The sequence below is a fragment of the Peromyscus californicus genome, unplaced genomic scaffold (assembly GCF_007827085.1).
Source record: "Peromyscus californicus insignis strain IS unplaced genomic scaffold, ASM782708v3 Scaffold_13__1_contigs__length_99412109, whole genome shotgun sequence".
In the NCBI taxonomy this organism is placed as follows: domain Eukaryota; kingdom Metazoa; phylum Chordata; class Mammalia; order Rodentia; family Cricetidae; genus Peromyscus; species Peromyscus californicus.
In genome coordinates this window covers 58683412-58754992 of record NW_026294424.1, presented here as the reverse complement: position 1 = coordinate 58754992, position 71581 = coordinate 58683412, and the positions used below count along the sequence as shown (strand labels likewise).

The 71581-nt window shown below is 47.4% G+C and overlaps 1 protein-coding gene across 2 annotated transcripts; it reads right to left on the bottom strand.

The window, feature by feature from the left end:
• Positions 1 to 40181: 40181 nt before the first annotated feature.
• On the bottom strand, positions 40182 to 71340 carry Klf3 (KLF transcription factor 3). 2 transcript variants are annotated; one of them, XM_052734982.1, is made up of 6 exons: positions 70901 to 71340; positions 56988 to 57083; positions 50668 to 51148; positions 49952 to 50102; positions 45527 to 45687; positions 40182 to 43977 (listed from the first exon to the last, which is right to left on the bottom strand). In XM_052734982.1, the coding sequence occupies exons 2-6, from the start codon at positions 57042 to 57044 to the stop codon at positions 43796 to 43798; spliced, it is 1032 nt and encodes a 343-aa protein (XP_052590942.1). In that variant the 5' UTR covers positions 57045 to 57083; positions 70901 to 71340; the 3' UTR covers positions 40182 to 43795. The 2 variants fall into 2 exon arrangements, with proteins under 2 accessions (XP_052590942.1, XP_052590943.1); XM_052734983.1 differs by lacking the exon at positions 70901 to 71340 and adding an exon at positions 61808 to 62317.
• Positions 71341 to 71581: the final 241 nt, after the last annotated feature.

Here is a 71581-nt window from a genome sequence, read left to right as displayed (position 1 = left end):
CAGGATTAGAACTCATTGTTTATCAGTAAGGACCCTAAACAATGATGTCCTAGTTCCTTCCCTCTTACACTTCCCCAGATCTGCCTTGCTTCGAATGAGTTACTTGTCTACTGGTTTTTTGTTTTGTTTTTGTCTTTTCAAACAACATCAGATACTGGACAAATGGACTAGTAGTCAGTTAGCAAGTCCACGGCTAATGCCCTAGCAGAGCGCCACAGGATGTAAGTAAAGGAGTGTGAGTGTGTGTGTTGGGAGGGGAAACTCACTGAGGAGCATTCTGTGAGCCAATGGAATCCACCAAGCTCTTGGGATCGTTGGTATACTTCCCAGGGAGCCAGGAATTTCATGCATTTCAGCCCTTGCCAAGTCGGGGCATCCTCAGCTAGGGCCGGCAAGCTCCAGGGAGGCCTGAGAGGGACTGAGTCCTGCCAAGCCCAACACAGTGTCAAATAACAGGCCTGTTCTTTCCCCACCCTCCACCCCTAGACTTGGGCTGAATCAAAGGGCCATTCAAGCCCCTCCCTTTCACTAACAGAGGCCACAGGGGCCAATCCCCTGGGGCTGAGGCGAAGCAATCCCACGGGTTCCTGCTTCAAACAGGCTTGAGTCTGAACCCACAGTACACTTGGCTCTCATTTTACACACATTACTTTTTGCAAAAGAAGGAATTGGAAGAATGGAAGGGAGAGGGTTTTGAGAAATGGGGGAATTCTTTTTTCGGCCTGGAGAATGAGGTTAATAAGTGGAAAAATACAACTACTCCTCTGTGAAGGGCCTCTGGGGAGGTTACCGGGCCAGGGTAATTAAAAACAAATTAAAAGCTTATATCATTCATTCAGCTCCCTTGCATCTATCAGTCTGGAAGAAATGAATGGGTTTCAGGGCATGGAGTCTGGGAGAACAGAGCCTCCTTAAGTGGGTGACTTGAGAAAGAAAGGGGCATCCGCACGCTTTCTCTCTGCATCCCAATTCGCTCCTGCGTTCCAAAGGAAAGCATTCTGGTGCTTTGCATGACGTGACCAAACCCCAGGTTTGAGCGGTCCTGGATACTTTGCTTGAATTTCCCAGGCTGTGTCTCCTTTCTGTAAAGTGCTGGTGACACTAGATTAGCAGTGCCTACCTGTGTTTTCCGAGCCAATAGAACCGCTGTGAAGCAGGAATGGGTGAGCGCCTCTGCCTCAGACCACTTTCAACACCATCCTGGCTGAGCAGTGAACTCTAACAAGTTGGTCCTGAGACATGACAACGCTCTCAACAACTCCCCGTGGATGCTCAGTGTGGGATTGTCCATGCAACACTAATGACAACATGCATTAAGAGTTTCTTCTTGAGCCAAATATGAGTTACCATGACCCAGACACATGGATTCGGGCTGTTCGGGCTGTTCCAAAGAGTGTGTTCTGCCATGGAAGGAGCCACATGAGATTTTATTAGTTACAGAACAGAGAGCATCCTGAATCAAATAGACGGGTTACAACACAGGGCGGACATCTCTGCTATAGGTTTCAGATGCTATGGGATGACTTTCTCAGCTTCTGGCTTGATGAAGCTGGCAGTCTGTTAACGACAGAGTCTGAAGGTTTTATTGGAGAGTCAAAGTACGGTAGGTAGGTCACATACAGAGGTGAGCAATGAGTCACTCTTAAGGGGACTAAAAGTAGTCCAAGCTAATGCTGCTCAGGATCTGTACCGATTTTAACTCTCCATAGCAATAAAGTTCTCATCAGCATTTAGGCCTGTGGAATATTTAACGCTGATACACACACGCACACACCCATATTACCCTGGGAACTTTCCCTTACAAAGTCCCTGCCTTGGCACTGGTTCAACCTCTGGGCCACCAGATAGTGACTGTGGAAGGTTCCCAGCAGAGCCACGTCTTTCTTGAGAACGCCGAGGAAAACTATAAGTGGCTGGTCGGTACCCGAGGGTCTGTACCAGTGGCTGCAGACAGTAGCCCAGTGGCCAGTGTGGAAGTCACAGCCCACAGATCTCCATGGGCATTTTCAAAATCACAGACACAGACATTCTCCCCAAGCCCTGCGTCAATTCCCCAAAGACCTCTCTATGCTCTAGATTTGGACTTGCTCCTTTCCCATGTTTCCAGAAGCACCGTAGCTCTCTTAGTGGCTCTCCAAAATGGGACTGTTAGCTTTTATGCTCATGAAAAAACCATTCTTTCTCTCATCCCGTGGCCAGAAGCCACGGCTTTTCATTATGAACCCCAGGAGCTGGCAAAGTCCCTGTCTTCAGCGATGATGGGGTTTTCCAAACATGGGAATCGGTGAGCTCTCCAGTTTCACAGTCTCTCCTCACTTTCCAGCCCCCACCATGAGGCAGGGTTGCTTTCTTCTGCGCTGAGAACTGAGTGGGGGTGGGCAGGATCCATGAGGGTGCACGGTGAGATCATTGCCAAATGTTTGACTCCTGCGGCTAGTTTATATAAAAAAAAGTCTTGGCTTTTGTCTGCTGCTCTCCCTGAAGACTGTCACCAGGCTGTAAGGAAGCATAAACTGGCCTGTCACACTTAGTGCAACAGTGTGTGTGAGTGTGAGTGTGGTGTGTGTGTGTGTGTGTGTATGTGTGTGTGTGCATTTGTGTTAAGTGTTGCATGTGTGCGGGAGTGTGTAGGTAAGAACGTGTTTGTGCATGCTTGTGTGAATGTGTTTGTGTGTGTTTATGTATGTTTGTGTGAGTGTGTGTAAATGTGCTCATTTGTGAGTTTCTGAACGTGTGAGAATGTATTTGGATGTGTGTATACATGTGTGAGTGTGTGACTCTGCATCTGTGTTGGGTTTGTGTGAGAATATGTTGGGTGAGTTTTGATGGGTGAGTGTATTTGTGTTAGTGAAAGTGTGGAGTGTGTGTTTTCATGGGAGTATTTGTGTATATGGGTGTGATAGTGTGTGTGAGAATGTATTCCTCTGAGAGTGTGAGTGTGCCTTTGTATTGTATGTATATAGTGTATTTGTGTGCTATGTGTGTAGTTTGTATGTTTGTATGTGTATGTATATGTGTGCTTATATGATCATGTTGTATGGTACTAGCGGATGCACGTTCTTCAGGGTGGCCTTGCTCAGCTGTTTCTTTGGGACACTCCCATTTGTTAGCTTCTTTGGGTCTTTTACTCTAGACCAGTGATTCCCAACACGAGGGTCTTGACCCCCACAGGGGTTGTATATCAGCTATTCTTCATGTTGGATATCTTGCATATCAGATATTTTCATTACAGTTAAGAACAGTAGCTAACTTACAGTTATGAAGTATCAACAAGATGATTTTATGGTTGGGGTCACAGCAACATGAGGAACTGTATTTAAGGGTCGCAGCATTAGGAAGGCCGAGACAGTTTCCCACTTCTGTTTCCTCACAGCCTCCCTAGTTGGAAAAATGTGAATCACCCAGAATTGAGACAGGAATGGAGGAAAGAGATGAGAACCTAGGGCTTAGGGTGCAGAGTTCCAGTTGATCCCCAACTGTGGGAGGCACAGAGGTCCTTGTGCTCACAGATAAGCACTAGGGAATGTTCAACCTGCAGGATTGTTATTTCAAGGGAGGAATGAGCAACCTGTTATCCACTCAGAAGGCTGGGAGCAGATATTGTTAATAGCCTGGTGACCTTTCTGTGCTATATGTGTGGCCAAGAACACATTGGATCCTCCCCAAGACTCTTATCATGGCTTGCCAATCTATGGAACCTATCTTGATAGAAGGTGTCATATGTAGTCAATCTATAGAACTCATCTTTATGGAAGATGTCACATGTACTTTACAAAGAGTTTCAATGTGGTTATATCTTAGGCTTGATTGTGCACATGGGATTGAGTTAATTCTCATCAGGGAGTTTTCACCAAATTCTATTTTATTTAAACATGCCTAAAATAAACTACTCAAGGTCAGATTCCTGAAGTTTGAACCAACACTGGCTACATCACTGTGCTGAACTGAGCAACCTCTTGCCTCCTGTGGATTGTCACTCTGCTTGCTGCGGTGGTTGCAGAGACCCTGCACCCAACAGTATGCGCCAGTCCTGAAGTCCATGAAGCCTGTCTCTCTGGCCTACCCTCTTAGAAAGGGGGCTCCAGGGATTCTAGGATTGAAGTCGGAGGATGAGGGTACTGCCGGGGTGGGGCACATCCCTGGCCTTGGTGGCTTTTCTTTGCCATTGAAGGAGATTCCACAGCCCCTTTCTTGTATCCTTGACTCTACACCCAGAACTACATGGCCAAAGATGCCAAGTTTGTGGCTTGATGGGGCTGGAAATTTGCTCCTAGTTCAAGTGCTTTTGCATCAGCTGCGTGTTGTTGATGGTTCCTGCCACTGCTTAAGTGTTCCTTTAATTCCTTCTCAGAAGTGGGAAGCTTAGCTGGGTGGGGTCTGGCCCTGAGGTCATTGCTCCCTTTATTCCATTTAGCGTCAAGCTTTTCTTTAAACTTTTTATCTCCTGGAGCACTGGACTTAGCTCCACTACACTTCCTGGTGCTCCTTTTCTCCTCGTACATTTTGTATTTCTCTTTGTCCAGCTTGCTCCTTTTCCTTATAGCTCTGCAGAAGCAGGATGACTAGTAGCCACAAGACACAGTCAATACTAGGCTGTCTTGAAATCTCCTCTGCCAACCCACGGATCCAAAACTCTTCAATTTAGCCTCAGGCAGATTCTTAGGAGAAGGGCAAAAATCAGCCACATTCTTTGCCAAAATATATGAACAGTCTCTATAGCAGCTGCTAATGTTCTTCCTCTCTGAAACCTCCTGAGCTGGACCCACATAGTTCTCAGCGCCACTGTCTTCCAAGTTTCTGTAACCATGGCCTATTAACCACCCCTTGAAGAATTCAACCACATTCTAGCCCAAAGTCCCAAAGTCTTCCATATTCCTCTAGACAATAGCCTGGTTAGGCCTGTCCCAGCCACACCCTAGTCACTGGTGCCAATTACCACCTAGTCACTGTTTTACTGCTGAGAAGTGAGCCATCTCCCCGGCCCCACAAATGTATTTTTTGAATGAATCTGTAATTTATTCTTTCCAGCCAAGAACACTACAGGCTTAAAAGTCTTCACTATTGAATTGGACAAAGTCTTTCAGTAAGAAAACAACTATTTAACAAACTAGTGCAGAGGATAGAAATGCACAGACTATTTCCCAAGTAGGTTTAAGAAGCCAACACATGCCAGGTGTGGTGGCTAAGGCCTTTAACCCTAGCACTCAGAAGGCAGAGGCAGGTAGATTTCTGTGAGTTCAAGGTCAGCCTGGTCTATATAATGAGTTCCAGGACAGCTGGGGCTATGTAGATAGACTCTGTCTCAAAAAACAAAACAAAACAAAACAAAAAAGGTCAGAACACTCTTGTGGTAAGATCTTACATGGACAGTATAAGAAAGAAAACTATAGGCCAATTCCACATATAGATAAAAATACCTTGAATTAAAGGAAGTTGAATTCATGTGTTGGGCAGATTTTCATCTCTATGCCAAAATGTCTGAGAGGAGGAAAGATTGATTTGCCTCATGGTTTCAGACCATCAGGTAGGGAGATCACGGCTGAGCAGAGTAGATCACATCGTGGTGGACAAGAAGCAGAGAGAGAGAGAGAATGCAAGCAGAGTGGTTTCCCCTTCTATCTCATTCAGCTCTCAAGCTATTGGCTAGTGCTACCCAAATGCAGGGCTTGTCTTCCTCCTTTAATTGATAGAACCTAGGCATGTCCTCATAGACACATCTATTCATGCTGAAAATCAAGATTAATCACCATACTAGCCATGTAGGAAAAATATGAAACACTGTGACCAAATTTACCTGTTAAGGGGATTTATTCTGGAAATTCAAGGTTGATTTTCCTCCCAAAAATTATTATAATTTAGCACCTCTGGACAGGAAAGACAGGGTTTATAGCAACGTGACCCTTTAAGGTGCTTTTCTCTCAGTGGGTCTGCACGACTTGGTAGTTCTAGCCGTAATCTACTTGTCAAACTGGAAGTGACGAAAATCTCCCCCAAATCTAGTCCACTGACCAGAGTCCAGTTCACTGAGTGGGAATGGAGAGCTGGGTAAGCCAGAAAGGAACTAGAGAATGTAGCCCCAGACACTGAGAACAAGGTCAGGGATCTAGATGTCAGTACCAGGCAAGAAGGGCTCTCCAGGGAACAAACTTCCCTTTCTCTTGATATACACGGAGGCTTCCCTAAAACAGGATGTGCTCTGGTTCTCCAAATGCCCACTTAGTTATTTATTTTTGTTTTTATTTTGAGACAAGGTCTCTCTGTAACCCTGGCTTTCCTGGAACTCACTATGTAGACCAGGCTAGCCTCAAGCTCAGAGATCCCCCTGCCTCTGCCTCCCTAGTACTGGGGTTAAAGGTGTTGTGCCATTACACCAGGTTCAAACTGTTCACTTCTTAAGAATTGCCAGGCATTTCATAACAAATACTTGGTCTAACTTCCTCTTGGTAGCGCCCACCAGTTTGTCCTGTTTTCATATGTTCCATGGTGAGAGACATGGGTCAGCTCTGACATGCTCACCCAAAGAAGTGGGTACATAGGGGTGTCAAAGGGTAATGCGTCTCCCAATCATGCCAGTCACTTCTGAAAGACCAGCATGTGGGAATGGCCCTACACGATGTTGACCTGTGTTGTACCAAGACCAGGATCTTGGGTAATACGCTTCTGTTTAACCACTTGTTTCAAAGGTTGAAACAATTATGCTGTTTGTTTGGTTGTTTCTTTGGTTTAAATTAAATGAAAAAAAAAACCAAAACAACAAATTCATTTTCTCCCGTCACAGGTCTTGTGTCAATTTAATGATCAGGACCATAGTTTCTGCAGACAGACAGTTCTAGGTTCAAGACCCACATTGTCAACTTACCTGAGCCAGCTTGGGTAGACACAAGTTTGATTTTTTTTTTTCTATAGTCACAGAACATGTTTGAAGTGAGTGTCTGTGAGAGTTTGTCTTGGCTGTTGCCTCAGTTAGGAATTTTATTGCTGTGAAGAGACACCATAACCACAGCAACTCTTATAAGGAAAACATTTAATTGAGGCTCACTTACAGTTTCAGAGGTTCAGTCCATTATCATCATGGCAGGGAGCAGAGCAGGGTGCAGGTAGATGTGATGCTGGAGAAGGAGCTGAGAGTCCTACATCTTGCAGGCAACAGGAGGTCAACTGAGACACTGGGCAGTGTCCTGAGCATAGGAAACCTCAAAGCCCACCCCACAGTGACACACTTCCTCCAACAAGGCCACACCCACTCCAACAAAGCCACACCTCCTAACAGTGCCACTCCCTATGAGATTATGGGAGCCAATTACATTCAAACTACTACAGTTGTCAATTAGGCTAATTGGGAGGCGTCTAGGATTGATGAAATGCACCTCTGTGTGTCTGTGGGGGCCTTTCCAGAGAGGGCAGAGACACACCCTCGATATGGGCAGCACCTTCAAAGGGACACCCACAGAGGGAGTTGGGGGAAGGTAGACGAAGCAACATCCCTTCGTCTTTCCCGAGTGTATGAATGGTGGCTGTTACTGTCCTCCGGCTTTAGATCAGAGCTGCTTCAACCTTCCCATACGAGTGAAATTCCAGGGGTTCTCCAGGATTGGGACTGCTTAGGTGTCTGGCTTCTTGCGCAGCTATGAATTCTCTGTCCCTCCACTGTTGGGCTACCCAGCTCCTATTGTGTTAACGAGTCCAGTACATCTTCTGTCATCTTTTAAACACATATTCCGTCAGTTCCGTTCTCTAGAGAACAGACCCTACACTAGGGGATACATTTGATAGGCTTGCATGGTAAGAGGGTTAAAGGTCCCACAGTGCCTAGAGAGTCACACAGTTTAGAAGCTGCTCATCCCAAGAACCTGGAGCCTCTAAAGAAGAAGAAGAAGCAATCATGTGGCCTCAACCCCAAATATGTGGCTCAGTTATCCAACCACTGTGTGTGTGGACGTGTTTAATAGAAAGCTAGAAGCAATGGAGCAACCATTTCTGCCATGAACACATTCTAATGGATGATCTGGACAAGCAGTTGCTCAACATTTCTGTGCCTTAGCTCCCTCATTCATTTAAATACGTGGACCACTGAATCCGTAAAATAAAAGGAAGGACACCAAAGGCTAGCGTTGTGCCTGACGTACCAAAACTCCTAATGAGAGGCAAATCCTCCTCTTGACTGTATAGTGCTTCCTACTTGCCTCTCAAAAAGCTCTGGTTGCCTGTCAAAATTCAGTGAAAAGAAAGAGATGAAATGTGATCCACTCAAGTATGCTGTGTGCCACCACACAGGAGGACATGGGGGGGGCAGCAGGGGGGAGGGTAACCTTGATTCGAAGGCAGCCCCTAGCTTACCAGGTGGGTTAAGACTGATTTTCTTTAGTAATTCAAGAGGCAACTTCTGAAAATTAAGCCCATAAGATAGTGCTATATCAAGTAAGCTATCAATTTTTGCATTACAGTGAGAAGCAAAGCTAAGCGGCTTGGGTATTTGAGGTCTGAGAAACAAGGACTATCATTAGGTTGGTGGGTCTTAGGCAATGAACACGTTCCTGGAGATTGCCTGTGGGAGTCAAAGTCACTTTCCCTATATTAATAAATGTAAAGTATGGATAAATGTTTCAGAGATCGTAAATCTACATTTACTGGCATGGAACTGCCTCTTAATGGCGCTTTTCATTTCTTTGGTACGATTGCTCGCGTTGTGCGGAAATCAATCTGCTAACCTCTGAGCATATCACATTATGATGGCTGGTATGTCTTCAGCACCTTTTTATGACATCTAGTGTCTGAGATAAATGCATCGCTTCTGGTGGTTTTTTGCACTACCAGTTATAAATGCTCGCATGACGTCGTTTTATAATATAAAAAACTATTTTAGATTCTAATAACAGCTCAGTTGTCTGGAGGTTCTGAGCTGTGTGAACAGCTGCATGGCTCATGAGACGGGTTTCTGTCTCACAGCTGAAGTGATACAGTTTATAATTCGTTGGGATGAACAGCTTCGGAGCTAAGCAATTCTGAGTGTTTTATAACTTGGACAATTGCAGTTTCTTATGAGGCCTTGTGAGCATTCTGTATTGCACAATTTCAAATCTAGTCCCATGCCGATTAACACCTGGATACGTCCTGAGAATGTGTTGTTAGGGAAGTCTGCCACTGTGTGAACATACCTACACAAAATTTGAACCACTAAGTGATTCAACCACGTGGAATTCACCATCATGTATGTGGCCTGTCATTGACTGGGATAGTATTAGCTGGCACAGTAATGTACATGTGATATAGATCCACCTATAAAATAACTGGATATTACCAGCAGATTATTGTCCTTGGGTCTTTTGCTTTCTCCTTTTCTGGTTTCTTTTTGTGTTTGTGTCCAACTGACACACCCTCCCATCTCCCCTGCTCTCTTCCCAAGGCCAGCTTGAAGCAGATGGGTGCAGTGGCCGGGTACCTCGTGTTGAAGCTGTGGGTTGAGCACAGCTTGTGGAAGAGAGTGTGGTTGGGGGAGAGCTATCATAGCATCACTGTAGATGTCATGGGAGAGAGAGACAGATTCTGACTGTTGGAGCAATTTCAAGTCTCAGATTGCCACAACAGCAACCGTCATGGCGACCCCGCAGACAGGCTTTTCTTCCCTTTGCCTTTGTTCTTGTTACTTTTCCCAAGTAAGCACAGTGGAACACTGAGGTCAGACACTTGGGTTCGAATCCTGGCTCCACCTCTCACCACAGGTCCCTTGGTATCTCTGAGATGCAGCTTTCTGATCTGTAGAATAGTTGTGCTGACTTCACAGAGGGACATAAAGATGGAACTATAGAGGGGAATGCCTACCTGTGATGCCAGTCAGCTTCGTGTTACTATAGCAACCAGTGGAGATAGTTACCTACAAAGAGAAAAGGTGCATTTTTGGCTCCTCATTTCTATGGTCCTGGTCCATGATCAGTTGACATTGCTTTGGGGCTTGTGCTGAGGCAGTACATCATTGTGGGAACTCATGGCAGAGCAAATCTCTTACCTGATGGTAAGGTAGAGAAGGGAAAAGATTGGACATAACCCCAATGACCTGAAAACTCCCACTAGGTCCTACCTGTTAAAGTCTCCATCACTTCCCAATAGTGCCACAGGCAGAAGATCAAGCCCCTAATCCATGGTCCCCTGAAGGACCCATATCTAACCCACAACAATAGGATTGGATGTTGTAAAAACCACCCCTGGGTGGCTTCCATGATAACTTCCCACCTGACTGTCTCTGAGACTATTTTGTCAGCTAGGAGACCCTTCAGCAGTGCCAACAAAGCCTCCCTGACTCAGAACATTAGCCCATGTTCGTGAGCCACCACAGAATGCTGTTGCCACAGATCCTTCTTTCTGCCAGAAGGCAAATATTAGCAGATACTGTCACATGCTCTTGCTGTGCCTCTCTGGAACTCTTTAGCCAGGAAGGAGTCCCACCCAGTTCCAGGCTGTGATGGTTAATGTTAATTGTCCTGCATCTGGAATCACCCTGGAGACTGTAGTCAGAAGATTTCCTGTGTCCTGGCCAGCCAGCAGTTGGGGCAAATCTCTCCCATTCGTGTCTCCCAAGTAAGCACACAAAGGCTTATATTAATTATAACTGCTTGGCCATTAGCTCAGGCTCATTACTGACTAGCTCTTACACTTAAATTAACCCATAATTCTTATCTACGTTTAGCCACGTGGCTTGGTACCTTTTCTCAGTTCTGCCTTGTCATCTTGCTTCCTCTGTGTCTGACTGGCAACTCCTGACTCAGCTTTCCTGTTCCCAGAATTCTCCTCATCTGTTTACCCGGCCTAAACTTCCTGCCTGGTTACTGGCCAATCAGCATTTTATTTACCAACCAATCAGGGCAACACACATCCACAGCATACAGAACAACATTCCACAGCAGGAGACAGTCGCTGCACGAGCCAAGGGGGGTTATCTTGATTACATTAATTGGTGTGAGAAGACCCACCTTAACCATAGACAGGACAGTTCCTGGGTGGGGCTTTCTGAACGGCATCCTCAGAGATAGGGAGCTGAGCAGCAGCCTGCATCGGTCCCTCTCTGTTTTCCTGATTGTGGATGTGATGTGGGCAGAGGCCAGCATGATGGACCCCTGGAACTGTGAGCGGAAATAAGCCCTTCCTCCTTTAGGCGTACATTATCACAGCAGCAGCAAAGAAACTAAGACATGGGCTCCCAGTTCTCCGTGTTGTCCCTTCCTCCACCCATCCAGTCGTTCATGTGCATGTCCATCTGTGTCGGTCTGCCCATCCATTCCCCTATGCCATTAGTACTTACCACATGCCAGTCATGTAAAGCACTGTGCCAGCGTCTGGGGAGACAGAAACAGGAAGAAGAGCCCTCCCCACTCTCTCATGGAGCTCCCACCCCAGTGAATGGAGAGTGGACAGGATGGCGAGGCCTCCGGCGTGTGGATGGTGCAGGGTGCTGGCTGGCAGAATATCAGAGATGGCACACTGCAGGGTTAGGGAAGGTCGAGCACAAGCGGTGCGCCTCAGTACAGTTTTTCCACGCAAAACACTACAAAGCTGCTTCTGCCACAACCGCGCCCACGCCCAAATCTGCCTTTCAGGCCTCCCTGCTTGCTGCATTCTTTAGAGACAATAGCACATCACCTGCGTTCCCAAGACCTGCTTCGCCCTACTTCCAGCTTTAACGGAGCACAGTGCTCTGGTATCCCTCAACTATTGAAATCTTTTCTGTGTCTACTTCCCTCCCCACAACCATTAAAATTTGACCCAAAGGAGGACGAATATAAGACATCCTGGATTTTAAAAAATAATTTTTTAATGTGCATTAGTGTTTTGCTTGCCATCTCTCCAGCCCCACCCACTCCCCATCCTGGATATTTTTTTTTTTTTTGGTTTTTCGAGACAGGGTTTCTCTGTGTAGCTTTGCGCCTTTCCTGGGACTCACTTGGTAGCCCAGGCTGGCCTCGAACTCACAGAGATCCACCTGGCTCTGCCTCCCGAGTGCTGGGATTAAAGGCGTGCGCCACCACCGCCCGGCTTTTTTTTTTTTTTTTTTTTTTTTTTTTTTTTGGTTAAGGATATTTTTTAGTGTATTTTATGTACATGTATATACAAAGCTGCACAGTGTACCTTCAAATGGAATCTACACGTGTATAGACTTGCAGGCACGCACATCGTATATTACATGTAAGTACTATTATGTACGCGAGTATGCACCTGTATAGTCCGCAGTTTCCTGAGCATCCTGATGGCTTGGTTGAGATGAACTGTTGTTGCTTCCTCAGAAATGAAGCTATAGCCAACTTCCCCAGTGCGCAAATAAAAGAAGACTGCCCACAGCAGACAGAAAGCGGAGAAGCCCAGCAAATGCTGGAGCCGCTTGAGCAACAGGAGATTTAGCCTACCTTTCACCTCGGAGGAAGTTGGTTTTTGTTGTTGTTGTTGTTGTTGTTGTTGTTGATAGCAATAGTGTGAGTGATTTCTTCCATTCCTTTTAAACTAGAATAAGGCTCCGAGGCAGACCTCAAGGCAGGAGTGGTTCACAGCTGAGTCATGGATGTTTGTTGATGGATGATATCATTCGTGTATACTGTTGTCTCTACCATAGCCCTCTCAAAGGCGTCTTCCTATTAATGACTCGTAAATTGTCAGAATTCCTCACGGCCATGAGAGTGACCCTTCGGGTTCAGACAGGGAGAGAAAGATTTCTTTTAGATGTTGCTAGTCAAAAATGGCTCTGTGTTGGTGCCATCCATTGATCACAGCAACGTATCGATGTGCGTATAACACACACGCCCCTCTGCCCGTGCTGGGTACTCTCCTTAGTATTGATACAGCCCTTCATTTAGTGTTTGCGACAGCCTGTCATGGACATCTCATAGGTGTTCTGGGAGGTAGGTTCTAATTTGCATGCCGGTCTTTCAAAACGAGGATGGTAAAACAGAGACATTCAATAACCCAAAGTCACACATAACCAGGATGTGATGTGGGGGCACCCTGGAGTCCCAGCTTCCTCCTCCCTAAGCCCCTAAGCATCCCTACCATTACCAGCACAAACCCAACCTCCCAGCCTCCCAGTCCCTGGAAGGACATGAAGAAGAGGCTTGTTTCTTCCTGGATCTCCAGCAGGGGGCGCCAATGGCTTAAATTATCTGGGTTCCGCTTGAGAAAGACCTCACCCTAAACCATTGTTCATTACTCTTGAAATAGTTCAAATGTAGGAAAGACCCAGTACACGAGGAAAATCAAGTGAATGTTCTAGTACATTTCTTGGAGGAGTCGCAAAAGGGCCTTGTTAACCAGGAGCCCAATCAACCAGGCTTACCGCTGGACTCACAACGTGGGAAAGCCTGCTCACCATTGACTTGGATACCCATGACTGTAGGGAGCGCCGTGCCCCGCTTTGTAAAGTTTGGGGGTTCAGCCTGTCCCCACTCACTGCATTGCCCCTTTGTGCTGGGAAGTTTTCTGTCTAATGCTGTTTGTCACATCCTTTAAAGGACATTTCCTCAGAGGGACGACCCCCAGATGGCCACACCTCCACCTGCACAGCTCCCAGGAGGCCAGGTCAGAAGTGCTCCTTGCAGAGAGTCTCTATGAGGGGGTCTCTGCACCCTCCCCTGAACTTCTCTACCCTTTCACTACCACAGTTAGCAATGAGTGGCCATCGTTTTCTGTTTGTTTTTTGTTTCAAGACAGGGTTTCTCTGTGTAGCCCTGGCTGTCCTGGAACTTGCTCTGTAGACCAGGCTGGCCTCGAACTCAGAGATCTGCCTGCCTTTGCCTTCCAAATCCTGCGATTGATTAAAGGCTTGTGCCACTTGGGAGCTTTTAAGGCAAATGGACCCAGTTCCTTCCGGGGTTCCAAAGGTTTCTCCAACCTTCTACATGTGGCCCTGCTACTCTGAAGAGCCCTGACGATTTTAGGGGACCCTCAGCAGTCTCTCAGTTATGGTTGATTTGTGTCCCATGAAGCCCATATGCGAGAGCCATAAGGTGACGACGGTTGTGGGCGGTGGACTTTGGGAGGTGCTGAGGTCCTGAATGAATGTGACTAGCGCCTGGTGAAAGCCTTGCCCTTCCTCTGTGAGGACCGCAGCTACATGCTCCTCATGACCAGACATGGGCATCTCACCAGATGCCAGGTCTGTTAGCGCCTTCATTTTGAACTCCCAGATGCCAGAACTCTGAACAACGTATTTCTGTTTGTAAAGAGTCTAAGTTTGTGACATTTTGTTTGCTGCGTCGGACAAAATGGATAATGACACCCCCAAAGTGATCCGTTTTCTGTGTGTCCTGTAACATGAGTAGAGACAACATTAACTCAGAAGGACATGTCCTCCTGCAGCCACCAGCCAGGGGCTAGGTTCAGAATCTAGTTCTGCCTCTGTGGGCTCACCGGCAGGCCCTGGGCAGGCTGCTAACTGGCTCTGGACCACAGCTTCCTCACTAGCGAAATGAAAACAGTGAACTCCACCCTCAGTGTGGCCGAGCCCATTCCACAAATAAGGTAAGGATTTGAGGCTTATTGCCGAGCGCACAGCAGACACTCAGTACGCCTTAGCTGCTGTATTTGTGCAGGCCAGAACTCCACAGAAAGGAACTTTGTCGTCTCTCATTGCTGAGGTCCTTACTGATGTCCCCACTGTTTCTTCTGCTTTTGACGATGACGTGACCACACTTGGGTCTTCCCCTGGGAATGTGACACCCCTGCCTTCATCCTTCCCAAGTGCAAACTCCCTCCTTCTGGGTAGCACAGGGAGTTCTGTGTCTTGGAGTCAGGTACCCACCCGGGGCACTTGTCCCTCAGAGCCAACAAGCTTGGAGGTCAGTTGAAGTTCAGCAGGGCCTCTCTTCTGACTTTACTGTTTATTGATCCGGGGCATTTGTAAATCAAAGACCCATCTTGTGGTCCCCAGAGCCAAGGCCAAGAGGGCAAGCAGACAATACACCCCTTCTCTGGAGGCCCTGTTTACCTTCCGGGAGCAGGCTGGGTGTGGCAAGAACTTCTGGGTGGCGAGAATTGCAGGGTGTGGTGAGAATGTTGGGTGTGGCTGCCCAGGCCAGACCTTGCAGAAAGCTGCCATAGCAACCAACCAGGGACCCAGTGGCCCAGGTCTGACTGTGGGGAAGGGGGTAGTGGTGTCTGCTGAGGCCTGACTCTGTGGTAGTGCAAATTCAGCCTTCGCTTCCCTCACTTGCCAAACACAATAGCACACCCCAAACTTACTCCCCTCAACATAGATGGCCCTCCGTAGCTTTTCTGTCATGTTAAAAAGCAAACGGGGGAGAGGGGGGCTTCGTGGAAGTCTCGGCATCCCCTTGGTACCCACGTTCACTATCTTTATGACCTTGGTGAACTGGCTGGGAATTCTAACTTAATTCCAATGCATTCATACAGCATTCTCGTCATCCAGGCTCGGGGCTGCGCCTGGATGCATCCAGGATCAAGGGACCAGGGACCACGGACCTCCAACTGTCCATGAGGTTATTTTGGAGACTGTAGAAGACCTGCTAGTGCTCCAGTAGAAGAGTTTGAACTGGGAGCCAGGACACGATTCCCTGCCTTGTAATCCGCTGGGTGAGACTCCTGGAATAAGACCCAGGGAGAGACGGGAATCCAGCCACTTCCAAGGCTTGCTGTGAGCATTAAAAGGGCCAGCGGGTAGACAGGGCTTAGAACAGCCCTCGCTCGCTTGGGGGAAGCCTTGGGAGTGACCCAAGCCATTCACCCTCCCCAGGTAGGGCTCAGGTGTGGCCAACTTTCAGGCCCATGAACCACATATCCCCACGACAGGTATGAACATGGCCCAACACAAAACCATAAAGTTACTTCAAACATTTTGAGATCCTTTACAATTAAAAAAAAAAAAGAAAAACCTCTATTGCACAGTTCTGGAGGCAGCTCAACACCTCTGCCCCTTGGAACCTCAGACCTTCTGGGGCTGGATAAACACCAAGAGGGTGTGAGACTCCCACTTTTCGGGGCTCCATGCTCCCCCACACCCACACCCACTGCTGCTGTCACCCAGAGGTTTGAAAGCCCTGTGTAAATGTTGATCACACGCAGCCGTCTTCCTGGGCCTGACTGTTTGAGCGGGTTGTCTGGGGGTGCTGGAAGTTGCTCCTTTGGACTCAAGCCAAAACCGAATGACTCAGTTGCATGAGAAAACAGATGGTCCAAGACTGTTCGGCAACAAGACTGGGAGTGGATCCCAGCTCTGGGGGCTTCGTTTTGGGTTTTTCTGTGGCTCTGGAAAAGATGTGAAGTACACAAGAGTACAAGTCCTCGGCGCAGCCTGCCAGTGAGGCCTGACAGTGAACTCCAGCATGGGGTAGGTGTTCTGGGGACAGTGGCCCAGAGGCCTGGCGATGGGATCAAAGGTGAGCAAGCCTGGCTTTAGAATCTTGAGGTAGGTGTGGGAGATCAGTTGGACCTGACAGACCTCCCTGGCTTTGGCGAGATTGTGCAATGGGATTCTGGAAACCTACTGCATGCCCCACAGGTTCCCAGAACAGTCTCAGACTCTTTCTGTGAGGGCCCCAGGCTCTTTTGTGGTTAGAGAGAGACTCCTAGGGCCCTGAGGGTGATGGCTTGGGTGTGGCTTGGGAGCATGAACTAGTGCCTTCTCAACCCCACCCACTCCCAAGTCCTGGAGGTATTACAGAGACCCAGGCTGGCACAGGCAGGTCTCCTAGGGAAAGGCTGCAGCCAAGTCCTACCAGAGCTGAGCCTCCAGAGGAAAGAGGTGCCTTAGGATCTAGAGGCAGAAAACACCCACCATTTCAATAAGACTCAGTCCGACAGATATTCCTAAGTGCCGATTGTGTGCTCTTCTGCCACACCTCAGGTTTATTCAATGGAGGGACAGATCGATGAAAACACAAGTATGTTGACATTTAATTTTCAACAGTCCTGTGTTCCACGAGACAGCGGTGCATGGCCTGGGCGGGGTGGAGGGGTGGGGAGCTGCTTCCGATAGCATCGTTCATGGCTTTACCTCTGAGCTCAGTGGTCTAGTGGCCCCAGAAGCAAAGCCGTGGCCAGTTAGTCGCTCACCCTCCAGTTTTCTCTCTCTGCACACAGCCCCTCCCTCCAGGGTTTATTGCTTCATCCGGCTCCATGGTGATTTTGAAAGCTCATTTTTTTTTTTTTTCAATTGAATCTGGTTTTTCCAGTTTCTCTTGGCAGAAACTCTGGTTGGCGGTAGGCTGCTGCATCCTACACAGAAGTAGAAACCATCTCTTTTTACTTTTGTGTATTTCTTTCTTGTTGGTTCATGTGTGTGTGTGTGTGTGTGTGTGTGTTTTGTTTCTGTTTTAAGACACAAATTGTCCATGAATGTGATATCTTCCTACAAAATTTAAAAGGACTATTTGGGACCATGGGAGTTTCTCTTTGCCCTTTTAACACAAGGGCTCCCTTCTTCCTCAGCTTGGTGATTCTCCCTCAGGCCACACCCGCGGCCTCTCTGTTCCTTTCTCTTTCTTTGGTGGCTTGGAGAGAAAGGAGGTGGCTGAACCTGGTTGGTGAATGCGGCAACACAGGACAAGCTCAGCTTAAACTTTTCCCTTCTCCTTCTTCTTCTTCTGTGGGCCCTGGCCCCCCATTGTGAGTGGCAGCCGCCTTGCTTGCCGACCTTGACCAGATGTCCTCCCTATTCAGATTCCCTGCCGGTTTCCTTCTCACCTAATGTTCTACCGGAGGAGGTTCTTTGTTCCTGTATCCTGCATTTGGTGTAAACAGCTTAGATGCAAGAATGTAGAACATTGGGTAGCAAACTTCTGCCCTCCGGGGATCCGCCATTGTGCTGTAAGCCTGTATTTAAGGTTTCCTCCCTCTTTCAATAAACGGCATTCGGCCGGCACTCGGCTTTCAGCCGTGGCGAATGACTCGCTGTCTCTTGTCCCTTATTTTTTAATCCACAGCCCCTCGCTCGGACATGGTGAACGGGTGGTGATAGCGCGGGCGTTATCCCTACATTCTTCTTCTTCTCCTTCTTCTTCTTCTTCTTCTTCTTCTTCTTCTTCTTCTTCTTCTTCTTCTTCTTCTTCTTCTTCTTCTTCTTCTTCTTCTTCTCCTTCTCAGGAAAGGATCTGTGAGAAACACTAATTCTCCTCTGTGGATACGTGCCCTCCTCCGCTCTGTGTGACCATCATCAGACCTTTGCTACCCCCAGGGGAACAAGCTGAAAAGTTCCCGGCCTTGAGTTAGTACAAGATTTCTTCAGCCTTGTCCCCTAATCTCCCCTTTTACCTGGAGAAATGTTTATGCAACCCTAGATATACAAATATACAAAATAGCTATACGATTTAAGTGTTGACTGAGAATAAATCATAAAGAGATGTATTTTTAAATAGTTATTTGGTCTACATCTAATTTTTACTAGTTATTAAAGATGTGCATAAGTTTTCATATTAGCAAGAAGCATGTATTTACTTATTTTTTCGTAAGTAATTTGACACTGCAGGACATGAAGCATCTTCAACATTTTTTTAGTTGATTGATATTTTGATTTATAACCATTAATGCTGAGAATTCCCCTTCTCATGCATTCATAGTGTAAAAATGGAAGAAACATGTTTAGGACCATTTTAGAAACTGCTGGAAAAATCTTTCCTAACCCCAAGCCAAAATTCATTTAATGATTTTTAAATAAAACCCAAGTCAGCAACTCAAACAGCAACTGTAAAAATCAAACATTCGGGCCAGTGAGATGGCTCAGTGCCTGGTTGCCTGACCTGAGTTGAATCCCCTGGACCCACATGGGAGAAGAAGAGGACTGATGCCTGTAAGCTGTTCTCTGTCCCAGAATGTGCTAGTGGCACAAGCATGCCCATCCCCCACCCACCCATACATACACCCACAGACACCACCCCACCCTCACACCAATGGGAAATGTGAGTTTTGTTTATTTGTTTTTTTTTAGACAGGGTCTCACTGTATAGTCCCTGGCTGACCTGAAACTCACTATGTAGGCCAGACTGGCCTTAAACTCACAGAGATCCTCCTGCTTCTGCCTTCCAAGTCCTGGGATTAAAAAGTTAAAGGCATGTGCCACCAAGTCAGACACAATAGTGTGTATATATATAATTAATTAAAATAAAGCATTCTAATACAATAAAAATACTAACTTGATACTTACTGAGGAATGATAGTAAAAATGTATTTAAAAGTCTTTGCTTTCTGTAATTAAACTTTTACGTTTCTGTAAGAACAGAAAGCTTCATGGATACAGTTAAAACAGCGCAGCTCCCGATATACACAACATGCGGTCATCTCCAGTTTGTGCAGAGCTGCTTCCGGCTCTGCTCACCGGCCACGTGTGGCCACACTGTAGCAACAGAGTGCAGTGCACACATCCACGGTCAGAGCCTAGGCTGCAGTGAGGTCATAGAAGGCAGCAAAGGCCAGGCTTCCGGAAACTTCCAAGGCTCACTGTGTGCTTGATTTCCAGTTCGTTTTTGGGTCCTGGAACATCCAGAAGCCTTTTATTGTTGTTGAATTATTCACAATTCACGCTACAGTTTACAAGGTTGTGAATTAGAAGGGTGCTGGGCTTTGCACTAAACGCGTTCATAACTTATCTTTTCCCAATAAAAATAAGGATGTTTCGGAAATGTTAAGAGCGTGGACATGTAAAGGATAGGAGAACGAGCCACCTTGAATGTGCAGCTTTGGTATAAGGACTTCTGGAGTAAAAGCTTAATTGAAAAAGCAGATGTAGCCAGGCAGTGGTGGTGCAGGCCTTTAACCCCAGCAGAATATATTTCTGCTCTTGTGTTTAAAAAGGAGGATAGATTGCTGGGTGATGGTGACCCATGCCTTTAATTCCATCCAGCATTCCAGAGGCAGAGGTCTGTGAGTTCGAGGCCAGCAGAGTTCCAGAATAGTCAAAGCTACACAGAGAAACCTTGTCGAGGAAGAAAAGAAAGAGAGAGAGAGAGAGAGAGAGAGAGAGAGAGAGAGAGAGAGAGAGAGAGACCAAGAGATAGAGAGACAGAGAGACAGAGAAAGAAAAAAGCAGATGCAAGGCAAACCACCCTCTCTACTTGTCTAGCTAACAGCATGGTTATCTGTGTTGGGAATCACCAACAGCCATAGATACTTATGAGAGATGGCACCAGAAGACTCTGTGGGATGAATTTTCCTGACTTGCTCATCCTATTCATTAACCTTAGAGGCCTTCCCACAGTTTGTTACCCTAGAGACCAAAGTTTTGTCCTTTCCCTTCTCTGAAATGTATTGCTGTTTTCCCCACCGTGGAGTGCGGAGGCCTGTGAATATGTTGGCCAGCATTCTATCAGCTGAGCTATGTCCCAGCTCGGCTATCTTTTAAAGATACCTGTACTTTTAAAGAACCAGCAAGATGGTTTACCACATAAAATGTTTGCCAGCAAACCTGGTAACTCCAGGTCTATCACCGGAATAGCTCACTCCTTGGTACCAACTTCTATTTTAGCTACTGTTCTATTGCTGTGATAAAACACCAAGACCAAGGCAACTTATGAATGAAAGTGTTTTGCTTCGGGGCTTACAGTTTCAGAATATTAGAGTCCATGACGGTCATAGCAGAGAGCAAGGCAAGCAGACAGGCATGGTGCCGGAGCAGTAGCTGAGAGCTCACATCTTAATCCACAAGCACAAGGCAGAGAGACATAATTTGGAATGGCATGGTCTTCTGAAAACTCAAAGCTGATCCCCCAGTCACGCAATTCCTCCAACAAAGCCATGCCTCCTAATCCTCCCCAAACAGTTCCACCAACTGGGGACCAAGTAGTCAAACAAATAAGTCTATAGGGCCATTCTCATTCAAACCACCACAAATGCCAACCAAGAACCTAAAAGGGCAGAAGGAAAGAGATTTTTGACTGCCCTATAAAGACAAATGTATGAGAAAGAATTTAGAAGGGCCAGGCTGGGTGATGAATGCCTTTAATCCAAGCACTCCAGAGGCAGAGGTAGGTAGAACTCTGTGAGTTCAGGAGGCCAGCCTGGTCTACATAGCAAGTTCCAGGCCAGCCAAAACTACATAGCAAACCCTGTTTAGGAAAGAAGGAAAGAATGAAGGAAAGAAGGAATGAAGGAAGAGTAAAAACAGAGGACCCAATCAGTACATCACCATAATCTACCACACCCTTAGCAATGTATACAAAAGCTTGTCTTGTATCTGTACCGCGGGAAGGATTGGCTTTAACCACTAAGGTTGATCATCGGCTGTTGCTTGATGATTGTTCTTGTTGTAAATAGTTTCATTTGTTAAAGTCAATGTCTTTCCTTTCTGTTTAGACAATACCTGGTCATTGTTCTTACTGTATATAGTTTTACTGTGTGAGAGTTAAAATTCCATTTCTATTTAGACAAAAAGGGGAAATGTGGAAGAATCTTTTTGTACACTGCGAGGATATGTCACTCTGATTGGTTTAATAAAAAGCTGAACAGTCAGTGGCTAGGCAAGGTTTTTGGAGCAGAGAGTATGCTGGGAAGAAGAAGGCAGAGTCGCCAGCCAGGCATAAAGGGAGCAGGAAAGCAGCATGGGCAGTACAGAGTAAAGGTAATAAAGCCATGAGACAGAAAGTAAATTAAGAAAAATGGGTTAAGTTATAAGAGCTAGTTAGAAACAAGCCTAAGCTATTGGCCAAGTTTTCATAATTAATTACAAGTCTCTGTGTGGTTATTTGGAGCTGGCAGTCAGGACAGAAAAGTCTGATTACAATCTACCTTTCTTCACTGGAGTGGATTTGGTTTCATCAGGAGAACCGGATGGTTGCTGCCTAGTCAATTAGTTTAGCTCAGTTTGCTGTAGGTCCCTAGGAAGGAGATAGGTACACATTAAATTTTTGCAAACACCGTCAACACTCTGAAAGTTCTACTGATCTTTCTATTACAAATGTATGAGAACATCTTTTCTTGTAGCAGTCCTAGTAATTCCATCAGCTAACTATGAGTGGATCCAGGCATGAGAAGCTCAGAGAGGTAGAATCACTGGGTCCAAGGACAAGAGCAAAGGCAGACAGATGTGTGAGCAAAGGCAGCTTGCTCTGTCCTGAGGAACTGAGACAGCGGGGACAGACTTCATGAGAAGGTCTGTCATGGTGTTTTGTGGGGAATTTTTAAAGAGAGTTGTTTCCATGAATGTGTGTGTGGTTTGTGCGCATATGTGCAAGCCTTTTTGAAGTTCAGAAGAGAAAGTCAGATCTCCAGGAGCTAGCATTATAGGAGGTTATAAACTTCCCCATACGGGTGCTAGGAACTGAACTCAGGTCCTTTGCAAGAGCAGCAGTTGCTCTTAACTGTGAAGCCATCTCTCCAGCCCCATGTTGTTTTAAGAATGCCATATGGAGCAGGGCATGGTTGCTCATGTTTTTAATCCTAGCAATTGGAAGGCAGAGGAAGGCAGATCTCTGTGAATTTGAGACTAGCCTAGTCTCTGTAGTGAGTCCCAGGCCAGCCAGGGCTATACGGTGAGACCCTACAAGAAATGAAACAAGCAAACTTGTGAGGGCCCGTAAGGTGGGTCAGCAGGTCAAAGTCCTCAGCACACAGGCCTGGGACCTGAGTTGGATCCCAAGAACACGCGGCGGAAGGAAAGAACCGACTCTGGCAGGAAATCTTGGCAAAGCTCCTCTGACCTCCACCCTGGGGCAGAGTCTGGAACACAGGGAGGAACGGGTGGTCTGCCAGTCTTCTCATAGCTAGGTTCTAGAAGGCAGGTACCGCTCCTGAGTTAATGCTTGCCCTCGTGAGTCACAAGACTGTGTGTGTGTGTGTGTGTGTGTGTGTGTGTGTGTGTGTGTTAGTGAACCAAGCATTGTGCATCATATTTAAAATAGGTCAGAATTGAGAGTGCGGAGGGCTGGGGAAGGCAGGGACTGCGATTTGGGGAAGGTGGCCTTGGCTGCTGTCATTTCTGAGAACACCAAAAGACCTTAACATATGACAGCTCCCAGGTCACCAGGGCAGCTCTGGAGACAATGAATTCAGAGACCTGGGATGTCCCCTCTGTTTCCTCCCTTCCTCTTCTATGACCCTTTCCCCAGCTGTTTAGCACCTCTTCCCTTTCCACTGCAGGAGCAGAGCCACGGTGGGGAGGCCCGGGTGCCTGGGTTTCTCTTACTGGCTGCAGATGCATTTGGTCGTCAGCCAGGTGTACAGCCACATGGGGTCAGAGGTGCATTTCCTGTGAAGAGGCTGCGGCTTCATGGGTCTTTCCTAACCCCGGGAGGGGCTTCAGATTGCACATGAACGTTTAATGTTGTTTTAACTACCCACTTCTTCCTCCCTGACTTCCCCTCGTGTTAATGGGCCTGGAGCAGCTGTGGGCACTTTCGGCGGATCGGGGAAGGGGGGGGTTCACCTAGAGGAATATTAACTAGGATCTGTCATTGAGTTTGGGCTAAGTAGGCTCTAGTCACATGTTCTGTGTCATATCCAGGGTGTGTTTTGTCAGTTCATCCCAGTGTGGGAACACTGCCAAGAATCCTTTCATCCCCCCTCCACTGCCTGCACCTGACTAGAGAGGAAGCTGGTGGACCCGGGGTTGTGTCACAATAAGAGTCTCTCCTGCAAGGATGAAATTTCAAATAAAAGCTCCCCTGAAGTCCTGATAAGCATCTCAGGTAATTAGGGACTGTCCACCAGGAGCTACTATTGTGGGGACTGGCTTGCCTTGGGGATTCCTTGTGTTGTTGGTTTGAATTTGTTCCCAACTGATCATCCACAGAAGTAACTGGTCAGTTATGCATTCTTGTCTGATTTATTGTCCTTCCTTTTATCACTTCCCCCCACCTCTCTTTTTTACCAGTGTTTTTTTGGGATAGATTCTCTAATACAATTAAAAAGAAATGAGGGGCCTGGTAAGATGACTTTTGAAGGGGATGGAGCTCAGTTCCCAGCACCCACATCAGGCAGCTCACAGCCACCTATGACTCCAGTTCCAGAGGATGCAATGCCCTCTGGCCTACAAGGACACCTGCCTGCAGGTGACACACATAACTCAAGTACACACACACACACACACACACACACACACACTTTTTAAAAATAAATGAATATTTTAATTAACTAACTAATTTAAAAAGAAACTGATTAACAAATATCCTGTGGCACCTGGCCCAGACATACCAATAAAAGAGAAACAAGGTTGAATGTATGCAGGGTCAGAGGCTAGCCCACGAATAGTACTGACAGACATCGGGTACATAAAATTCTAAGCATGGTACTTGTCGCCAGCTCTGCTCCAAGCAGAAGCTCTTTCCTGTCAAGAATATGTCTAGTCAAGTAATGCAACCAGTGCATTGGTGCGTGAGTCATTTACGGCTTTTCTTTAAAATGTTTGACATGTATTTATTTATTGTGTGTGTGTGCCCGTGCCATGGTGTTCATGTGGAGGTCAAAGGACAACTTGGTTCTCTCCTTCAACCGTGTGGGCTCCTGGTATTGACCTCAGGTTGTCTGGCTTAGCGGCAGGTGCCCTTGATAGAATGAACCATCTTTCCGGCTCTACATGTTTCCTTTTGACAGAATCACAAGAAACAGATTTTATCAGAATTTCTACAGAAACAAAGTATAAAGTTACAGTAGCTATACCCGGCATCTACTCATCTAGGATGTCAAACATTGAATTATCTAATGACTAGTAATAAAAAAGAAATGTTAGGGCTAGTGGGGTAGGTAGCTCAGCAGGTAAAGGTGCCTGCTGCCAAGCTGGATGACCCGAATTCAGTCCCCGGGATGGTCATGGTAGACAGAGAGAACCAACTCTGTGAAGCTGTCCTCTGACCTTTCCACACAGGTGCGACAGACCCCTAGACACAGTAAATAAATAAACATAGTAAAACATTTTAAAGAAATGTTAGTTACCCAAACTATGGAAAAGACGGACTTCTCTTCATGTTCTCCAAGAAATATTATGATTAGCCAAAAGTGATGGCTCACACCACGAATCCCTGCACTCTAGAGGGCTAAGGCAGGAGAATGGCTGTAAGTCTGAGGTCGGCCTGAGTTACATAGCAAGACCCTGTGTTACCTCGCCCTGCTACTCAAAAGAGCAATGTGACAAAAATTATGTCCTTGAGATATAAAGACTATACAGACCAAAAAAATATGGTCAAGCTGGGTATGGAGGCACATGCCTTTGATCCCCAAATTTGGGTGACAGAGGCAGGTCTACACAGTGAGTTCCAGGATAGCCAGGGCTATATAGAGAAACCCCGTGTCAACAGACAGACACATAGACAGACACACATCCACAAGGTGATCAACAAGCAGGTGTGTATGGTCAGGTAGGTCATTAGGAGACACCAGGAGACCTCTAGATTTTCTAATGTTTAGATACTTATTTCCTTGAAATACAGTTTCTTTGGGATTTCTTTTCACCATTGAAATGACTGTAAATGACTTTGTGTTTATCTTGTTGTAGTCTTTGTTAGCCCTCCTGGACACCATAGTCCGCGACATCAGGGGTGCTAGACAGCCCTGAGCCTGGGATGCTCCTGGCTCATTACATTGTATTTCTGAGACTGCCGGTGAGGTTGCCAGCCCAGCTCTCCTTCCTCCCACCCCTCCCAGTAAAGTTGGCTTTCTTCTGGAGTTTGTGTCCTCCTGAGCAGGTACTGACGATTGTTTTCGATGCCTGGCAAGCAGAAGACCGGGCAGCATATTCAACGAGGTCTCATTAAAGTTCACATACAGTCACTCCTTCCCTCCATTCCTTACAAGGGAAAAGAGGCATCGAAACGAAACCAGCCAGAGGACTCCTTTCTCATTCCAAATATCCAGCTCAGCCCTTTGCTCAAACGTTTGATGTTTAGAAAAAGCGAGTTCCGATGAGTAAGGTTGAAAGCTTTTGCTTATTGAAGGAGAAATCAGCAAACGTAGGCTAGCTTGAGGATGTCACAGAATTTCAGGGGGGTGGAGGAAAGTGGCTGACCGAATCGAATAGCTGGCACAGGGCAGGACCAGCTGGATATTTTGTGAATGCTCTCTGGACTAATTTTTTTCTGCATAGAACTGAGTTGTGCGGAGACGGAGTAATGGAGCCCCAAGCTGAGTTATAGGGCTCTCATTTTTTTTCCTTCTCTTTGTTTCTCCTTTTTGCACTGATGCCCAATTCGAAGTTGGAAGCTTACACCGTGACTTTGATTATGCATGCGGGAAAAAAAATAGAATATGTAGCTTTGAGCATCTCTTCCTCTTCCTTCTCTTCTTCTTCCACCTTCTTCTCTTCCTTCTGGATTCACTACAAACCCTGGCTGACTTGGGACTCAGTATGTAGACCCAGCTGGTCTGGATCTCGTAGAGATTCTCCTTCTTTGCCTCCCCAAAGCTGATAATGAACTCATGCACACCATACCCTTCCTTTACATTTGTTTTCAATTTTTAAAAATATTTGTTTGCTAGGTGGTTGTGGCACACACCTTCAATCCAGGCATTTGGGAGGCAGAGGCAGGAGAATCTCCAGTTCGAGGCCAGCCTGGTCTACAGAGTGAGTTCCAGGACAGCCAGGGATACATGGAGAAACCCTGTCTTGGAAAACCACACACACACACACACACACACACACACACACACACACACACACACAGTAAGAAATGATTTATTTATGAGGGTATCTTAGTTACTTTCTGATTGCTGTTCTAAGATGATCAAGGCAACTTATAGAAGAAAGAGTTATTGGACTGTTTCAGGGGGTGAGTCCATGACCATCAGGGTTGGAAGCATGGTGACAGACGGACAGACACAGCACTGTAGCTGTACCAAGACAACAACCACAAGGCAGAGAGAGAGCTAACTAGGAATGTGGGCCATTTTCTTTCAAATCACTACACTTTCCAAATTGAAAGTCTTTAACTAGTGGTGGTGGTGGCACATTCCTTTAATCCTTTAATCTATGAGTTTAAAGCTAGTCTGGTCTACGGATTGAGTTCTTTGAAACTCTGTCTCAAAGAACAACGAAAGAAAGAAAGAAAGAAAGAAAGAAAGAAAGAAAGAAAGAAAGAAAGAAAGAAAGAAAGAAAGAAAGAAAGAAAAAGAAAGAAGAGAAGCAAAGGAAGGAAGGAAGGAAGGAAGAAAATAATGTCTTTCATTTCTTTCTCATGACCTAGTTGTTCTTCTGGGGGTTCTATTATTCATAAATAAGAGGACTGGGTATATACACCCTTGTTTTACTTCCAGTCTTAGAGAAAAATGCATTCAGATTCTCCCCATTCTGTTGATGTTAGCTATGTTTTCAATGGTCTTCTCTCGGTTGGGATACAATCTTCCTATCTATAATATTTTTCAGGACTTTTATCACAGAAATAAGTTGAATTTTATCAAGTATCTTTTCTGCTCTATTGAGATAGTCACATGGTTTTTGCCCATCATTCTATTGGTGTAAGGTGTCACACTGGTTGATTTACATATTAGGCTGATTAAGTTTTTTTGTCAACTTGGCAAAGGCCAGGGTTATTTGGAAAAAGGAACCTTCAATGGAGAAAATGCCTCCATCTGATTGACCTGTAGGCAAGTCTGTGGAGCATTTTCTTGATTAATGATTGCTGTGGAGGGCCCAGCCTGCTGTTGCCAGTGTTACCGATGGACAGGCGGTCCTGGGTTGTATAAGAAAGCAGACTGAGCAAGCAAGACAGTAAGCAGCACCCCTCCATGGCTTCTGCTTCAACTCCTGCCTCCAGGTTCCTGCTTGAGTTCCTGTCCTGATTTATCTTCATGATGGACTGTGATCAGGATGTATAAAACAAATAAACCTGCCAGGTGGTGGTGGCACACACCTTTCATCCCAGCACTTGGGAAGCAGAGACAGGAGGATCTCTGTGAGTTCAAGGCCAGCCTGGTCTACAGAGTGAGTTCCAGGATAGGATCCAAAAGCTACACAGAGAAACCCTGTCTTGAAAAACAAAACAAAACAACAAACAAACAAAATCCACAAATAAACCCCCTCCCTGGTGGTTTAAATGATATGATTCTTGAGCCACAAATTCTCAGACATTTGCATACTTGATCCCTAGTTGGTGACAATTTGGAGTGGCTTAGGAGATGTGCCCTTGCTAGAAGAAATGTGTCATTGGGGGTGGGTTTTGAGGTCTAAAAGCATCCTATCATCCCTAGTATACTATTTTTGATTTCTACTTGTGGTTTAAGATGTGAACTCTCAGCGTGGTGCTCCAGTTTCCATGGCTGCCACACTTCCCAGATGAGCTGTTGGTGAACTCTTACCCCTCTGGAACAGTAAGCCTAAATAAACCTAATGCGTGTTACCTTGGTCATGGTGTTTCATCTCAGCAACAGAAAACTAAGACAGAAGTTGATACTGGAGTGGGAATACTTCATTGAAGAACCTGATTCTGTGGTTTCGGGAAGAGGTAGAAGACTTTGAGACTTTAAAAAAGTGATTGACGACTGTAAGAAACTTGAAGGTACTTGCTAGCAGGAGCTTGGAGGACAGTAGTGCTGAGAGCTATGTGGGCTGTGGAGGGTGGAGGTCCAGCTCAGGAGCTTTCAGGGGGGATAATATTAATGACCGTGCTAGAGGGTATTCTGTGATATTTTGGCAAAGAATGTAGTTGTTTTCTGCCCTGGTCCTAAAATTTTGCTTGAGGCTACATTTAAAAGTAAGTGACTAATTTCTTTGGAGGAGGAGATTTCAAGACAGTCTAAAATTGATTCTGTTGCATGGTTATTAGTAATCATGCTTATGCAGATCTATAATGAAATAAAGAAAGTGGGGCAAAAAACCCCCACAAAATGTACAATTCGAAGAGAACAGGAGCAGGAGGAAAGTCAGTGTTGTAGATAAGGCTAGTGCTGAAAGAGACAAGGAAATTAAGGGGTAGCCTGATCTGCAGTGGAATAAAGTAAAGTGTGCCCTCAGGGCAAGATCCCACCCAGATAAACTTCCAACTTGTGAAAGGCAAAGCCATAAGTACTTTTCTGCTCCTAGAGAAGAACAGCAAACAACTGTAGTCGCATGTTTATTCAGGTCCTGTCCGGCTCTGAGGTCCCTCAGCTGCTTATAAAATTCAGAGGCTTAATATTATTTACAAACTGTATGGCCTATGGCTCAAGTTTCTTGCTAGCTAGTTCTTATAACTTGACCCATTTCTATTTATCTATAAGTTGCCATGTGGCCGTGGCTTACCGGTATTTTCACATCTTGCTTCTCCTGGCAGTGCTGACGTCTCCCTAGACTCCGCCTTTCTCCTTCCTTTCTTCACCTTGGATTTCCCGCCTGCCTCTAAGCTGCCTTGCCATAGGCCAAAGCAGCTTATTTATTAACCAATGGGAACAACATACATTCACAGCGTACAGAAAGACACCCCACAGCAAACAACAGCTTCTGAAAATGTGACTCTAGAGGGCTAGGGTCTATCCCAAGCAGTAGAACTTGATCATGGTGTCAGTTTTAGGGTCATGAAGGATGCAAGAGTTAAGGGGCTGTGGAATCTCCTCCCAAGGTTTCAGAGAACCACTGAGGCCAGGCAACAGGTGACAGGGGGGTCCATATGGGAGGGCCCTGAGAGGGCAAGAGACTCCAAGAGGCCATTATAGGAAACTATGGAAGTGAAGCCTGGGTTGTACTGTAGGCTCTAAGATGCTAGAGATGCCAGGCTATCGGGCATCAACCAAGGAGAGGGACACACAGGGATTGGGAATCTTCCAAAAAGGAGAAGTATGCTGCAGGAAACAACAAGGGAAGAGTGAATCCATCTGAGGCCTTTAACATCAGATATAAAGCTATGGGGTTTAATGTTTGCTCTGCTGGGTTTCTGCCTTGTTTCCGTCCAGTATTTCTTCACTATATCCCCACTTCTCCTCTTTGGAATGCATATTCTGTGCCATTATATGTTGAAAGTATGTAATTTTCTTTTGGGTTTTACAGGGAATTACAAATTAAGAGATTATCTTGAAGCTGGGTGGCCGTGGCACACACCTTTAATCCCAGCACTCGGGAGGCAGAGCCAGGCAGATCTCTGTGAGTTCGAGGCCAGCCTGGTCCACAGAGCGAGTCCCAGGACAGACTCCAAAACTACACAGAGAAATCTTGTCTCAAAAAACTGAGAGAGAGAGAGAGAGAGAGAGAGAGAGAGAGAGGGAGAGAGAGAGAGAGAGAGAGAGAGACTGAGATTATCTTGAGTCTCAGAAGAGACTGGACTGAACTTTTAAACAGTGTTGTGACTGTGAAAGAGTGTGGGAGTCTTTTTAAAAATTGGACTAAATATATTTCTCATTTTGCTAGTGTCTAAAGATCACAGGGCCCAGGAAGTAGAATGAGATGTCTGACATCTTCTTGGCCATTTGAATACTTGGTCCCCAGTTGGTGACATTGTTTAGGGAGACTGAGGAGGTGTGGCCTTGCTAGAGGAAGTGTGTCCCTGGGGGGTGGGGGCTTTGAGACTCAAAAGCCTCTCACCACCCCCAGTTTGCTCTCTTTGCTTCCTGCTTGTGGTTTAAGATGTCAGCTCCCAGCTTGCTGCTCCAGCCTCCATATCTGCCGGCTGCCACACCTCCCAGGGATAATGGTAATGGATTCTTATTCCTCTGGAACTGTAAGCCTAAATAAACACATCCTTCTGTCAGCTGCCTTGGTCGCAGTGTTTTATCACCGCAGTAGAAAAGTCACTTAGAAGCTTTCCAGGTTGGCTTTGCAAATGGTCTTTGTCACAGCAACAAAACTAAGACGCATAGGTTGAAGTATCCCTGCATCCTTGAGATTCTGCCAACTTGATCGTGGTAAATTACCTTTTTAATGAGCTGTTGAGGTTAACTTGGTGATGTTCTGTTGAGACGTTTTGCTCCTGTGGCCATCAAGCCTATTGGCCGATAGCTTTCTTGTGTTGTGGTCGTCTTACTTCAGTTTGGTGACGGCATAATGCTAGCAGGACAAAAATGAATTGGGAAAGCCACCAAATACTGTCAAGTCACCCATTAACGTCAGCGATACGCTTTCAGTACAACCACTCCGTTTGAGGTTTATTATTTTTTTCCCCCCTTTAAATAGGCTAACACGTTGGGGACTGGAGAGATGTGACTCCCTAACAGCTGTTAGACCCCCTTCCCTGCTGCCCCAGCTGCTTTGACTAAATGACGGTCAGGCAAGCAGCCAGCCAAACTGCCCTCATTGCGAGCCAGCTCTTTTGGACACTTTACAGTCACTCTGAGGACACTCCAGCAGCTGCAATGGACCACGACAGTCACAGCTGAAGATAAACTCCAGACAGCCTGCGCCGGTGGGGTTGGGGGGGCCTTGGTGAACTTTGGATGACCCTCAGCCATTTTTATCCAGGCCAAAGAGGGGGGTGGGGGGACACAACACGGGACATGACACTGCCTAAAGGAACCCAACCGAAATCCTGCAAGTGATACAGAAGGCCCTCTGGCATGAGAACCTGTGCCGTGATTGCTTCCATTTCCAAGAAAGATTGCTCTGATCGCTGCCAGCTCCTGTGCCCCACTTTCTTTTGGAATATAAGCGACTTGTATGGTTCATTGTGGGTGGTACCACCCCCGGACTGTTGGTCCTCAGTTCTAGAAGAAAGCAGACTGAGCAGGCCAGGAGGAGCAAGGCACTCTTCTGGCTGCCTCAGGAAGTAGTAGTAGGCATGCACATGGCACACAAACACGCAGGCAAAACACTCACACGCGTAATATAAAAATAATAATTTAAAGTAGGTGCCCATGGTGGTGTGGGAGAAGCTGGTGGGAATGACGGTTGGGAGAGCGGGTCAAACGGATGGCCCACATGAGCACAGTGCCTTCTCCCTAAGCTCGCTATTTCAGGGCAGCTGTCGGCTTCTGAAGCAGGAAGTGGGTCTTTGCACAAAGGTGTGTCTTCTCGGAGCCGGGTGGATCGGGGCGGGGGCAGACTAGCCAGGCTTGCAAGCACTCAGGAGCTCCGTATCAGAGTTCTCTGCCTGCAAGACCCTGAGTGGATGGGGGTTCTGAGTTTTCAGAGAAGAAAGGAACATTGAATACAGTGAGTATGTACGGTGCCCGGGACTCGATCTGGGAATACATGCGTGCACACATACACACCACTGAACAGGTTCCCAATTTCTGCTTTGAGCCAGAGTGTTTCTCTTCTGCTGTTTGCGGCTGCGTATGCTGGGCTAGCTGGCCCGTGAGCTTCTGGGAAAGGTTGTTTCCTCCTCCCATCTTGCCCAACGAACACTAGGGTTACAGACACGCCCCACCGTGCCCTGCTTTCTGTGGATTCTGGGACTTTTCCTCGGTTTTAGTTGCCGTCTCCAGCCTCTGTCTTTTTTTTTTTTTTTTAAAGATTTTATTTTATTATATACACAACATTCTGCCTGTGTGCCAGAAGAGGGCACCAGATGTCATTACAGATGGTTGTCAGCCACCATGTGGGTGCTGGGAATTGAACTCAGGACCTCTGGAAGAGCAGTCAGTGCTCTTAACCTCTAAGCCATCTCTCCAGCCCCCAGCCTCTGTCTTTTGTTCTTAATCATGACGGTAATCATGACGGTGCCAGGTGCATAAAGGGTGGGAAAACCAGAATTACTCACAGCCACTGTGTCCAGTCTCAACGAGACTCCATCCACCAAAGGTTACACATTTAAAAAAAACCTCTCAGTTCCAGTGTGTAACCATCAGCTGTGACTGTGTTCTGTAACTGGGTTGTTTTACCTATCTTAAAATGGATGTACCTGTGGAGCTGGAGGTCCATAGACGTAAGTCCAGTCCCAGGGGATCTGATGCCTACACAAAACACCCATGTGTAGCGGTAACTCCAGCGCTACCACCACCCATTCACCATGTCCGAGTGAGGGGCTGTGTATCAAATAACAGAGACCAGGACAGCGGGTCATTTGCCTCAGCAGAATGCCCAATGCGTTTATTGAAGGAGGGAGGAAACCTTAAATATACAGGCTTACAGCACCATGGGAGAACCTGGAGGGCAGAAGTTCGCTACCGGTGTTCTACATTCTTGCATCTAAGCTGTTTACACCAAATGCAGGATACACAAACAAAGAACCTCCGGTAGAATGTTAGGTGAGAAGGAAACCGGCAGGGAATCAGCATAGGGAGGACAACCGGTCAAGGTCGGCAAGCAAGGCAACAGCTACCCAAAACGGGGGCCAGGGCCCTACACCCATGTACATCACACACACACACACACACACACACACACACACACACACACACACACACACATTTTAATGGATGCACTTTGAAGAGCAATTTATTGCTTAGGTTTGTGCAGACACATTGGTCATTCTGCTCTCTAATTATTAAACATGTACATAAATAATATGTCAATTTAGTCCATTCTTAAAAATAACTGACAAAAGCCATTAGGCTGAGAAAATTCCAGCACATTGAGGGGAACAAAATGAAACTCAACTCAGGTGACAGGTGCAGTCTGAATGAAACTTGTTCTTAACCAATTATCCTCTAACCAGACACCCACCAATCAGAATTCACCAACTAACTCTAACGATGGACTTTCCATTTTAACTAGTCAACCGTTTTCCTTGTCTTGCTTCCAAGAACGTGGTCTAAGTTTCCTCTTCATGCCCCTTTAATGTAACCCAACAACCACTTGCCCTGTGCTGCCGTATCCTCAAATCATAGACTGTTCAAATAAACCAAGATTTTAAGGCACCCAAGTTTATCTTTTAATAATAATATCTTTTAATAAACTATCTTCCCTGGATAGAAATATTCTTCTCTTATAAGTCACATTGGGCTTGGTAACTTCTCCCTGGGAAGAAACCTTAATCCTGTTTTTTTGTTTGTTTGTTTTGTTGTTGTTTTTAAAATTTTTCAAAACAAGGTTTCTCTAAGTGGCTCTGGTTGTCCTGGAACTCACTCTGTAGACCAGGCTGGCCCCAAACTCAGAGATCCACCTGCCTCTGCCTCCCAAGTGCTGGGATTAAAGGCATGTGCCACCACCACCCTGCTGATCCTGTTTTTTTTTTTTTTTTTTTTTTTTTTTAAACCATGGCAGCACTGAAACTATTGGGCAAGAATAGGATTGCCCATCTCTGGTGATAAACATCCTCAGTATATAGAACCATTCCCTAAACAATTGCTTCTTCAGCTGGGAGGATCAGGGGTTCAGGATCATTGTTGGCTACATAGTAAGTCCAAAGCCAGCCTGGACTGTAGAAAGACAGAAAGACCAAAATTTAGGTTCTTTTTTTACTCTGATCATTCCCATGGGCAGAACACAGCTTGCCATACAATTCTTCCTATAAGGATGGGACACCCATATGACATACAGTGGGGATACTTCAGCCCCTCTTCTGGACTAGTCTAAGCAAATGTTCAATTAGGATTTCACAGTCCCATCTGATCACCTTGAACTTGAAGCCAACTACCCCAGTTTAGAGCACGGAGCAATGCTCTGGAAAAAAACGACTGGAGAGTTCCCTCTGGGAAGTGGCAGGTGGACGTCATCATGTGTCTTTATAAGACGCAGTCTAGGCTGGAGGAAGCTGCTGGCATCTAATGAGGTGGTTCCTTCATTTTATTTATTGCTGCAGTTTGAACCTGAAGTGCCCCTTACAAGTGTATGTTTTGAACAACTGGTCCATTTTTGGGAAGCTCTTGAGTTTTTAGGAGGTGGGGCCTAACTGGCAGAAGGAAGTCACCGGAGGCAAGCCTTTGAAGGGTAGACCCACCTCCTGGCTAGACACATTCGCTGTTTCCTGGTCCACTGGGGTGACGCAGCCTCTGCCATTTACCTGTACTGTCAGGAGCTCCAGGGTCCTTTCCTCATCACGGGGGACCAAACCTTCTGGAACCATGAGCCAAGAGAAACTGGCCACCCCTTAAGTTTTTTTGTATGTTTTCTGCCAGGTAATTTTGTCAGCCATACAACAACTAGTAAAGAAAAAGGGCCCAGAGAAGAGAGTCTACTGCTGTGATAAGCCTGGCTACGTGGTTCTGAGAAACCGGCTTTCAAGAAGAATAGAGAAGAGTTTGGAGGTATGGGCTAGAGAATGCTGTAAGTTAGCTTAACGAGTAATTTTGGTGGGAGTTTGGGAAGACCGGAACAGCAACAGAAACACAGACAATGAGGACTGCCCACATGTTTTCAGACGGGAACAAGAACTGGACGGAGAATTGGGTTAGACACCACGGTGTTGCACTGTGGCAGACGTGGCAAAGAATTTGTCTCTGTTTTGTCCGAGTGCTGAGCATCTGAGTGAGGCTGAATTCAAAGGTAATGGACTAAGGCAGCTGGTGGTGGTACACGCATTTATCCCAGCCCTTGGGAGGCAGAGGCGGATCTCTGAGTTCAAGGTCAGCCTGGTCTACAGAGTGAGTTCCAGAACAGCCAGGGCTACACAGTGAAACCCCATCTTGAAAAACCAAAAAAAAAAAAAAAAAAAAAGTAATGAACTAAGTTATCTCGGTAGAGCAAATGTCAAGACAACATAGCACCAAGGCTGTGGCATGGTTACTGCTGGCTGCTTCCAGCAAGGTTTACAGTGAGAATTGGAAACAAAAAGGTTACAGTGAGAACTGGGAAGAAAAAGGTTTACAGAGAGAACTGGGAGCAAGATTTGGAAAAGAAACAATTGGGCCAGGACAAGAAGTGTGAATGTGGCTGCAGCTGTGGGCAAGACAAAGTGGGGGTAGTTTAAAGAGATTAGCACCACAAAAAAGAAATACGTGCACTTTGTACAGGAACAATAGGAGAGGTACCTTGAGCGAGAAATCCTATCTATTGAAGGTTCTAGGATGTGAACATAGAACCAATTTGAATTTCCTTAGTGCCTGAAAAGAGAGATCCTTCAGATTGCCCTGCTGGGAAAGGACCACCTAGGGAGTGCTTTCCTGCATTCAGCAAGGCAGGCACTCAGGGGTTACTGCAACATCATCCAATAGACTCCATCTACTATCAGAGCTGGCAAAACTTCATGTTCCATGTGGTTCTGGTTTTTAGGAATGTAGAACACCAGACTTAGAGGGTTATTTATGGAGGCTTGCCCCAAGATTTTTTTGAGAAAAGCCTGGGAGGCTAGGCAATGTGTAGTGGGGTTGGATTCCCTGTGCAGAGGTCTAGAATAAGATATGTGTGATTGTTTGAGTGTAATTGCCCCCCCCCCACATAAGCTCATTGGGAGTGGCACTATTAGGAGATGTGACTTTGTTGGATGAAGTGTGTCACTGTGGGGGTGGGCTTTGAGGTCTCCTATGCTCAAGCTGCAGCCAATGTCTCAGTTTATATCCTGTTGCCTGTGGATCAAGATGTAGAATTCTCAGCTCCTTCTCCAGCACCATGTCTGCCTGTCTGCATGTCGCCATGTCCCACCATGATGATAATGGACTGAATCTTTGAACTGTAAGTCACCCAACTAAATGTTTTCCTTTATAAGAGTTGCTGTGATCATGGTGTCTCTTCACAGCAATAGAACCCCCAACTAAGACATAATGTGTGAGGAGACACTGAGGGAGAAGCTGAGGCAGTGGAGAGCCTAGGTTGTCGGAGAACATGGGATGCCTGAAGAAAAGGACAAAGCACTGAGTGGAACTGGCCCAGCAGAGGCCGTGAGTGCTGCACCTTGGGCAGGGTCAAAGGGCCAAGGCTACCTGAGTCTGTTGGGAGTATGAGTGATGCCACCACCCACCCGGGGCACTAGACACAGACCTGCTGGATTTAATGTTTACTCTGCTAGGCTTTGGTCCAATACGTGCTTCCAATTCTCCTGTTTTTTCCCTTGTGGAATGGGAGTATTTACTCTGGCATTGTATAATGGAAGTATATCATTTCTTCATTTTGCAGCAGTTCACAATTAAAAATTTCCCTTGAGTTTCAGAAGAGAATTTGGACTTTTCTGACTTTTGGAACTGTTAGGATTCCAGGACCTCTTAGAAGTTGGACTAAATGTATTATGGGATGGCCACGAGCCGTTGAGCATGAACGTAATGGTTTGAATCTGAAGTGCCCCTACAGGTTCATGCTTTCAACACATGGTCCCCATTTGGTAGCATGATTTGGGGAGGCAGTGGAGTCTTCAAGAAGTATAGCCTAGCTGGCAGGATTCGGTTACCAGGGGTGGGCCTTCAGAGGTTGGGTCCCTACTCCAGGCTCCTCTGCCTCCCTCCCGCCACCCGCCACATGGTGAGCTCCTGCCATCGGCTTTCACCTGCATGAAGAACTGAGACCCTTTCTCCCTTCTGTCAAGGGCTTTGATCCCTACAGTGACACGAAAGTAACCAATAAGTCTGTGGCAAAGATAATGGGAGAAGATGGGAGGCTGTTATGTTTTGTCTTAAATAAAAACACTCTAGGGCTGACAAGATAGCTCAAGATGGCTCCATGAAGACAAGCCTGAAGACTCACACGCTTGAAGGAGACCTGACTCGTAAACGTGGTCCTCTGACCTCCACGGGCACTCCGGGGCACAAGTGTGCGTACACACACAATAAAGAAACGCAATAATTTTTTTTAAAAAAGAGCTTTAACTCCTAATCAGACACCACCTGTTCTTTTAATGGCATGTCCACTAAAGGCTTGAAAAGTCATGTTTATCCAGACTTACTTTTTTGAAGCGCTTACGGTCTGTTCCTGACTTGTTAAGGTATCAATCCTGTTTAATTCCAGATAAAAACTTAGGGCATAGCCAGGAATGATGGCATATGTCTTTAGTTCCAGCACTCGGGAGGCAGAGGGAGACAGATCTGGTCTATGGAGAGAGTTCCAGGACAGCGAAGGCAAAACTTTGTCTTGAAAAATCAAAACCAAACAAAAGCAAACCAAACACCAAAATTCAGGACAGGTGACTGACTCAGGGGATAAAGGACTTTACCACTAAACTTGGTCAACCTAGTTTGAGCTCAGGGCCCCACATGGTGGAAGGGGGAAACCAAGTCCTCGCACCTCTACACGTGAGCACTGGCCTGTATACACACACCCACCCAGAGAAGTATGCTAGCAAAAATTCTTGTGTGTTGGTAACCTTTTCATCTTGGAGACTATAATGTAGTCACATCATTCGCACCTCTACACGTGAGCACTGGCCTGTATACACACACCCACCCAGAGAAGGATGCAAACAAAAATGTTTGTGTGTGTTGGTAACCTTTTCATCTTGGAGATTATAATGTAGTCACATCATTCGCACCTCTACATGTGAGCATTGGCCTGTCTGTATACACACACACACCCAGAGAAGTATGTTAACAAAATTTTTTGTGTGTGTTGGTAACATTTCATCTTGGAGATTATAATGTAGTCACATCATCTCTCCCTTCCCTTTCTTCCTTCCACAATTTTTTTCTAAAGATTTATTTTTATGTGCATTGGTATTGTGCCTACATGTATGTCTGTGTGAGGGTGCCAGATCCCCTGGAACTGGGGCTACAGACAGCTGTGAGCTGCCATGTGGGTCCTGAGAATTGAACTCAGGTCCTCTGGAAGAGCAGCCAGTGCTCTTAACCCCTGAGCCATCCCTCCAGTCCCCACAACATTTTTTTTTTTTTTTTTAAAGAGGAAAAAATTTCAAGTATTTTATTTCTTGGAAGTCCTAGTCTTGTTATGATGCTATCCCTGAGCCTGGGTTTATAGTTTATAAAAATAGTTTAATCTCAGTTCTGGAGGCTGGGAAGTCCAAGATCAAGTGAGGGCCTCGTGCATCCTCTAAACAAGGCACCGGGTTGGAAGAGGAAGGGACGTGAGCATGTGTGGAACAGAAAAAACATGAGAGATAGCTTCAAGCTGGAACCCTTCTCAAGATAACCAACCCATCCCTTCAGGAATTAACCCAGACACATGAGAAAAGCATCCGTGGGGACCTGACCCTATGACCCAAGTGCTTCCCACTAGGGCCCACCTCCAACATGGCTGCATTGAAGAACTGCTCTCTAGCACGAGAACTTCAGGGAACACACTGAAGCGAGAGTGTGCTGGCCAGTCTTGTCAGCTTGATGCAAGCTAGACACATTTGGAAAGAGAACCTGAACTGAGAAAACATGCCCCCACCAGACTGGCCTGTAGGCAAACCTGAAGGGCATTTTCTCTTTTTTCTTTTCTTTTTTTTTTTTTTTTTCCGAGACAGGGTTTCTCTGTGTAGCTTTGCGCCTTTCTCCTGGATCTTGCTTTGTAGACCAGGATGGCCTCGAACTCACAGAGATCCACCTGGCTCTGCCTCCCGAGTGCTGGGATTAAAGGCATGCGCCACCACTGCCCGGCTAAGGGCATTTTCTTGATTGATGGTTGCTATGTGTGTGTTGGGCGTGGGAGGGGGAGTGTCCCAGCTCACCGTAGGTGGTGCCAACCCCAGGCAGGCGATCCTAGATGGTGTAAGAAAGCAGACTGAGCAAGCCACAGGGGGCAAATCCATATAGCACTCTTGTGTCCTCTGCATAAGTTCCTGCCCTGACTCCCTTCAATGTTGGACTATGATATAGAAGTATAAAAAACAAAAACAAAACAACAACAAAAAAAACCCTTCCCTCAAATTGTGTATGGCCACGGTGTCTTATCACAGCATTAGAAACACTAAGTCAGAGATTGGTACCGGGAGTGGGGCGTTGCCATGACAGATGTGACATTACACTTGTACTTTGGGCTGGGAAAACCAGAGTGTTCAGTTATCAGTGGGCAGTTGTGTGGGAGCTTGGAAGGGGATGCTAAGAACAAAGCAGAGGATGGAGGTCTGGCTTGTGCAGTGTCAGAGGGAAGGGTGAGAGTCTCTTAAAGATTCCACCAGGGCCCTTTGTGTGATGTTTTAAGAAAGCGGTGGTCTCTGGTTAACCGGAGTTTAGGAACTGGCTGTGATTAGTAAGACCAGCACAGCTGGAGTAAAAACCGCTCTGCTAGGACAACGGATGCTGGTCTGCTGGAGCTGAAGAGTCAGTTGTGATGAAGGGTGCAGAATCAGAGGCAGAATCTTCTAGGAAGTGTTCCCTCAGGGACATCACACACAACAAGGAGGCGCGGTGGATGGGGCTGGAGACCAATCACTTCTGCAGTACCAGGTGGGTTTACAGATGAATGCTGCCTTGTCTGCAGCTTTATGGCTTAAGCTCGACCTTCCTCCCGGAAGTTACTAGGTCATTGTTTTAAGGCTCTGCACCCCTGTGGTGTACCTACTGGCTAGATCTACTTCCTTTTCCAACCATTAAAAATTACTGCTCAACCGTGACTTCCTTTGAAACCTTACAATGCTCTCTTTCTTGTTCCTAGGGACCACGGCCTATAGGAATCACACGATCACGTGTAATATTCGGATGGTTTTATTAACAAGTATATAATACATATATTGCATACTGTATATAGTATATGAGGACTGTACAGTACAAATTTATGTTCACAGTTTGACATGACAAAATGTCATTACTGAATTCCCATTGGACTACAGGGTAGAAACAGAGAAGGTACATTTAAACATTCACATCTTTAGTAAGAAAGATTACCAAAATGTTTCAGTATTTGCAAGTATACTAATGCATGCTAAAAACCTTTACCCATTCAGTCTTATTAGCTTATAAAATATATTACACTTTATTAAAAATTTCTGCATAGTTTATACAAGTATTAAAGTCCTGTAAATGCAATAACCCTGCTATGGCTTGCAGGGAGGGTGTAAGAGATGCTAAGCAGAGAGGCTATTCTGACCCTCTAACACTAAGTACATAACAGGAGAAAAAAAAGTGCTAGTATTTGTAAAACACGTTGTAGCCCCCGTTTAATGCATGTAAAATGGCTTTGTAAATGGATTAAGTGAATCTGCAATCATTTAGAAACTGTTAACCTTGACCAAGAAGAGAATAAAGAAAACTCAAGTGACTTCATGTACGTTAGCAATTCCTTCAAGACGATTCTATTTTCAAACCAAATTACTATAAAACCTCTGATCTCTGAGATTGTCTTTACAACCTAAAGGATGGCGTGCAGATTACAGTATCAGCAAGTCTCTCAAATTCCACATTAGTGCAATACTGATATAGTGCATTGGGTGTTTAATACAACATACACATACATAGATCACTCCCCTGTAATTCTGTTCCAAGGCTCTCAAAACGTCCGCGAATTTAGCATCTTCTTAGTTGAACAAAGCTATGCCGCACAGCCTCCAAACCAAGTGACGTGAGATTGCTAAATGCCCATTTAATGATGTACACTCCAACTGGGAAACGGGAAAACACAAGATATTCTGATTTCATTTTAACTTCCCCAAGATGATACTTGAGCTACGTAATCGAATGAACTCTGTGACAATTTACATGGCCCTGACTTCATGTTTACAGCCTGCTCTCATCAATTTAAAACACTGCAATGGGGCCACCACTGACTGTAACACAGCACGTCATCCAAAACCCAGGGCATCTTATCTTGTATCTTCCACACACACACAAAAAAAAAACAGCTTAAAAAAAAAAAAACCCAAAAAACTAAGAGACTACATTTCTCAACACTTATCATAGTAAAATACAAATACATACACATATAAGAAAATTTGGTAAGGGCCAATGAATGAAGAGTATATCAGACCAGCATGGGAATAGAGAACGGATTCTTTGGGTTACTTTCCTTTCAGATTTAAAATGGATCTTTCTGATTGAACTGTTAACATGATCTAAGCAAGCTAAAGAGTAACGTAATACAGACTTTTGAACACAATTTAAATACGTCACGAAGCCATTAACTGGACTTCGGCGCAAAGCCGCAGCAAAGCTAATTCTGTCCTTCCCTGCACCCTTTCCTTTCTCATTGGGGTTGGAACACAAACGAGGACCACTTCAGGACACGATGGTGTTGGCATGAACGTGACTCAATGCTGACAATGGAGACCCTGCTTTTCCAAGAGACTTTCCACTCCCCAATTCATGCCGTAGTTGCAAACAAAAGAGAAAAGTGAGGGCCTAATTAGCATGCTTTAGCAGCCTGAAAAAAATTTTTTTTTGCAGTGCTAAAAAAAAAAAAAAGAAAAGAAAAAAGAATGAAAAGGAACCCAAGTGCCAAGATAACATTTCTTTAGTTTTCCCCTACATTTCCCCTCTGCGGGGTTCACAGGGCTGAGCAGGACCTCCTGCACGCAGTCCCTGCAGCTCTGAACCTAGTGCCATCGAAGAGAGCTCCCTGCTCGGGTGCAGGCCGCCAGTATCACTAGACGGTCAAGAACAATCAAGTAGCGTGTTCCTCCCAGGTGTGTGGGCTCCTGAGCTGTGGCCGGGACGTATTGTTAGGATTCTCTCCCCTCTTCCCCTCCATCCTCTGTAGGGATGGAGGAGCTGTTGGTCATATGCAACCATATCTGACCACTGTGCCCATTTTCTTCCAATTTATAACCAATGGCATTTCTACGTGTGGATCGTTGGCATTTGGACTACGGTAGTTCAAAAGCCTGCTTTTGAAAAAACGCCCCCCCTCCCCCCACAAATGATGCTACTTATCTTCAACATCAACACGGGTCATTGTTTTTAGTTTGTCCTAACAGGATACATAGTAGCGACAGGAAATTGCTAGCTCCGGCAGAAACTTGTGGGAATCTTCAAGCTACATATATAAATCCCTGAATTGTGGTTTTTTTTTTTTTCTCTATTTTTCAAAAATCTGTCACCAAAATAAAGATCTATGTGCTTCACACTAGTTATATTTACAAATAGTGTCTGTCACTCAGGTCTTAATTCAATGACTTCCCTCAAGCTTAGTGGATGCTCATGTATGCTATGTGTCATGGACACGAACGACAGCTGGTTTGACACCATACAGCTCACACAAAAAAAGCTCCCTATGAGAGCTATGTGACTAACTGGATATGGGAATATAAGTACCACTCAACGTTTTTCCTGTTTGCAAAAAAAAAAAACAAAACAAAACACTCTTAGCAGGTTGGGCGGGTAGGAGAGACCATTTTATACTGTCTCAAAAGTTTCTGTTTGTTTGTACATGACCGGGGCAAACATTTCTGTGGATTCCTTACTCTCAATGCTTTGTGACCCACAGCGAAGGATCCTGCAGGAACGGAGGCGGTGGCACCAATAACCCTACGGGTATCCAGCTTTGCAGCAAGGGTCTGCTTAGGTGAGCTACGCCTGGGGATGACATTCAACAAAAGCACCGCACGGCTAATGTTAATGGCCCGGATAGTCCTATCCAGGAATGCTGACTTCCTCCTCCACTCTACAGAAGAAGTAGCTTCTGCTTCTTCCCCACACTCAGACAGAACTTGGGCTCAGCTCCTGGGGTGTCAAAGGCCTCCACATGAGCTTCAGGCACCACGGAGGACAAAGGACTTGATGTAGCGGAGTTGGTAATCCAGGCCAACAAGCAAGTGGGAAGGGCCACGGCAGAGGCGACAGGACCAGCTTGGCTTCTCTGTGGATCTTGCTAACTGGTGAAAGGAACCACATCCCCTTGGTTGTCAAACACAAAATGTGGCGGAGGTACGAAGGTCTCTGGCAAGGACTAGCGGGCTGGATACTGTATTTCTGATACATTTACTTTGACATTCTTTTGAGGAATACATGGAGAAACTGACAAGTTGGTCATTAGTTTACATGTTCCCTTGTTCTCATGACATTAAACGTATCTATCTGTAAGGAGGGTTTGCTTAGCATCCCCGGAAAAAAAAAATGTTCACATTCTTTAGGTCTGACCCGTGGTAAGGAAAGGGAGGGTTAGAGAATCGACTACTGACCATACGGAAGTCTTGAATGATAGAAATCCAGAGATTCAGACCAGCTGAATCGAAATTAAAATGTACATATAAAAAATGAGTTAGATAATGGGCAGGAAGAGAGGAACACAGAGAGAGAGACAGACAGACAGACAGTGAGAGAGACAGAGCGCCAGAAGAGTGGGGGAGTCACACTGAGGTGGGGCAGGCTTTCAGACCAGCATGTGGCGTTTCCTATGGAGGGCAAGATGGTCGGAGCGGGAGAAGCTTCGGTCACAGTCTGGACACTGGAAGGGTTTGATTCCAGTGTGTTTGCGGAAATGTCTTGTGAGTTCATCAGACCGAGCGAACTTCCATGTGCAGCCTTCCCAGGTGCATTTGTAGGGCTTTTCTCCTGCGAGGAAGGGAGAGGGAGTTTCACTCAACTGTCTTCTGTGGGTGTTAAAAAGAGAAGCTAAGATTTTTGAACTAACACCCTTGGAAAAACGCAACTTTCGAGATAAAGCCATACACGTGACTCTCTCTCCATTAGAAAAAAAAAAGACAAAGAATCGGGGTAGGATTTTAAAGAGTTCTTAGGGCAGGAAGAGCCACTCCGAGGGGCCAGTACGGAGCAGAATTCTGCATCTTTAGGTCTCCAAGCCTTAAACTTAAATGGTCCACGGTCCCGTGTACTTCGTAATTCCAGTGAAAACTTGTGAGTTTTTCTTATGCTTTTCCATAGTTTTCGGAAATTATAAAGTCCCTATCAACCAAAATACCTGCTAAAGAACGCAACAACCCACTTTCTTATTTAGTCCCTGACAGTGCCTCAAGCCCCTATGTACTGAAACCGGAAGTGTCCTCTGCCTTCTACACCCCTTCCGGTAGGCTACCCAGCACTCACAGGAAGGCCCTTGGGGGAAAAGGCTAGCAAGAGCCAGTAGGAAGACCCTCACAGATGAGCAGTGCTTACTGGCGATCTTACTGTATTAAAGTCAGTAACACAAGTTGGCCACCCCTAGCACGAAATTTCAGACCGCTCTAAAACAGCGGTTCTCAACCTGTGGGTCACAGCCCTTTCTGGGGTCACCTAAGACCCTTAGCAGACACAGATATTTACACCACGACTCGTAGCAGGGCCAACGCTACAGTTATGAAGTAGCAGCGAGGATAATGTTATGGTCGGGGTGAGCACAACACGAGGCGCTGTGTTACAGGGTCGCCGCCTCAGGAACGTTGAGAACCACTGCTCCAACCTGAAACCACTGTTACCTTCAGGCTGTGTGTGGAGTAGGGGGACACCCAGTCTCCAGCAGGGAACAAACTAGTCCCTGTTTAGTGACCCTCGTCCCGAGAATCCCTGGTGTAAGTGTTGGGATTTTTGGCTGTATTTTGCTACTCAGCCCCCACACACCTACGTCTGATTCCAAAGACTCGGTACCATTTTAATTTTAGGCGGGAAGACGTGGAGCTCCACCCTTCAGGTCCCATCCACGCCTCGCAGATGATTTCTGTGCTAACCGGTCACTGCTGTTCAGGAGCCCCCCTCATACAGCTTCCTCTGCCTCCTCCTCCTCGTCAGGACTCACCAAAAACCACTGCTGTTTTTCTGTCCTGAACCCCAGATTCCTCTCTGTGAATATTCCCTGATAAGAACAACCCACTAGACTCAGAAAAAACTACATTCTGAGCTCCACACAAAGGTCACAGAGCAATCACTGTTGGGTTGTACTGTCCACTGAAGGCCCGAGCCAAGAGCAGGCTGACGAGACAAATGAGTAATAATAATAATAATAATAATAATAATAATAATAATAATAATAATAATGTAAAAACCTTATAGTCTCAGAGCGATTGGAATGTCAGATTTTCATATTGGGCAGTCAAGCTCTGCCACGCTCTGAAGGCCAGAGGAGCCGTCTTTAACCATGCACACCGTGAGACGCTGATGCTTCCCCTACCTGTATGAGTTCTTCTGTGTGCTTTCAAGTGCGAGCTCTTAGTGTAGACTTTGTTGCACCCGTCATAGTCACATCTGTGTATCCTCCGCTTCCTTTGGGTATCCGGGGATTCCACAGGTAGAGGTCTCTTCCCAGGCTGCACTATCACCGACGGATGGTTCCTATCAAGGTCAAGGTTAAATGCAAAACATTGAGCGAAGGGGGCTTTCTTTTCTTCAGTCTACTAAAAAATAAAAAAGCATGTACGACATCGGGCAAAAAACAAACGAAAACCCCCAACAAAATAAAAAAATAAGAATAATAACAACAAAAAAAAAGAATTAGCTGTTCAACCCAAGAAGCACTGCTATATTCATTCAACAAACATGTAGCGAGCACCTACCATGAGCCAGGCACTGTGCTTGGCACCGGGGCACAAAGATGAATAAAAACAGGGTTCCTGCCCTCGAGGAGCTCACACTCTAGGGGGAGACAGACATGGAGATAAGTAACGACAGCAAGAAGGTTAGGTGCTACTCGAGGGAGGTGCCCGGTGCGGGAGAGGCTCGCAGCGGCCGCTGTTTGTAGACGGTGTTCCTGCTCAGCACGGCACCGGGTTTCCCACAGGCTACCTGACTGGCATTTTTCTCCAAGGAAAAATGTCAACCATCAAATCAAATCCCTGCTTCTTATGCCAACACGCTGCCGGACAGATCTATGTCCTCGCCTTTCTCTTCCTGTCTTTCCATGATGGCTGACTCACGTTTAATGTTCAAAAGCTGGCCCTTTCAAAGGTCTTCAGTGCTATGGTGGTTCCTGCGTGATGGAGGCCCTAGCCATCATTAGTGAGGTGGGGATGGGACATCTCATGCCCTCCGTATCTCAACCTTTCTCATACTTGTCCAAGAGATCTTGTGCCATACCTGCTCACCATGCCAGAAAGAGAGCAGGGGCAGATGGGAAAAAAAGTGTGCGCGTGGTTTTCCCCAACCCTTTCCTGCAGACTGACACTTGGCCATTCACTTTCTCCTGGGCAGTCACGTGACTGAAGTTAAGCCTATGCAGTTGGCCTCTAACTGTGAGGAAAGGCACGACTCTTCAATTGGAATTTCTGGGTCCTAAAACGTTCTAAATGATGCATGAACGATTTCTGTGTGGGAGTGGATTAAAACAAAAAAGAGTAAAGGGTAAAAGAACTTGATATGGACATTTCTCGAGTTTCTGAAATTAACATAAATGAAATGTTGGCTATTAAGGGCATTAAGGAGTGTCTGCAATAATATTTTTGAGGCTCAAAAAATTTGAGCACTTTTTTTTTTTTTTGGCTTGAGGTGTGTTAGGAGGAGCCTAGCAAACAGTAAAAAGGTGGGTCCATTTTCCGTGGCCTTCCTTCCTTCTATCGGTACTTTATACCTTACTCTGATGCCTGGGAGCATCCAACAGAGAATACGGTTGATTTGGGAGAGCCCATGTCAAGGGGCTTTAGAAATCTTGCCCAACAGCCGGGGTCTGTGGGTTGAGAACCTAAGTCATTCAACACGGTCATTACGACCGCTTTCCCCCGTGTCACTAAATTGTCGCTGTACCCCAATTTCCTCTGAGAAATGGGGGTGTGAACCCTGCCAACTAGAAAGACTACTGCTGGTGAGCACAGTGTGGGAAAGCCGCTGTCAGTGACTGCTGGGGGAACCACAGGACAGCATCTGTGACTAACGGGAGCCAGCCGCTGGAGCTGTGTTCAGAAGTCCCCTGCCCCTTTGCACCTCACGGCTGCCGGCCTTCACGTGGAGCTCTCTGGATGTGGCAAAGCCACCAAGGAATATCAAGCTAGCGTCTATTGGAAAAGGCGGCAGCATGGTGGTACTGGCTGGGAGATTAAGGGTCTTGGGAATCTCATACTCTTCGGCTTTTCCACTCCTCATTTTTTAAAGAGATCATGTGGGATCACACAACCATAGAATAGCAGCTACCACATACCAGATATCTGCTTTGAGTTAAACTGGCCCTTCCTTGGTTTACGTCCCCATGCTCACCCTTCCCTGTTTTCTGCTCTAAATGCAGCTTCACAAAGGTAAATACAGATGGACTGGATTTCTCGACATGCCTTTGAGTGCATTTAGAAAGGACCCTACAGCTGTAATGGGTTTCCAAGCTGTGAAGCCCGTGCCTTGGCAGTGGGGTTTCTAGGCCAGTGTTGCTGGGTGCCAGTCCACTGTTCTAGGCACCTGGCTTCAAAGGATTCTTTCCTGGCTAATGTGTCCTGTGTAGGCTGCTACCAGGCCCACTCCAAGACATTACTTAACCCCATCTGCGAAAGAATTACCCAGAGCGCTTGTTCCGTTGCGGCTAATCTACACACTTTTTTTTTTTTTTTTAGGATTAGGACAGCATTAAATAAGCAATTATTCGTGAAGCATTTAAAAGCATCTAGCAGTGAGATCACTAAAGGAATATTACTTGAAACAGGAAAGAAAAAAAATACACATGTATTTTGTTTGTTTGTTTTTCCGAGATAGGGTTTCTCTGTGTAGCTTTGGAGCCTATCCTGGAACTCACTCTGTAGTCGAGGCTGGCCTCGAACTCCAGAGATCCACCTGTCTCTGCCTCCCTGAGTGCTGGGATTAAAGACAGGCGCCACCACTGCCTGGCCCCATGTATTTTTTGAGACCAGGTCTCACGTAACCCAGGCTGACTTAAATGCTTGCTCTTCCTGCTTCTTCCTCCCTAATGCTGGGATCACGGGGATGTGCTACCACACCTCGCTGGAAACAGCATTTTCGTTTAAGCAGTATTTATAAAGAATGGGATACTGCTTTCAAATACTCTTTTGCAAGGTCTCACGGTTTAATTTGTAACTTAAGAACTCCAGCCAACCCTTTGCCACCAGTCAGCTTCAGATAGGACGGCAGGGGGCACAGCCAGACAGGCACAGCCACTCAAAGCAGGGCCCCGGGGTCAAGGACGGGACTGTGGGTGTAGCCTAAGTAGCGGCCTGGCTCACCAGTGCTCCATTTGCTCTTCATAAGAGTTCCCTTGAAAGACTTACGAGGTGGGCACAATGGCGTGTGCCTGTAACCCTGGCACTCAGGAGGCTGAGGCAGGCGAGCCATTGAATGAGATCAGCCTGGGCTACACACCCAGACCTCATCTTTAAAAACAGACAAAAACATCCTACAACTGAATTTTTGAAGGGAGGCACTACGCGACTGTGGAAAACAGAAAGCACAGGCTTCCGGGATACTTCCTTTGCCTGGTGCCGCGGCTGGGGAGAGGAGTCGCCCTTTGTCATCCATGAGGGACTGTCGACGCCAGCATCCCTATACCACTACCTCAATATCCCTGTCTCAGTGTGGAGGGAAGTTCACACGGGAGCCAAAGGTGGGCATGACTGCAGGAGATCTGACGGTCACCAGAAACTGCTGCTGTCAAGCCAGAACTCATCCTCGACTGTGGAGTCATGTGACAAGACTGTGGAGGCACGTGACAAGAGGAGGGCAGAAGACAGACAGGAAAGGTGGGCAAAACATTTACTGAAGCCAGAGAAAAGACGTGGGAGAAGGATGATGGGGGGGAGAGGGGCGCGACCCTGAAGGGACAGTGGCTGGCTGTTGAGGCTGACCCAACGCAGAAGCGATATAGCACCGAGAGGGTACAGGAGTAGTCCCAATAAAAAAAGCAGAGGATGTGGGTAGGGAGCATTGGCTCAGCCTGTGGTCCCCCACACGCTGGAGCACCAGGGGTCAAAGGCCACCTTCTCAGAGACTGCTCACCCCCGTGGTCAAACCATGACTGCTGTCACTTAACCACGGATGGGGGTATTATCATCCTACCCAAGCACATGTTCAGATGCTGGTCAAGGCAGACAGACATCTTACTGGCCGGTAGCTCTGCAAGGGAGGAGAGGTTCCGTGGGCAGCTATGACTCAAAACACAGCGCCCAAGATCTCTTTCAGCACCGAGCTTCTCCGAGCTGCACAGAAACCTTCTGTGGCCAACCCTGCTGCTGGCCCGAGGATTTTAATAAAAGACGTTTTCACTAACAGACACACTAAACCGTATTTGAAGTGACGACTGTGGGGGGGCGGGGGCGGATTCTGTTCGACACATGGAAACTTTCTGGGATTCAAGCTGATGGGAACATCCAATCCAGTCTTCATGAGAACACTGTATACGTGTATCCCAGACCGATGGAAAAAGAAAAAAAGGTTCCCGTGGTCCCCTTGGGGGACCCGTTTGCTGAAGTGGAACTGCTGCAGGCGTGGCTGGTGTTGCTCTTGGAGACTGTCTCGACCACCGTCACCGAGGCACCACCCCGTGACACCACACAACACAGGATGTCCCCGGTCATCCACAGCACATCACATGTTTGCAATGCCACGCTCCTCCACTCCAGGTCCCCAGGTGCATGGCACTATTCAAACACCGGGCGCACCTAAGGATACTTACTCTTGCAACAGTGCTTGTGGGGGGGACACTGAGTTCATTAAAGGGGGTGACATTTCTTCAGGGTAATAGTCTGTCCTCTGTGGTTCAATCCCAGGCTCTATTTTGATTTTTTTCTGTAATATGGGCTTCTCATAGGATTCAATTACAGGTACTAAAAAATAAAGAGAGAGAGAGAGAGAAATCATTCTCTATATAATGTATCAATTTCACCTTATAAAGTTCACTGCCCCGCTTCTAGCTACTTCTCCCACGTATGCGTATTTCTTCTCCAGCGAGGGTTAGAGCAGGACTCAGTTTGCGAGGGATCCTCACTCCTTTTGAAGCAGAGAGAGGGCCCTGCGCTTCAAGATGACCCTTCATTACAAAGTCTGGCTAGCCTCACGGTCCCCAGTCTATGGCTGGCAAACAGGGGCCTTTGAAGAGCCATGAGCAGCATGATCAGAAAGTACTCAAGTCCCTGTCGTGCCCAGGACCATGCTGGCACTCAGTAAACCAAAGCATAAACGATACCGCGACTGTAACTAATTACTGGACATCCTCCCAATATCAACACTGCAGAACAAAAACAGAAAGAATTGCTGGGGGGCAGGGGGGCAGCCCAGGCCGTCCTCGTGAGGATGTTAAGCTCTGCGTGGTGGCCTCACCAGACTCCTGGGGGAAGACGCGGTCCACCAGGCAGGCACCTGCCTGGGTGTAGGGGGCACGGGAGACTTTACCTTGCATGCTGCTGTTGGAGCTGTCCATCTCTTCCGACAGGGAGACCATGAGCGGCTGCTGGAGGTGGCTGGCGTACATAAACGGGACGGGCTGCACCACCACGGGCTGGATGACAGGGAGGATGCCGGGGCTCCGGATGCCGTGTCTGGACAGCGCGGCGGCCATCACTGGCGGCATGGACAACGGTACGAAGGGCTGCACTCCGGGGGAAGGGGGCGAGTATTTCTTAATGGGCGGGCTGGAGGGCGGCATGCTCAGCACAGGGGAGGCTCTCCGGTGGGATGGGAACTTGAGGGAGGAGGGAGAGCTGCCAGCAGAGGGCGGCGAGCCCCGCTTGTTCACAGTGAGGTCCACCGGCTCCATCTGTATCCCGTGAGTAAGGCCTTCTGGGGTCTGGAAGAACTTGTCAGGTAACGGTGTGGAGTAAATGACCCCAAATTTGTTGGGCTTCATCGACTCTATGTAATTCGCTGGGTAGGACTATCCGAAGCGAGAGAAAAAAAAAAAAAAAGAGGAAAAGTGTAAAGAGACATACTTTAGATCGAGAGACGAATGACCCCCCCTGAAAAGCCACGGGGGACGGTTCAGCCAAGGCTAGAAATTAAGGTTATTGGGCCCCAGGGGAAAAATGAATGCTATGGTTTTCACATCATGTGAAGGCTGATACCTACCCTGGCTGCATTCTAAAGTGGTCTGCGTCACCAAAGGCCTGTGGCCTTCATTAGGAGTCAGCACTGATACCACCAAGAACAGGCCAAACTATACAACCCACTGCTTTTTTGACGTTCTTTCTTTTCTTTGCCTTTTTTTTTTTTTTTTTTTTTTTTGCCTTTTTTTTTTTTTTTTTTTTTGAGACAGGGATACTGTGTATCCCTGGCTAGCCTGGAACTCACCATGTAGACTAGGTTGGCCTCAAAGTCAAGAGATCTGCTTGCCTCTGCCTTATCGGTGCTGGGATTAAAGGTGCACACCACCACACCATTCATCCTGAGCTTCTCTGGCTGGGGCCTTGACTGGGATTATCCTTGGGATCATGCTCTTTCTTCACTGGGCCCAGACAGGCTGAATCTCTGCCTGTCTATGAACTGCAATTGTTTGCTCTTATCAAAGTGCCATTCTGGACCCAGGGCCAGTCAAAGCACCCAGGAAGAGGGGAACCAGGCAAGGAGACTTTTAATCACCTGTCTTTACCGGGTTCTGGTGCCACCTTTTTTTCCTCCTAACCTTTAAAGAGATGTTTATTATTACCACTATTCTGAATTATGTGCAGGTATGTGTATCTACATGGAGGTGTGTGCACGTGAGTCCAAATGCCCTAGGGACTCACTCCATGCTTGAGACATGGAGTATCTGAGAGCCGCATTGGAGACGGCTGTGAGCCACCCGACAGGCATGCCGCACTGGGGTCTTCCCGAAGAGCAGCAGCAAGTAGTGCTCTCCACCACTGAGCCGCCGCCTCGCCATCCCTGGATGTCACTTTCGGAACTTTATGACCACATGCTGCTGCTCCCTTCTGCTCCTCTTTACCTCGCTCAGTGTCACCTGTGTGACCCAGTGACTTCCACGGCCCCTGCGGGAACTCACCTTCTTTGGCAAAGCCCCAAATTACAGCGATAGACAGTGAAAGATCTGCTGGACGAGGAGGAAAAACTACCAGTACTGTGCAGAGTGTGCGAAGGAATAAAACCAGAAGTTCGGGACACAAGGTTTTGGCATCAGCTCTCACAGAGGGGCGGAGGGTTGAGTAACGACAATCCGTACATTCCTCCCTCTTCTTATTTAAAAACTGTCTTTTGTTTGTTTTTTTAGGCTCTAACTCTATAGCCCAGGCTGGCTTTGTACTTGGAGCAATCCTCCTGACTCTACCTCTTAAGTGTTGGTCTGTACCAGCCCACACAGCTTTCCTTCTTTCTTTAGAACTGGCCCTACCCAGGTATAACACAAGAAAAGAGGTCCAAATTATACAGCAACGTAAACATTAATGAGCATATTTAAATTTAATTAAAATAGGTGGTATTAAAAGAAGCCCAGAGCTCACTTAAGAAATTAAGACACTATGCACAAAGAGGATCTCAGGAATTAAGGAGTTTCATACACTTTATTTAATTTTCCAAAGGACACAGTTCTGGTGGGAGGCAAATCTTCATGAAGCGGAGGGCAGCCACGGGCCTCTTCACACAGTGAAGCATCTTCCTGATCTTCAGCCCGGCTCTTCCCAGATCTCGAAGTGACCTAGATTTGCAGGCCCATAGTTGCTGGCGGCTGAGCAGGGCGCAGAATGAGGGCACACTTTCCAACGTTGTCACAACTGGATTTTCTATCCGTGGCATGAATTTAAGACAAGTGGGAATTCAAGACAGAACCGGGGGGATTTGCAAATTTAATAATATCCTCAGGGTTCCCAAAGACGGCAAGGAAGAAAAAGCCACCCATCAGGCTGAGTTTGATACACACTTTGCATTTTTATTCACACTTAACACAAATGAACGTCCCTGACCTCTGTATACTGCCTGCATGTCTACTTTAAAGTTCCTGGATAAGTGCAGGGATGTACTTGTGGACACTCAACTCTGAGTACATAATTAACTATTTCCAGTTCAACTGCCTCACAAAAGATTGAAGAACTGTGGTCCTTTCAACTGGCTCACTGGCAAGTTCTAGAATCTTCCCTACTTAGGCACGCAGCCTAACTGCAGTGGCGGACACCCATTTGGCACGCACAGTGTAAAAACGGATGCACATTAGGTGTGACTTGGGATGGGAACCACACTAAGCGAAACAGAAAAGTCTTCTCTGGCCACTGGCAGGCATGAATGGAACCCCAATGTCCTCCTATCCCGTCTTCAGCAACATAGCTATTCAAAGACGAGACACAGATGAGGGTCTGTGTCTACCAGCTCCACCCCCAGCCCTAGGTTCTTTTCTTCCGTGGAACTGTCCATCGGGGTGGCCACGCCTCTGCTGCATGTGTGTATTTGCTGACTGTTGCCTGTCTCTGGAATGCGAGGCAGGGGCTTCATAAGCACTCCAAGTCTGGATGTCTGGGATGAGTTCCTCGGCTCTCGGAAGCTCTTCACTCCTATCGAGGCTCAGAATAATGCCGATCCTTCTGATTCTTGAAGACAGGGGGCTGGGGAGGTGGGGGGAGGTGGGCAGAGGCTTGGCCACTCTCCCAGGGGCCTTACTATTACTTTATACAGCGAGAATTTCCAGTTTCATATTTTCTTAGGAACAGCTTCGGAGAGGTCTCTTTACAGGACAGTCAGTGGGTGGGACAAGTGACAGGAACAGGAAGTCTCTACTGCGGATGACCATGAAAACAAGGAGCACCTGTGACAGGGCCAGGCCGGAGTCCTCAGACCACAGGTGGGGCTCTGGGCACAGGAAGGCGGAAGGCGGGGCGCACTCATAAACACTTGCTCTGGGCTCAGCAAATGTTCTGAGGCGAACAGAAAGGCGGCTTTCTGTCCACCCAGTCCAGGAAAACCACCAAGGGCGGCAATCGGGACAGAGCTCGGGAAATGACTGGTTTTTAAGGACCTCTCACAGAACAAGGAGTCTGCTGGGTGACAAGAATCACCAGAAAAGGAAAAGAGGACTTCAGGGGGAAGTTAGAGGAAGGTTCAAAAGTATTTTTAAATTTTCTCTTCAGCTTATTTTCTTTCCGACGGCCTGAATCAGAGACTCTGGTTTTCACCTTTCCCATTAGTCCTTTCTATCGTGTGCACAGACTTTAACAGGGTTTAGATTTCAGTAGAAGAAAAACGCTATTTCCTCACTTTCTCTAAACTATGACAAAAATAACAAAGAATAGGAGGGCTCTGGTCAGGATTTTCTTTAAAAAAAAGAGAAAGGTGGTGGTGGGAAGTGATGACTATGGACAGACATATGGACAGACACAACAGCATTGTTATGCTTTTTCTTAGGATTAAAAAAAAAAAATCTGGAGGCTGGAGAGGTGGCCCAGTGGTTAACAGCACTTGCAGAGGACCTGGGTTTGGTTCCCGGCACCCACGTGGCAGCTCACAACTGTCTTGACTGGAGTTCCCGGGGACTAATGTCCTTCTGGCCTCCTCAGACACTGCATGCACTCACACATATGTGTAGGCAAAATACCAATATACAGGATAAAAATTTCTCTGTAGGCATAGTGGGACATGCCTACAATCTGAGTACTCAGAAGGCTGAGGCAGGAGGATTGCCATGAGTCCAGGCCAGTATGGGCTACACAGCAAGACTCCATCTCAAAGGAAACAACACCAACCTTACAAATGTCCAATGCTGCTCTAACACGTGCCTTTTTGGTTCCTCTGCCTCTCCCTACGAAGGTGGGGGAGACGGAACCGACCTGAGCACAAACTGGAACCCTCTGTACTCCTTCATGGTAAGGACTGAATTAGCTTCTGGAGACAGAACGAAATGCACTCTGTGTCAGGTGAAGCTGACCACTTGCACACCAAGGAGGAAAAAGTCACTAATTAGAAAAACACTTTTACACTTCACCTTTATACGTGTGCTTTGTTGTTCTGTGAACTTGACACGAGATCAGGGTACCTGGGAAGAGAGACCTCAACGGAGAAAAAACGTCTCCTGGAGACTGACCCGTAGGCAAGTCTGTGGGACCTTTTCTTGATTAAATGATTGATGTGAGAGGGCCCAGCCCACTGCGGGAGCTGTGGGCGGTGTTATCCTCCCGCACGGGGTCCTCGGTTGTATCAGAAGGGTAGCCCTCCAAGGTCTCTGCTTCAGGATCCTGCCCTGATTGTCCCTCAGTGATGGGTGTGGCCGGGCGGGACCTGAGAAACCTTCCGACCACACTGCCCCCTTTGCTTTGGATCACGGCGTTCATCACAGCGATAGAAAGCAAACTGACAGAAATGACTGCATTCTAACACATAAAAAGATAAAGAGTCACCTCATCCCCTCCCTCCACAGCTAAGCTGCATTTTCCTTGCACCTGGTTATCTCAATTTGGTAATGTGGGTCTTCCCGTTAGCTGCAACTGGGCTCTCGTGAGCCATATTTTCATGCTTGATTAAGAATGCTGGATGTACACACCAGTCAAATGTACCAACGATGGCCATGCACCATTGATAAACATTATATTCCCCAGTTACAGACTGGAGAAATGTGTCTATCTTTTAACGTTCATTTTCCTGGAAGATGATCATTGCAACAGCTGAGGAAAAGGGGCAGGAAAAGGGGCAGGAAAAGGGGCAGGAAAAGGGGCAGGAAAAGGGGCAGGAAAAGGGGCAGGAAAAGGGGCAGGAGACGGCAGTGCAGAGACACTGTGGGAGAAAAGTCTGTTTCTTTGGTGACTATAAGTGTAACTGTTCAATTATTCCACTTAAGTATGTGATAACTGCGTTATCCAGCCACTGTGCTGGAATGTAAATGCTGTCTCCTCAAAGATGCTCTCACTTCACTTTTCATTATGGACACGTGTGGAGAAATCCTTCACCGGCTTAGCAGTATCCATGGCAACTGAGTTCCAGGCTCCTTAGAGTGACCCCGTGTCATGTATAAGTATTTCTGGCAGGAACCTCCAACAGCCAGTGCAGAAGGATGATCTAATTCTGCAAGCCTGTCGTCCCCAGCCTTCAGATACACATCCAGGCCAAGATTTTTTTCCCCCTTGTGAAGATTTTCCAATCCCATGGAAGAAAAGAGCAAGACAGACTGGGAGTGTTGCCTGTTAGTCAGTACCGGCTAAACCACATCCTCAAGTCTAAACTACTCCTGCTTCGAAAAGTCGGCAGGCACCTCTCTGTCTGTCACCCACGTCTCATCTCCAGGGACTAGGACTGGACCTACACAAACACCTGGACTGACTCTTAGTGCCCTGGTGGCCTAGCAGCACCATGGCCTGGCTCACAACAGGGGGACAGCTTAGCCCTGAGGCTTACAGAAGGACCATGGATGTAATTCCCACCCAGCCACAAACTATTCCAAATGTAGTAAGATTCTGGCCTCGTTGCCAAGTCCCTTCTCTGGCCGGCTTCTCCTCAGTCATCCCTGATAGAGCCACAGCTCCATATGGCTTCTGTCAATGCTTTTTTCTTAAATTACTTTATTCTCGACGTATTTTACACACACATTTGTGAACTCACTTTCATTGTGAAAAGTTCGGCCTGTGGCTGACCCTATCTAGGGGTGTGGGGAATGGGTCCTAAGGATGGATAGTGGCACCTCGTTTATTACTGGAGGCTTTGAGAAATGCCTCCTGTCAAATGCCTGTCAAACAAGGAGCACATGTTAGGAAACAACACAACACATAACGTTATCAGTGAAGAGAGCTGTTCGGTCTTGGGAAACTCACCACAGAGACAGGGTCCATGGCCTCCTGCTTGACAGGGACTGGGTCAAACATGAGCATTCTTTTAGTTAAGCCTTCTAGGGTGTTCTGATGTTTGGCCTGGAAAACAAAACAAAAAGCCTAGTCTTAATACCAAGGTCACATAATCTGAGAAAAATAAAAAACAGCCCTTTTTACCCTTTTTTCTCCACTCTATCTTCTCCTCACCCACGGAATGGCTAGAATTGTTTGCCTTACCTACTACCAAAGATGCCCTTTCATATAATTAAAACCAGGCCTCACGGGCAGGACTAAATGAAGCAGCATTTCTTACTCAACTATACAAACCCTGACATTTCTGGAACAATATGTACAGCCTCTTCTGGCAGGAACCTAGGTTGGCATTGCTGGGCAGCTCAGCAGAAGATCCACCCCACCCCCATGCTCATCACAGAAAAAAAAACAGGGAGAACGAAACCGAGAAGCAACCAGCACAGATACCTGTGTTAACCCTCCAGACCCTCTGAAGTGGGAATGTCGTACACGCACTGTTAAGTACCTTTACGGTCACTTAAGACTTTATTGAAAATGTTTCTTTGTTGTAATGAGTACGGACTCAAACCATCAAACTCACCATGCACGTGAGCAGATCAGTTTAAACTGTCACCTTTCATTAGACGCAAGGGCCAAGGGCCCATGAGATAGCCTGGTGGGCAAACATGTCTGCTGCTAAAGCCCGATGACCACAGTTCGGTCCCCAGGACCTGCACGAAGCAGGAGCAAGCAGCCCTCTGAACAGGCACACACACAAAGAAAGGAGGAAATAATAAAGACACTGTTGGGGGGGGGGGAGAACAAGGGAATCCGTGGCTGATATGTATTAAATTAAATTATAATTATAAAATTAAATTAAATTATAAAATTAAAAAAACAATTGCTGGACCCTGGGTTTCCAAATGTTCACCACTACAGACAGCATTGACATTCTCTGCACTCGTATCCCACGCGGTCTAATTCTTACGACAAATTTTCCAAAAGAGAACCCTTTGATTCCATTTTGATGGCCCTCAAATGATAAATCATTTATTTTGAGCTAACCATTACTGAGGCTGAACCTTTTTCATTTTAATGCGCCATTTACATTTCTTTGAGAAAAGTCTACTCGGATCTTGAGACATACCGCCCTACACCCACACCCACTCACGGTTTCCTAGATCAGCGTGCTCTTACTCTAATGTAAAGGCAAGGCCTACCTTGGGCCTGTCCTGTCCTGCTCTGTAAGCACAATCTGCTGCACAGAGCCACTGCCCAGCTGCTACGGACTTCACCCAGCTGCATCGGGCCCTCACCCATCCCAACTTGGGTTACACGCGTAACGCTTTGATTTGAGGCAAGGTCATTCAAGGTCACACGTCACCCAGGTTCAGGTGGCAAAGCGAGTTAAGTTTCTCCTGAGAAACATGGCACGCCTGTGACCTCAAGCACTAGGAGAGACTGAGGGAAGAGGACTGCCCCAAGTTTGAGGCCAGCCTGGGCTACACAGCAAGACTGTCTCAAAAATGAAAAGCCCTACCAAGGCTGTAGAGAGGCTCAATGGTTAAGAATACACACCGCTTTTGCAGCAGCCTTGAGTTGGGTTCCTAGCACTCATCTTGGACGGCTCACACCCATCTCTAACTTCAGCCTTTGGGGACCCAATGCCCTCTCCGCGCCTCCACGGGCCTCTGCACTCACCAGCATGTACCCACACAGAGACACACAATTTGAAAATTTTAATTTAATTTAAAAGAAGTTCCAGGTTCTAGAGTTGTCTGTGCATCCGCTCCCTCGGTGTGGAGGATGTCCCTCCCATCCCCATGATCCCATGACTGCAGCGCCCAGAGTCTTGTGAGCATGTGTTCTAGAGTCTCTGCATCCCGTCCTTCAGTCTCTGCATCCTCTCCCTCAGTGTGGAGAATGTCACGGCCTCATGACTGCAGCGCCCAGAGTCTTGTGAGCATGTGTTCTAGAGTCTCTGCATCCTGTCCCTCAGTGTGGAGAATGTCCTGCCCCCACGGTCCCATGACCACAGTGCCCAGAGTCTCCTGCACAGGAGCTCCAGCAGTTACACACTGTCAGACAGAAGCATGAATGTGGTACCAGGTGGCTCCTGGCCTTCAGCACTTCAACGGAACCTCTTCTGATTTTCATGTAAATATCACCCATGGCCCTGACGTCACAATGAACTGCCCCACACCCTAGGAAGTATCATAATCTGCAAACACAATGTGACACCAGGTTGCTGAAACCCATGATGTCACCACCCTCTTAGGTATCCCAGCAAAAAACAAATGGGCAGCAAAAAATGGGTGATCTCATTAGGAAGAAAGCCTCTTTGTGTCTTAGGATCGAAAAACCAGCCCTAATCCAGCAGCTCTGCAGCTACACACACTCTCACACACACACCCTAAACCTTAGAGAAGGTGCAGCATCTCTTGGTGTTGCTAGAGACCAAAAAACTAGTTGACACCTCTGCTTACATTGATAAGGTCACAGTTCAGCAGCGTCCCACCAACACCTCAGCCCTTTAAATGGAATTCACTAGCACCATCTATCCCACAGGATGGTTATCTTGGCGCTCACATTCCTAGGTGTAGAAGGAGAGAGACCTGGCTTTGAGGCCTCAGACTTTTAGCCCCGAGGCAATACGTCTCATAAGCAGGATACAGACTACACTCCTTCTTCAAGTTTTAGGAGCCTTTTCCTCTAAATTACTCACTTCCACAGATGTGCACAGCGTTTTTGGATGTGTGATAGATACATACTAAACACACACGAAACTTAACTCCTTGACTTCAAACCCTGGAGCAATATATAAAGAAAAATGCCTGGAACCCTCAACTGTTAGTGAGAGCTTCTAGGGGGAGCCACATGTGGTGGTACACGCCTAGATCTCAGCACTTCGGAGGAAGGTGAGGCAAGAGAATGCCACAAGTTCAAGGCCAGTCTGGGCTCCTAAGAGAGTTGGGAGCAAGGGCTGGCTACGCTTACCCGTGTAATGTTGTTCAAGTTTATTGTTTCTATAGTTAAAAGTTTAAAGGGGACGGAGGACAGAAAGGATGGGAAGAAAACGGACTGTGTGAACACATCAGGCTGCCTGTTCAAAACAACTGCAGTGACTTCTCTGTACCAATCGCCTCGGCCACTGCTTTAGACTTCACGGGTTCTGGTGAAAGGATCAGGAAAGAGGCAGTGTAACTCTGGCAGGATGCTTGCCTTCTACCGAAAGGCCCTGGGTTCAATCCTTTAGACCTGAACTAAAGTTAATATTTAAATCATGAAAGAATGACCACGGTGCCACCAAAGCGCCTTCCAGCTAAGTAAAAATAAGCTAAGACCTGTAAGAATCGGGGTCTTTAACAGTGCTGTGCTCTGCAGGTATTACTGTCTCTTTTTTAAAAGCTCCTTTTTCCACTTTTCAGACAGGGTCTCACTATGTAGCCTTGGCTGACCTAGAGCTTACTAGTAAACCAGGCTGGCTTAGAATTCAGAGCTCCACACCTGCCTCTCTCTCCCAAGTACAGGAATGGCAGGTGCATACCACCACACCTCACTCATTTTCAAAAAGGGATTCTGAAACCACCATGTCTTGTAAAGCCTTTTGCAGCACTGGCAGCAATCCTAAACAGAACCAGTAGGTGGCGCACTAAAACAGGCATTGGAGCCTTAGGACGCTGGCAGAAGACAGGCGTGTGCCCGCCTCAGGGTCTTTAAAAATCTTGTGGGTTTTAACCAAGCTGAGGAATCCTATTAACCACTTTATGTGGGTATCGCAGAGATGAGGAGCCTCAAATGTGGTGGTTGTTGTTTTTCTGTTTTCCAACCAAACACACATTTACATCTTAGTTCTGTTTCCGCTCAACACTCAATCTGAATTAAGCAATGGCAAGATAAAACAGCAAAATCTACTTTTGTTTTTCAAAACTAAGTTACTGCGGCGCTTAAAAACCAACAAAATAAGAAAATCACTTTTGCCCAAATAACTTCCCATAATTGGAGCAACTGGGTGATTAGTCAGGGAAGGACCCGAAAAGCTGAATTTTCATTTGCAAGTGACATCCCTTCTGAACATCCCCCGACTCCAATTCTATTTTTGACTGCAAGGGTCAGATCGGATCAAGGGTCAGATTTCTGTCAACACACAAAACTGTAGAATTACATATGAGAAGCCTGGCGAATCCTTGAGGCGACTTCTAGAAACGACACAGCCAGTACAACTGCTTCAGAAGAGAAGGGATGGATGGGGGCGGGGAAATAAAGTCCACGACTTCTCAGCTTGTGGAGGACAAAGCGAGACTGGCCTGACACTCTCGTTTCTTCTTTTTATCCCCGTTCTTCGTCCGCGTTTCTTTCCTCGGGTCCTCAAAGGGTCCCTGTGTGACTAGCTCCCCAGCCCAGCCTGACCCTGAGGCTTGTCCCAATTACCGGCTTCCCTCCAAGAGAACCTCAGACAGGTGTGCAGAGAACAGAACCATCAGAGAACCAACCACCAGGCGATAACCAGCAAGGGCCCCTTCTGCTCTCCCAAGAGTGAGTTTTCAAACGAGGAAGTCTGTCAGTGCTCCCCACCCTCACTCTCCAAAGGACCCGAGGGGTAAAATCTCAGCTCTCTGTGTATCTTGGCCAGGAGGGCAAGTGTGTGGAGCTGAACTTCCTTTGGAAACCTTTCTTTACATTTCCTTAGCAAACTCTTTGAGCGCTCCCAGGGAGGAGAACTCTGGCGAGTACTCTGCAGTGGCCTGGCCAGAGACCCGGGAGCCGCCACCTAACTAAGCCAGAGGCTGGCCTTGAGTGCTGGCACCTACCTGGAAGGGTGTCCAGTTTTCACACCACCCAAGTCTCTTCACCCACCTCCGTCTTCTCCTGTCGATTTGAAAAGAGTCCCACGGAACAGTTCCAAAGCTTTGCCTCTCATAAATTATGTTTGCGGGTTATACCGTGTTTTGTAAAAGGGAGAGAAATGAATTATTTCGCTGCAGATGGAATATAATGCTCCAGAGAGCAAACAATCCGCCCTCCTCCTCGGCGAACAGGCCACCCAATTTTTTTTTTCTGCCTCCACCCATCTGCTCCACCCCATGGAGAGCTGCCAGGGCGAGTCCAACTTGTCCAAACAGGACATGGCTTCAGATAAGATTCTGCCCACACCCTGTACTTCGGAAAGACCGAGTGAAGCAATTGACTTTCCATGTAAGTGAGGACAGGTGCAAAGGTGACAAGCAGGAGGTCCCTCCACATTTCCACACCAGCCCCTTCCGACAGGGGGAGGGGCGGGGAGACCCAAGCCTACACTACCCTTCAGGTCAACTCTCAAGTTCACGGGCACCTGCTTGGTTGGTTCCACGTGTGTGTGCGTGTGTGTGTGTGTGTGTGTGTGTGTGTGTGTGTGTGTGTGTGTGTGTGTGTGTTCTCCTCCTTAATGCTCCCTGGCAATTCTGTGTTGTAGTTTTTAAGGGCAAGCAACCTAAGATAAATTGAAAAATACCCACAACGTCTAATCCTGCTGTGTACACAGCTCCAAAGACCTCGCCTAAGCCCTCCCAGCTCTCCTCTGTGAGGCGTTATATAATCAAACCCAGAAGGCCTGCTGTGAGGCCTCTCATCTGCCTGGCTCACTAGGAGGTACCCTCCCTATCGCTGGAGACCCACCTCACTCCACCCTGCTGGGCCTCCACCCGTGGAGCCCCACCCTGCAGGGAGTGGGAAGGCTGGAAGGGACCTGACTGGCTCCAGGCTGCAGCCAGTTCCTGGAAATTCCACCCTGAGCAAGGATGGCTAGGATCTTAAAAATAACCAGAAAGAACTGTTAGGGTGGTGTAGTTCCTGGTCCAGGAGTGAGTGTCCACCACGGAGTGACTGCACCTTCAGACACAAAACTGTGTGTGTATGTTGGGGGGGGCTACCCTCCCCGTCCACAGTAAACACAAACCAGAAATCGCTTGCAACCACTGCTGGGCAACATGGCTCCAGCCCAAACCCTCCTCCTCCTCCTCCTCCTCCCAGTCTCCTCTCTAAGAGGTTGCCCCTCCCTCCCTGCCTGCCTCCCTCCCTGCCTCCCTCCCTCCCTCCCATTTGCCTTATTTTCTGGTCTTTCGCCATGGAAACCTAAGGTCATCTGTGAAGCCTGCCCTACCCCTTTCCCCCTCCGCTTCCATCACTGCCATGGAGGCCAGGTCCTCACTCAGGCCTCCTGTGGAGTCCATGACCCAGTAAGGCAGCCCAGCTCCCTTACCACTCATCCCTACCTCTTCTGCTCCCTCCTCCAGGGGAGCCTGGGGCTGCCCGGGCGGGGCCATACTGCCCGTGCTTGTCACCAGCTCCCTAACCAGCCCCGGCTCTCCAAGTGGCCCTGCCTCCCCCACTCTCAAACCCCAGGCTTTTGTTCATTTTTGGCCCTGATGCTGGGCAACAGTGTGGAATGCCCCCTCCTCTTCCGGCTTATCTAAATCCTCCTAATTCTTCAAAGACCTGCTCAAGGCCCTCCCTATGTGGCCAGCTGACTGCTCCCTAGTACATCCAGGTTGGCCACCTCTTACCTAGACAGGCTGGGTGTGTCCTCCAGCACAGCCCAAAGGGTCCAGGCAGGTGCCTCCCCCACACCTTAGGAGGCTCCCTCCCAAGAGAGAGTGAAACAAACAAAGATGTTTCTTCCTATGCTAGGCCCAAGGAGCTAACAACAAAACAAGCAACCCCTCCCCCCAATAATAATAATAATTAATCACAAGCGACCAAGCCCTGAGTAGGACTTCCGCAGTCATCTCCTTGGGAGCACACTTGAAATGTTCCAAGGGTGAGGGAGGGAGGGCCGGAGGGCCCAGCCCTACAGGAAATAAACGATCAAAACTTCCTGAAGAAGTCACTGCCCCTCACCTTAGCCTTGCCTCTCCAGTCTCAGGAGGACCTTACCACTACTACCATCTCCAACTGTTTTTCCTATCCCCCATGGAGGCCTTTTGAATAAGTCTAGTGTCAAGGGCTCTGAAAAAATCTCAAACAGAACATAAGAGAGAAAAAGGAAGGGGAGGCAGCTAGAGGCGAAAGGGTTTGTGTAGGCCAGTCTTGATTTTCTGTAAGCGATACTTCTGCTCATATTCCCAGTTCTCAGGAGAAATCGTGGGACTGTTACAAATTTGAGCCCAACCTGGGCTACACTCAGAGTCCCCCGTCTCAAAAACAGAGAGGGCTACTTTTGTTGACCAATGAAAACAAAGGCTACCACGAGATGTGTCCGCCCCTGCTGGTCACCACCACCTGCATGACGAAGGTCCCGCTCTTTACTCATCCGGGTCATTTCGTGACTTGAGTGGGAACTGCCTTCTCATTTCACAGGTGAAAAAAACTTCAAGGGCGAGGTCTAAAAACCTGCCCAGTTCACACAGCTGGAGCCAGGATTCGAACTCACGTTCACTGACGGCGAGGCTGGCTGTGTGGCGCACCACTCAACTGCCAGCACAGAGAGGGCTGCAGGCTAACAGTGGGACAGTGACTTCGAAGAGACTGGCCCCTGGGGAAAACGGGACTCAGTGACAATCTTGCAGTAGCCGACAGGAATGATTTTAACCCCTTCCAACTGGCGCGCTGGCTGCCTGCACCCCCTCTTTCCAAGCGTATCTGGACACAAGATCAAAAGACATATTCTGAAGGTCCCGACGTAGGGTATTAGTCTTGCCAGCCTGTGCACCTGCGACTGGTCCATAAAGCTGCTGAGAAAAGTTGGCAGCTTCACCCAAGTAAATACGGAAATCCTCCCAGTAACTGTACAAAGGTGGAGGGGTCAGGTCTCCATCCCCATTTTAGAAATGAGGAACTAGAGGAAGAGGCGAAGGGACTCGGTCCACACTCTGTGGAGCTGCAGCCAGGAACCAAAGCGTGACTGTTTTCAGACCTGGGCGGAGGGAGCCATTTTTGGGTGGAATCGCCTCACCCTGGGATCACTCCCCAAGACAGAGGGTGTGGTGTGCACACTGGTCCATGGTAAGCAGTGCCACGGGGCGGTTCCAACAGCAATTAAGATTTCAAAATGCCTTTTCAGGTTAGATCACTCAAGGCAGCTCCCCTCCGTCCCGTGGCATAACTCAGAACAATGATTGCACGCAGTGGGAGATTAGCACTAATGACTAGGTGTTCAATAAATACCTGGGAGATGAACCAATGTATGGATGTCCAACTACGCTTCTCATGAAGGATCTATATGAAGGGCAAGAGCCTGGGATGAGCCCGGGATGGAGGCCAGGGAAACATCTCCTAAAGCACAAAACGTGACCCCTTTAAGGAGTCAGGGGAGACAGAAGCACCGTGTTTGAAGAGGTAACGCGGAACAGGAAATTGATCTCCCTAATCAAAGCATTTGGGAGTGCAAAGCTTTGAAGGTACCAGGGTATGAAGTACAAGCACAGATAAAAGGAGTGGACGGCAGTGATTAGAGCCAACAGTCCGCAGTTCTTGGAAAGAATGGCAGAGGCCACAGGAGACAAACCCAGGCTGCTCTCCAGGGTAGTGTGCCTGACTTCAACAATCTCCATTCCCTCTTTGCCTGTCCAGATTGGGCTGCGCTCCACAGATGGGGGCTGATTCCAGCTCCGAACCATCCCCTGCCTCATCCCTATCCCTTCCCAAGACTGGTAACTGGAGTATGTCCCCCGACTAGGCTGGACTCAAGATGCCACTCCTGGGAGGGTTTCCCTCTGGGATACCCCCTTTTGGGAAACCAGGGGGAAATCTAGACTAGACCAAGGAGCTTGTTGCTCATCAGCTGCTCCATCTGCACCCCAACCCCCCTTGATAGTGCTGGGGAAATGATAACGTATTCAGCCTTCCAACACAGTGGGAAGGAGTCTCAAAGACCTCCAGCAAGCAGTTCTGCCAAAGAACTTCACTACAAACACGCAGGCCGAAGCCCAGAGGACAGCTTCTTTCATGGGGCACTGCAGAGTCACGGTCCACAGTCGGGGGGGGGGGGCGTGGAGACAGTTGGGGTGTATATACTTTTTCTCTTTGGCTTTGCGAGAAAAACACCTCTCGTCCTGATCTGCAAAGTGTCTACAGAGCACCGCTTCTTTTTCGTACTAACTTTCAAGGAAGGAGTCTTTGAGGTGGATGGGGTGGGGGAGCAGCTACCTCCTCTAGACAATACTCTCCCTTATCAGGGCAGACTCGGTCTGGTTTCCTGTCTCCGAGCTCTGGCATGACTGCCTAAGATGAGAAGCAGCGAGGCCTGGACAGACGGGGCCTGAAATGGGAAGCCTGCAGACCATCCCCTCCTCTCCCCCTCAGAGGCACTGGCTGAGAAAATAATCACTTGGCAAACCAGGTGTTAATTGCTTTAAGATTCTAGGGATTTCTTTCCCCATAAAAGCTAGGCTCAATGATAACTAGTAACTTCAAGAAAGAAGTCCACTTTCCAGAATAATGTAATTCCTACTACTTAAAGGACAAGGCTGCTTATATCTTTTTTTTTTTAAATGCAAATGGGTGTAAAAGTAGCAAGAAACACTGAGGAGGAAGGCCACCATTTTATAGCAAAAGTGTAGATTTGGAAATAGAAGAAAAGGCAAGAACCTGGAGACAATGAAGTTAAATTAGGCATGATGACTTATCTGGTGAGGAGATGAAAACTATTGTTCCCATGTCTTATAATTATAGCAACTACCAAAAATAAAAAATACGATTTCCCCAACAATTTAATACAGCATTTAAAAGTTTGCAGCACTTCGGACGGTAGATTAGACCCTAATCAATCCTATGAGCCACCTCCCTGGCCCCTCCCCACCCCCAAGCAGAAAGAATGATCAGGAGAACACCTCATCAAGACTGTCTACCCAATCTAGTTGTGCTGTTTGCAACTTTGGAACTAAAAAAAAAAAACACTTCAATTTGGAAGACTTACGAACTTCAGCTTAAAGGTCTCTTGTGCTACTGATCAACTTAATATTTCAAGTTGCCTTGTTCCAAGAGAGAAAGAAAAAAAAAAGGAACCAAAGCAACACTGGGAATTTCTATATCGCCCAAGATTTTTCAAGGGAGGTATCACTAGCCAACCCTTGGGCTCTGGTAACTTTTGTACCAGAGGCAGATGGAACATTGCACTTTGTATCACTCTATACTCTGCTGTTGTAACTAACTCTAGCAGGATGGGCAAATTAAACGCAACTACCTATTCTCAGGACTGGCAGGTCAGGCCTGATTTGTATGGTAGCATCTCTTGAATTAATTCCATTAGGCACCACTGTAGATCATCCCTTTAAGTTTTAAAGAAAATCCCCAAGTTTGAAAAAAAAAAAAAAAAAAAAACCAAAAAACAAAAAACCCACATAAAAGTCCCCGCCCCCAATCCTTAAAAAAGTTTCTCAAGAGCTTGGGGGTGTGTGGGGGGGGAACTTGTTTTTAAACAGTTTATCCAGACTAATGAAGCCACAAGCAAAAAGAATAAAAAACTGATATTATGAAAGATAATCATCCTTCTGTTTTCAAAACAGAAGATTACAAGTTTCCAAACTATCATTAAAGAAAATCAACCAGTCAGTACCTAACTTTCCTTTTCCTTAAGATTTTTATTACTCTTAAATTGGGCTAGAAATCAACTCTGGGATAGAGGAAAACTCTTTGTCCTTAAAAAAAAAAAAAAGAAAGAAAGAAAGACTCAGCTGGTTTAATCTTTATCCTTAAAAGAAATAACCCTGGGATTTTTTTTCCCCCTTCAATACATGCCATGCTTTGCTTGAATAATTTTTCTAGAGTTTTCTCCTTCAAAACAAGCAAGACTTTTTCCAACTCAGCCCAGGTGGCCAAGATATTTAAATTCTCCATCCCCAGGGCCTACCGTGGGCAGCCCATGTGAACATGAACAAGGTTGGGCCACAGCTTTCTCATAATGCTAGATCTTCAACTCTTGAGGAGTCAATCCTGACCTAATTGGACAGCTTCGGGGCAATGTGCCTATCTTAAAACCCAGGCTCTACCCATCTTCACAGGAAAATTGCAAAAACAACTTCCTTTGGATGCGTCCACATGCCCATGAATTCCCTCACATCATAATCCAACGATGGAATATGTTTTAAAAGGTAAAAGTATTAATTTGCCCCTATAAACAGTACGGCGAGGGGCGTACGTGAAAAGGTTAACCGACTTCTCATTATGACATAACACAGGCATCTTAAGCAATCGAAGTGCAGAGACATGATAACTCCTGGGTGGGGATACAGAGTTTAGGGGCAGGGACCATGGCCTGGTTTAGGCTACTGATCGACCAGAAAACAGCCTGAAACAGGAAAGAGCACACATATGCCACTTGGAATGTATGACGCAAACCCCAGCCTTGAAACAAAGAACAGGAAACAGCCCGGCCGGCAGTGCTGGAGAGAGAGCACAGAGAAACATTTAGCCGGCCCTCCCTGACCCTATATTCATGAGCAGCTGGAGTTTTTTGAGACAACAGGGGGGTGGAGGTGTTTGTTCTAGGGGTGTGAATAATAACACGAGCTTTATACAGGGGACCTGCCCTATTTACAAATAGGAGCTGCCACACAGTAAACATCCCGAATGCACAAGTCATTTTATCATCTTCAGGCTGCAGAGACCTTCCAAACTACCTAGTGCCAGCCTCCCTCCTGATTTCCTTTGTCCCTTTCGGCCAGGTCCCAAGGGCTAGCAGCCCCCAGCCCTGACCAAATTCTACGTTGGGATAATAATTTGAGCCAAACACCATGCATGTTGGGAAAAATGGAGAGCACGGCTTTAAGAATCCAGGTTACAACTGGGTTAACCCCACAGAACCGAAGCTGGACCACGTTAAAGCCTCCCTTAGTCACAGCTAAATTGGAAGCACAGACTTTGACTAGGTAGCCACTTGAAAAATCTCATTCTTTCTCAAATGAAGAGGACACCGCTACTCACTGGTTCTCCACATAAATCTACTGAAATTCACCTTTTTGGGAATGTGATTTTTTTCCCCTCTCCTGGCAGTTCCCTTACTCCAAAACTGACATGCAATCCCTAAACCACAGCACCAGTTTTTACTCAGATATTTTCTCAGTGTCTATTCTTCCCTTAGGTATTCTTAAGGCAGCAAAGTCCATTTAAAGTCCCATCCACAGTATTTTTCTTTAGACTTTCTTAGCCAAGATGGTTTAACTCAACTCAGGTTTCCATTATCAGAGATTTAAGGATTGGTATGTAGACAGAACTACAGGTTAAAAAGAAAAACGGGGGGTGGGGGCGGGGGGGGGGGGCGGGGGGGGAGGCATCGCTGTACCCATAGCAACAAGACTGGATTTTAATATAGAAACTTCGCAGCACGGAGACAATAGCTTTCTCCACAGCCCCGTAGTTTTCTATCGCACAAGGCTTCGCGACCCAAGCAGCTACTTTTCTTTGTTATTCTCACATCTCCATTCTTACACTTGTGCTCTCCATGTCAGCCAACCGATCTCTACCGTCTCTACCGTGCACTTTCACAGGACTTAACCAACGGTGCCGGGCTGCAGCACAGCCCCCTGCCGAGAAAGCCGCTGTCCTTCAGGGAACTTCAATTATCAAACATCTTCTTTCAGGTTTCTATTGACAGCCTAAGGTTAGCACACACGTTTAAGCCAAGGAATGACTCCGAGGAGTCGGTTCTTCAAAAAACATAGCTAACTTGCAAAATTAGAATGTTTATATTACATAGTCCGTCCCCCCCCCTTGAAGACTTCCCTGGGGTGAGGGACATTATCATGCAAGCAGAATTCTCTTATTAAAAAAATGCCCCTCAAATTTACGCATAAAATACTCATATCAACTACCAGCCCATGCCCCCCTAATTTTGCTTAGTAACAAGATACTAATCTAAAGGAGTTCGGAATGCCAATTCATACTTTTCCCCATGCACCAGACTCTCTTGAGACTATTAGAGGAAAAAAATAAATTCTTCGAATAAAATCTCAACGATTCCATGTAAAGTGTTTATTTTGAAGAAATACAAGGTGGACAACTTCCAGTGTCCATTTCACCTGAATTATTCAAAGTCTCACTCATATTCAACTACTACTATTGTGTCCTGCAGGAAAATTTACACAAGTGTTTCTGTTATCTGCCAAAGACACGGATGTGACAATTCCAACTCTTATCTGCCACCTCCAAGCCAGCCACTCTGAAATGTTAGACAGGTCCCAAGAGTCCTGGTCCACACAACAGTCCTGTGGTCCCTAGGCGGCTCCGGTTCCCTAACCCCGAAGGCGCTCTCCATAGCCAGCCAAGCTGCAATCCTTTGCGTTCAGGCACTGCGGCAGGTTCTCTCCACGTCCCCAAAGGCAAACTCTCCAAACCTCAGTAATTCCCCCCCCCCCCCCCCCGCGCGCGCCCTCCCCGCCCCAAGCCAAATGACCCGGCAGCTCGCCCGCTCCGGGTACCAATCAGGGGATGCTCCTTAAGTCCCAATCGCCCCCAAGTTTCTTGCCAGGGGCGCCGGAGGCTGGGCTCCAAGTTTGCTGGGGCGGGCGGCAGCTGGGGGCGCGGGCGGGGGGCGGGAGCCCCGGAGTCGGGGTGGGAGGGGGAGGAGCAGGCGCGCGGCCTCGCAGCTACCTGGTTCTCTCCAACGCGGCCGCACGCGGGGTGCGCCGGGGGGCACCGAAGGGAACCCAGCGCGGGAGGCCGGGGACCACACAGGTGAGCCCCGCCCGCGGGCTCCCGCTCCACTGGGTCCCCGTATCCCACGATCCAGCCCGCCATCCCCTCCCCCTCGCCCCTCCACCCCGGCTCCGATACACTTTCCCAAGCCCAGAGGCGCCCTCGCTGCACCCTGAACCCGTTCTCCGCGCCCCGCTTTCTCCAAAAGAAAAAAAGAGAGAGAGAAAGAGAGAGAAGCCAGCAGATGCGACCCGCTTTGGGTCGCAGGAGGGCAAGGTGAGGGCGCGGGGACTTACTCTGCCAAGCGCGGTGCCAAGCGCAGCGGCCGGGAAACCCAGGCCCGGCTCCCCGACGCCCGGAACCCCGCGGGCGGGCGGGCAGGTCAAGTGCTCCGGGCCGAACGGCGTCGGGGACAGGGACGACGACCGCACGGGCGCGCGGGTGGGGTGGCTCGGCTCAGCAGGCGCTCGCACTGCGCTCGGGCCGCGGGCTCCGCGCGGCTCGGCTCCCGGCTCCCCTCTGGCTCCTTGGCACCAACTCCGGGCAGTCACATGACGCCGGCGCCGCTCGCTCTGCGAGCCTCCCCGGGGCTGGCGGGGTAAGTAGAGGCTGGGAGCCGGGGTGGGAGGGTCAGGGAGGGGCAGCGGGAGCCGCCGCAGCCACCCGGGCTGGGAGGGGTCCCCACCCACTTGGGTGGAGGCAGCCGCCGGAGGGGTCGGCGAGTCACTGGCAAACACGCACCCCGCCCTGCCCTTCCCCGCCCCCGCCTCCCGCGCCGCCCCCGCCCGCGCCCCGCCCAGTCACCCGGGGCCGGCCTGACAGACACTCATTATTCCCCGGAGCCGGGCGCCGCCCCGCCGGCTCGACCTGTCCCGCGAGGCGCGGCGCGGCCTCGGGGCTGGGCGTGAGCGGCCCCCGCCCGGCTCTCCACCCCGGGCCTCCACCCGGCCCAGCGCTCCGCCCCGTGCCCTGCTCCC

Bases quoted from the DNA above. Each gene is read 5' to 3' on its own strand.
- Klf3 (XM_052734982.1), bottom strand. From the start codon at position 57,044: ATGCTCATGTTTGACCCAGTCCCTGTCAAGCAGGAGGCCATGGACCCT. The intron at 45,688-49,951 runs GTAAGTATCCTT...TGACCTTGATAG, and splicing joins CCACAAGCACTGTTGCAAGA to GAACCATCCGTCGGTGATAG. The intron at 43,978-45,526 runs GTAGGGGAAGCA...CCTTCCTCGCAG, and splicing joins ACACAGAAGAACTCATACAG to GAGAAAAGCCCTACAAATGC.